General features: G+C 51.7%; 1 protein-coding gene and 1 long non-coding RNA gene across 2 annotated transcripts; one reads left to right on the top strand and one right to left on the bottom strand.

Annotated features, from left to right (window-relative positions):
* Positions 1-11,335: 11,335 nt before the first annotated feature.
* On the bottom strand, positions 11,336-65,840 carry LOC147094906 (uncharacterized). Its single transcript, XR_015074760.1, has 2 exons — positions 65,765-65,840; positions 11,336-11,575 (listed from the first exon to the last, which is right to left on the bottom strand). It is a non-coding gene; the product is annotated as an uncharacterized LOC147094906 (long non-coding RNA).
* LOC147094907 (vitamin K epoxide reductase complex subunit 1-like protein 1) lies at positions 13,396-21,527 on the top strand. Its single transcript, XM_085974530.1, has 3 exons — positions 13,396-13,616; positions 19,407-19,516; positions 21,102-21,527. The coding sequence occupies exons 1-3, from the start codon at positions 13,441-13,443 to the stop codon at positions 21,323-21,325; spliced, it is 510 nt and encodes a 169-aa protein (XP_085830656.1). The 5' UTR covers positions 13,396-13,440; the 3' UTR covers positions 21,326-21,527.
* Positions 65,841-71,343: the final 5,503 nt, after the last annotated feature.

Genomic DNA, 71,343 nt, shown 5'->3' with positions numbered 1-71,343 from the left:
CGAGAAAGGCCATGTGCGACGAGGAAATTCCACTACAGCATAAGATGGACAATTTCTTATTAGCCTACCGAAACGCGACACATGCAGTTACCAACCAGACCCCGGCCATGATGTTCTTTAACAGAAGGTTGAGATCTCGTCTGGATTTGCTCAGACCAAATGTGCGAAGAAATGTTGAAGACAAACAATTCCAGCACATCAATGAGAAGCCGACAAGGAGCTTCAATGTAGGGCAACCAGTCTTGGCCCGTGACTATCGAACAGAGAAGTGGCAACCCGGAAAGATATGTACAAGGCAGGGGCCATTAATGTACACAGTGGATGTCGGGGAGAACATTGTGAGACGCCACGTCGATCAGATCTTCGCGTCACAGGAAGGCGTCAACCCCATGTCTCGAGTACCTGGGGATGAACCCGACATACCGGTAGCATCTACTTCAGACCCAGTAGCAGTGGAACCCAATGAACTACCCGATGAAAAGGGGTCAGAATCGCCTCTGCACCAAGAACAAGAACCTCCGGAAAGGCGCTATCCTGAAAGGGTCAGGAAGCCGCCCCAAAGACTGAATCTATAAATGGACTTTTTGTTATTGAATGTACATGTAAAAATGTAATTGTTATTTGAATATTAAGGGGGTATTATTAATCTAAAAAGGGAGGAATTGTAGTGTATGTGCTTTAAGTCAGAACTACTTTTTACAGCTCCTGTATACTGTAGTACCGGCAGTAACCACACCGGTATATAAGCTGTGCGCATGCCTCTGTACTCCAGTCTGGAGATGACCCTCCTCCAGTAAAGACCTGTTGTTTGTTTATGTACAGCATCCATGTAATTCTTTATCCACTGAACCACGGATCTAACAGTTGGCACCTCATTTTTAGGTATGCCTGGTGCTGCTCCTGGCATGCTCTTCTACATTCCTTATTGAACCAGGATTCGTCCCCTGGCTTGATGGTAATGGTAGAGTGAGGGATATGCCGGGCCATGAGGTTACAGATTGTGGTGGAATACAATTCTGCTGCTGCTGATGGCCCACAGCACCTCATGGATGCCCAGTTTTTAGCTGCTAGATCTGTCCTGATTCTATCCCATTTAGCACGGTGGTAGTGCCACACAAAACGATGGAGGGTGTCCTCAGTGTGAAGACGGGACTTCGTCTCCACAATGACTGTGGGTTTGTCACTGCTACCAATACTGTCATGGACAGATGCATCTGCAACAGGTAGATTGGTGAGGATGAGGTCAAGTCCCTCATGTTGGTTCTCTCACCACCTGTCGCAGGCCCAGAGTGGCAGCTATGTCCTTCAGGACTTGGCCAGCTCGGTCAGTAGTGATGTAATCCAACGTAATGCTATGTAATCCTATGTAATCTTATGTAATGCTATGCAATGCTATTCAATTCTATGTAATCCTATATAATGCTATTCAGTCCTATGTAATGTTATGCAATGCCATGTAATCCTACTATTACTGCCCTATTTTTGCACGTCTCAGAAATTTGCCTACATATTTGCTCTTCTATCTGCTCTGACTGTTCGGAGGTCTACAGTACACTCCCAGCAGTGTTTTTTGTTTTGCAGTTCAACTCATATGGCCTCATTTGATGATCCCTCTGATATCCTCCCTCCTCACAGCTATAATTGATTCTTTAATCAATATTGCGAGCCCACCTCCTTTTTTATCCCGCTCTCTATCTTGTCTGAAAAACCTATAACCAGGAGTGTTGAGCTGCCATTCCTGCCCTTCTTTCAGCCATGTTTCAGTAATGATTGGGCCAGAAATTCGGGTCGGAGGCTTCCTGCGGGTGCAAGCCCCCGACCTGCACTTACCTACCGTGCCGGCCGTTGAGCTGTGGACCCGCGTGGGATTCCGATCCTGGGCCTGCTCCAACTGCCGGCGCACAGTGCTTGCGTATCCCAGGGGCGCAGTTAGTTCGAAGCGCCCCCTGGGATCACGTGGGCCATGGAGAGCCAATGGTCGCAGGGAATCTCTGTTCATAGATTTGACAGGAAGAGCTGTCAAATCTAGGAATAGAGATCGGCCCCAAAACATAACTAAAACTTCAAATAATTTTTTTTTTTTAAATCACATTTTTAAAATAACTATAAATTACATAAAATAACTATTTTAAACAATAATTTACATTTTTGAAAAAATTAATTACACTTTCTAACGGGGCTAAAAATAAACTTAACTTTCTTTAAAGTATTTAAAAATAATAAACCTGTGGAAAAAATGTTTTAATTTGACTTAATTCACCACTTACCTTGTTAAAAGCAGGCCTTGCGGCTGCTTTTTAAATGTGTAACTGCTGGAGACTTACCCTCCCGGAGAAACCTGGAAAAAAACGGAAGTTCCAGGCGTACGCGCTGCCTCTCCGGCGCACGCGTTCGACCTGTGAACCCCTTCCTTTAAGGGATTGGAAGTTCTGGTTTCCCGCGCATGCGCAGTGCATGCACGAAACCGGCACTTTCGTTGGGCCTACCCAGCGCGTACTCACCCGTGGGGACCCGAATTTGTGGCCCTAATAGCTATAATATCATACTCCCACGTGTCTATCTGTGCCGTCAGCTCATTTGCTTTATTCCCTAGACGACTTGCGTTGAAGTTTACACCATTTAGCACTGACAAACTCCCTCATTGTCTATTTTCTAGCCTTTGTTTCCTCTGCTTACCAAACTCGCTTACTAATTTTCTGCCTTCCATTTCCAGCTTAGCTTCTCACCCTTCTGAATCCACTCTCAGGTTCCCATCCCCCTGCCAGGCTAGTTTAAAACCTCCCCAACAGCACTAGCAAACTCCGCCGCAAGGATATTGATTCCAGTCCTGTTGAAGTGCAACCCGTCCGGCTTGTACAGGTCTCACCTCCCCCAGAAACGGTTCCAATGCCTCAGGAATCTGAAGCCCTCCCTCCTGCACCATCTCTCCAGCCACACATACATCTGCGCTATCCTCCTATTCCTGTACTCACTAGCACATGGCACCGGGAGTAATCCGGAGATTACTACCTTTGAGGTCCTGCTTTTTAATCTCTTTCCTAGCTCCCTAAAATCTGCCTGCAGGACCTCATCCCACTTTCTACCTATGTCGTTGGTACCAATGTGGACCACGACCTCTGGCTGTTCACCCTTCCCCCCTCAGAATGTCCTGCAGCCGCTCAGTGACATCCTTGACCCTGGCACCAGGGAGGCAACATACCACGCGACGATAGCAAAATACTGCAGATGTTGGAAATCCAAAATAACAACAGAAAATGCTGGAAAAACTCAGCAGGTCAGGCAACATCCATGGGGAGAAATTTGAGTTGACGTTTCGGGTCGAACCCTTCTTCAAAACTGGAAAGAAAATAAAATAGATCGAAGGCAGGGCTGCGATCGGACAAAAGAAGTGAAAGAGACAAAAGAAGTAAAAGAGACAATAAAAGGTATTCAAAGCCAGACGAGATGGTAATAGGCTGAGATTAGGTGTGAAGTGTACTGGCAGGGCAAGAGATAGCTGCCAGGTGGGAGAGAGAAACAAAAGGAAAGGGGTGGGGGGGGGGAAAGGAGTGGAAAAATTACAAGTAAAATGTGATGGGGGCCGAGGTTATGATCTGAAATTGTTGAACTCGATATTGAGTCCGGAAGGCTGCAAAGTGCCTAATCGGAAGATGAGGTGCTGTTCCTCGAGTTTACGTTGAGCTTCCGTGGAACAATACAAGAGGCCAAGGACGGTAAGGTCCGAGTGGGAATGGAGCGGTGAATTAAAATGACAGGCGACCGGAAGCTCGGGGTCACCCTTACGGACTGAACGGAGGTGTTCCGCAAAGCGGTCACCCAATCTGCGTTTGGTCTGCTGGAGTCACGTCTGCGACCGCAGAAACGCCTGTCTCTTCCCCTAACTATCAAATCCCCTACCACTATTGCTCTTCCACTCTTCTTCCTCCACCCCTGTGCAGCTGAGCCACTCGTGGTGCCATGGCCTTGGCTCTGGCTGCAGTCCCCAGAGGAAGCATTGCCCTCGCCAGTATCCAGAACAGAATACTGGTTAGCGAGCGGGATGCACTCAGGGGACTCCTGCATTACCTGCCTGGTCCTCCTCTTCTGTCTGGCGGTCACCCATTCCCTCTCTGCCTGCACACTCCTAAATTGTGGGGTGACCACCTCCAGGAACATGCTATCCACGTAGCTCTCAGCCTCGCGGATGCACCGCAGTGACTCCAGCCGCCGCTCAAGCTCCGAAACCCGGAGCTCAAGCTGCTGTAGCTGGCGACACTTCCTGCACACGTGGTTGACCAGGCCACGAGAAGCGTCCAGGATTTCCCACATTGCACAGGATGTGCAATTCACGGGACTGAGCTGCAGTGCCATGCTTCCATATAATATACTTGCTGAAGTGCCTGGCGGTACCGAGGGTTTTTTGAGGGCATGTTGTTGTTGGAAGAGAGAGAGAGAACGACTGGGGGGAAGAGAGAGAGCGACTGGGGGGAAGAGAGAGAGCGACTGGGGGGAAGAGAGAGAGCGACTGGGGGGAAGAGAGAGAGCGACGGGGGGAAGAGAGAGAGCGACTGGGGGTAAGAGAGAAAGCGACTGGGGGAAGAGAGCGACTGGGGGGAAGAGAGAGTGACTCGGGGAAGAGAGAGAGCGACTGGGGGAAGAGAAAGAGTGACTGGGGGGAAGAGAGAGAGTGACTGGGGGGAAGAGAGAGAGCGACTGGGGGGAAGAGAGAGAGCGACTGGGGGGAAGAGAGAGAGCGACTGGGGGGAAGAGAGAGCGACTGGGGGAAGAGAGAGAGCGACTGGGGGGAAGAGAGAGAGCGACTGGGGAGAAGAGAGAGCGAGAGACTGGGGGGGAGAGAGAGAGAGAGAGAGACTGGGGGGGGGAGAGAGAGAGAGAGAGACGGGGGAGAGAGAGAGAGAGAGAGACCGGGGGAGAGAGAGAGAGAGACTGGGGGGGAGAGAGAGCGAGAGACTGGAGGAGAGAGAGAGAGAGAGACTGGGAGAGAGAGCGAGAGACTGGGGGGGGAGAGAGAGCGAGAGACTGGGGGAGAGAGAGCGAGAGACTGGGGGAGAGAGAGCGAGAGACTGGGGGAAAGAGAGCGAGAGACTGGGGAGAGAGAGCGAGAGACTAGGGGAGAGAGAGCGAGAGACTGGGGGAGAGAGAGCGAGAGACTGGGGGAGAGAGAGCGAGAGACTGGGGAAGAGAGAGCGAGAGACTGGGGGAGAGAGAGAGAGAGACTGGGGGAGAGAGAGAGAGAGAGACTGGGGGAGAGAGAGAGAGACTGGGGGAGAGAGAGAGAGAGAGAGACTGGGGGAGAGAGAGAGAGAGAGAGACTGGGGGAGAGAGAGAGAGAGAGACTGGGGGAGAGAGAGAGAGAGAGAGACTGGGGGGAGAGAGAGAGAGACTGGGGGGAGAGAGAGACTGGGAGAGAGAGAGAGAGAGAGACGGGGGGAGAGAGAGAGAGAGACTGGGGGAATGAGAGAGAGAGAGAGACTGGGGAGAGAGAGAGAGAGAGACTGGGGGGAGAGAGAGAGAGAGAGACTGGGGGAGAGAGAGAGAGAGACTGGGGGAGAAGAGAGAGAGACTGGGGGAGAAGAGAGAGAGAGAGAGACTGGGGGGAGACTCACCGCCGCCGCCAACTACTCGCAGCATGTTTGCAGCCGGCCGTCTGATGGCGCGGTGCTCCGAGGTCAGGTAAGGAGGAGGGCGGCGGGTAGAGCGGAGCCCTGGGCCTGACCTCCCGCTCGGAGCCCGGGAGCCCCGGGGCGGCGACACTGCCTGCAGCGGGCGGACAGCAGCCCCGAGTCCCCCCTGCGTGAGGAGGAGGAGGGGCTGCGGCGGAAAAGGCTGCCCTGCTCACAGCCATCAAAGCAGGAGCGCATTTCTTCCTCCGGCCGGCCAATCACGGCCTAGCGCTTCAGGCCCGACCGGGCTCTTGGGACGCGACTGAACACGGGGGCGGGGTCAGCGGCCCTGGGTGGACGTGCGCGTGCGCCGTGCGCGTGCCTCCGGGGCTTGTTGTTGTTGGCGGTTGCACTGAGGCTGCAGCGCGAGCGCGAATGAAGTTCGAGCAACTTCCAAGCAGATTGCGTTGTCCTGCCGCTGCCTCAGTTCCGCCCCACCAGCCTTTACAAAGATGGCAGCGGTGGCGCCGCTCGGCTCAGGCCCCCCCGGACAGCCTTTAGAAAGATGGCGGCGATCGCGGGCCGCTTGTTGAGCAGGACGGGAGGTGCCTAGCTCGGGCGTGGCTGGGCAACAGAGGCCGAGGCTTCGAGGCCTGGAAAAACGGTGAAAGGTAGGAAAATTAATGAGGTTAGAGAAAAGATTTACAAATTAATTAACTTTTTTTAAAAACAATTTGTGTTTTAAAAGCAACTTTTTTTTTGCTGGAAATCTAGATTTGAAAATAAACACGCAGAAAGTGGGAAAAAGAAATGAAGAGTTAGGAATCAAGATGGTGGCCATTCACCTCAGCTCAGAAGGATTAGGCCCGCCCACACATGCACCGATTGGTCAACCGTCAGGTCACTGAACTGTAGGATTGTTCAATCGTCACGTCACTCAACTCTAGGATGGCCCGCCCGCACACGCAATGAACCCGCCCCCGTGATGCAGCGATTGGTCAACCGTCAGGTTGCTCGACTGTACGATTGGTCAACCTTCACGTCACTCAATGCTAATGAGCGGATAATGAGCGGAATTTTGAACGTTTTTTGGATACCGTCTGAACTATTTTTGTCTGACCAAAAAGTAAATACCCTTATGACCATTCCAGAATCATAAGCTTTCTTTTGATATAACACATGTGTAGGTACGCTCTATAACTTTTGAGTGTATAGAGTACATACAGACAGACAGACGGAAGGACAGACAGACAGAAGAGCTCTTTTATAGATATAGATACTATGAACTACCTTGACAGAAATAAACTTAAAAGCTTAACAAAAAGCACTCACCAGCTACTCACCAATCAGCTCCCTTGTGGCGATGTCACTTCTGAATTCTGACGTCCTGTGTTGAGTTCCTCTCACCGACTCTGTGCCTCTTGCAGGTCCGCCGCTCAGCTCCGGTCCCAGGCCTCCTCTCCGCGCTCCTTTTATCCTCCTCTCCCTGACTCTGTGCCTCTCACATGGTGGGGACCTCAGGAGGAGGCCGATGTGGATCATCCAGTCGGCACTTCTGGCTGCAAATGGTTGCAAACGCTTCAGCCTTGTCTTTTGCGCTCACCATCATTGAGGATGGGGATATTCACGGAACCTCCTCCTCCCGTTAGTTGTTTAATGGTCCACCACCATTCACGACTGGATGTGGCAGGACTGCAGAGCTTTGATCTGATCCGTTGATTGTGGGATCGCTTAGCCCTGTCTATAGCATGCTGCTTCCATTTTTTAGCATGCATGTAGTCCTGTGTTCCAGCTTCCCCAGGTTGGCACCTCATTTTTAGGTACGCCTGGTGCTGCTCCTGGCATGCTCTTCTACACTCCTTATTGAACCAGGATTGGTCCCCTGGCTTGATGGTAATGGTAGAGTGAGGGATATGCCGGGCCATGAGGTTACAGATTGTGGTGGAATACAATTCTGTTGCTGCTGATGGCCCACAGTGCCTCATGGATGCCCAGTTTTGAGCTGCTAGATCTGTTCTGAATCTATCCCATTTAGCACGGTGGTAGTGCCACACAACATGATGGAGGGTGTCCTCAGTGTGAAGACAGGACTTCGTCTCCGCAATGACTGTGCAGTGGTCACTGCTACTAATACTGTCATGGACAGATGCATCTGCGACAGGTAGATTGGTGAGGACGAGGTCAAGCCCCTCATGTTGGTTCTCTCACCACCTGTCGCAGGCCCAGACTGGTAGCTATGTCCTTCAAGACTTGGCCAGTAGTGGTGCTACCGAGCCACTCTTGGTGATGGACTTTGAAGTCCCCCACCCAGAGTACATCCTGTGCCCTTGCTACTCTTAGTGCTTCTTCAACATGGAGGAGTACTGATTCATCAGCTGAGGGAGGGCGGTAGGTGATAATGAGCAGGAGGTTTCCTTGCCCATGCTTGACCTGAAGCCAGAGACTTCATGGGGTCCAGAGTCAATGTTGAGGACTCCCAGGGCCACTCCTTCCCGACTGTATACCACTGTGCCACCACCCCTGGTGGGTCTGTCCTGCCGGTGGGACAGGACATACCCAGGGATGGTGATGGAGGAGTTTGGGACATTGGCTGAAAGGTATGATTCTGTGAGTATGACTATGTCAGGCTGTTGCTTGACTAGTCTGTGGGACAGCTCTCCCAATTTTGGCACAAGTCCCCGGATGTTGGTGAGGAGGACTTTGCAGGGTTGACTGGGCTAGGTGTGCCGTTGTCGTGTACATAGCTGGTCCCGAGGTTGATGCCGGGTGGCCCGTCCGGTTTTATTCTTATTATTGTTTTTCATAGTGGTTTGCTACAACTAGGCCATTTCAGAGGGCAGTTAAGAGTCAACCACATTGCTGTCACGTATAGGCCAGACCACGTAAGGACGGCAGATTTCCTTTCCTAAAGTTCATTAGTGAACCAGATGGGTTTTTATGACAATCCGATAGTTTCATGGTTACCATTACTGATACTAGCTTTTTATTCTAGATTTATTTAATTAACTGAATTTAAATTTCTCAGCTGCCGTGGTGAGATTAGAACTAATTTCCCCAGATTATTAGTCCAGTAACATAACCAATATGCTACCATTTCCAGACAATGTTGAAGGGATAATTACTAGTCTTAGCACTTTTCGGGCTACACCGGATCAGGCGTATTCCCCAGACGTTCACCTTCAACTAAAGTTAGAGATAGCCGAATTCTATAAGACGCTTAATTGGGTCTAAAGGTCCAGGCTATCTCTCTCGAAAGGAAAGGAACGACTTGAAGATGTTACCATCCTCCCGATAGCACTATTAATAAGTTTAACTAGGCTGTAACCTTCTGGATATTATGAGGGTCCGGAATACTCCCCCAGAATTCTGTAACTCCTCACCAAAGAGTGTACAGAGATTGAGTTCGCAAGTTTGATACAGAAATACTCTGTGAGACAATTCTAAAACTATATAGATTCATTAAAGAACTGACATGTAGTTAACAGCTGGTGATTCAATCGCAACATTAACAGTTCAAAATACAAATAGCTTACAATCATTTTTCTCAAGAGATCCTTATTCTCAAATCTTAACTTTGTTACATTTTTACATTTCTACTTCTTTCTTAATCCAGGATATCCACCAAAATCAAATAAGAGTACCTTTTGATCCCTGAGACTCAAAGAGTTAAAAACTTACAGAGCCTGCCTCTGAAGTTGAGAATCGCTTGCCCCTTCCAGTGACTTCTGACTTTCTATCTGAAAATTCCATATTTTATACCCTTTTTGTGGTGGTATATCCTTTGAAGTTTTCTGCTGATGTAAGCTAATTATCTCATCATTCTTTCTGTTAACTTCTTTCTAATCTTACTGTCAGTTCAGCTGTTAACTTGCAGAATCCTGTCTCTACCTTTCGGTATTCAAATTTTATTATAAAAATGGTTATGACTGATATATCTATTTGATGCCATTCTTATCAAAGTCTCCTGTTTGTATCTTTTTACACTTAGAACACTTTAACTGGTTGTATTACAGACTCCTGTCTCCGTGGTGTTCCAAGTTCAACACATAAACAATGTGATTGCTTGGTGCATCTATTAAGGTAATATTTACAAAGTCTTCTGTTTGTACCTTTTACAATATGTAAATCAAAAACACTTCAACCGAGTACTTGATTTTTTCCCTATTTACTTCAATTGGTTGTAAGCAGACTTCTGTCTCCTTGTTCTAAGTTTAACATAAAACTATTTTACGGCAGGTATTTCTTTTACTTGATGTTTTTTCAAAGGCACATGTTTTTTTTAATGTTCTGTGTTTCTGTTCTAAGTGTTAGTTTTTAACACTTAACTTGGGCATTGCTATTGTGTTTCTTCCAATGTTCAGACATAGAGGAACCTCCAACCTGCTGCTTCAATAGAGCCATTGTCTCAGGTTAAACAACCAATTCCCATTTCAAAAGCTTGTATGGTGTTTACAGCTTGTGTTAACACTTCATCTTATCTCAGAAGCCTGTATTCTGTTTACAGCTTGTGTCGTTGAGGCTTTTAGATTTTTAAACCCAGTTTTCATGTTTTAATAAAATCAGAATTCTGTTCATAGGATGATGTATCTTTCTGAAATATGGCTATTCCTTTACATCTCTGATTCTCTGTAATGCTCTGTGATCCTCTGTAATGCTCTGTGATCCTCTGTAATGCTCTGTGATCCTCTGTAATCCTATGCAATGCTATGTAATCCTATGTAATGCTTCGTAATCCTATGTAATCCTCTGTATTGCTGTTTAATCCTTTGTAATGCCGTATAATCCCATGTAATCTTGTGTAATCCCATGTAATCCTATGCAATGCTGTATAATCCTATGCAATGCTATGTAATGCCGTATAATCCTATGCAATGCCATGTAATGCCGTATAATTCTATGCAATGCCACGTAATGCCAATGTAATGATAGCAAAATACTGCAGATGCTGGAAATCCGAAATAACAACAGAAAATGCCGGAAAAACTCAGCAGGCCAGGCAACATCTGTGGAGAGAAATTAGAGTCGACGTTTCGGGTCTAACCCTTTTTCAAAACGGGAAAGGAAATGAAATAGATCGAAAGGCAGGGCTGGGAGAGAACAAAAGAAGTGGAGAGACATTAAGAGGTATTCAAAACCAGACGAGATGGTGATGGGACTAGTGGAGACAAAAGACGGCTCTAGATTAGGTGTGAAATGGTCTGGCAGAATGAGAGACAGCTGCCATGTGGGAGAGAGAAAAAAAGGAAAGGGGGGGGGGGGAGGGAAAAACCAAAACAAAAGGGTGGATAAAAAATATAAGTAAAAATGTAATAGGGGCCGAGGTTATGATCTGAAATTGTTGAACTCGATATTGAGTCCGGAAGGCTGTAAAGTGCCTAATCGGAAGATGAGGTGCTGTTCCTCGAGTTTACGTTGAGCTTCCGTGGAACAATGCAAGAGGCCAAGGACGGTGAGGTCCGAGTGGGAATGGAGCGGTGAATTAAAATGACAGGCGACCGGAAACTCGGGTCATCCTTACGGACTGAATGGAGGTGTTCCACAATCCTATGTAATGCTATGTAATGCCATATAATCCTATGCAATGCCACGTAATGCCATAATCCTATACAATGCTATATAATCCTATGCAATGTTATATACCATATAATCCTATGCAATGCTATATAATCCTGGTGTGGAGATGCCGGTGTTGGACTGGGGTGGACAAATGTAAGAAGTCACACAACACCAGGTTATAGTCCAACAGCTTTATTTGAAATCACAAGCTTTCGGAGCGCTGCTACTTCGTCAGGTGAAGTGGAGAAATGCATAAAGACACAGCTTATATAGTCAAAGAATAACCTTGGTAGAGAGATAATCACAGCAATCAAAGGTGTGAATGGTGTCCAAACAGGTCAGTCAGGAAAACATTACATCAAAGAACAATGAGGTGGGGTCACAAGGGGTCAAATGTTGCAGATGCTGGGGTCTGTCTGAAAAACAAAAAAACAGACAAAAAACATTTTTTTTTGCTGGAAATCACAGCAGGTCCAGCCGCATCTGTGTAGAGAGAACACAAGCCAGCGACGACTCGAGTCTGGATGACCCTACGTCAGGTGGGGTTACATGTAGCGTGACATGAACCCAAGATCCCGGTTGAGGCCATCCTCATGGGTGCGGAACTTGGCTATCAGTTTCTGCTCTACGATTTTGCGTTGTCGTGTGTCTCGAAGGCTGCCTTGGAGAATGCTTACCCGAAGATCGGAGGCTGAATGTCCTTGACTGCTGAACGTATGAGGTAGACAACATTGGCCAAGTCACATGAGTATGTACCATGTACCTGGTGGGTGGTGTCCTCACGTGTGATGATGGTACCTGTGTTGATGATCTGGCATGTCTTGCAGAGGTTGCCGTGGCAGGGTTGTGTGGTGTCGTGGTCGCTGTTCTCCTGAAAGCTGGGTAATTTGCTGCGAACGATGGTCTGTTTGAGGTTAGGCGGCTGTTTGAAGGCGAGTAGTGGAGGCGTGGGGATGGCCTTAGCGAGGTATTCGTCATCATCGATGACATGTTGAAGGCTGCGAAGAACATGGCGTAGTTTCTCCGCTCCGGGGAAGTACTGGATGACGAAGGGTACTCTGCTGGTTGTGTCCCGTGTTTGTCTTCTGAGGAGGTCTATGTGATTTTTCACTGTGGCCCGTCGGAACTGTCGATCGACGAGTCGAGCATCATATCCCGTTCTTACGAGGGCGTCTTTCAGCGTCTGTAGGTGTCCATTGCGTTCCTCCTCGTCTGAGCAGATCCTGTGTATTCGCAGATGTGCGGGTTAGGTTGATTGGCTATGATAAATTGACCCTTAGTGTTAGGGGGATTAAATACGTGGGGTTACGGGGATAGAGTGGGATATGTGTTGGTGTAGGGGTTACGGGGATCGGGTGGGATATGTGTCGGTGCAGGCTCGATGGGCCGAAATGGCCTCTATCTGCACTGTGGGGTTTCTGTGATTTCTGTGATAGGGGATAGCTTCTTTAACGTGGTTAGGGTGGAAGCTGGAGAAGTGGAGCATCGTGAGGTTGTCCGTGGGCTTGCGGTAGAGTGAAGTGCTGAGGTGTCCGTCTTTGATGGAGATTCGTGTGTCCAAGAATGAAACCGATGCTGAGGAGTAGTCCATGGTGAGTTTGATGGTGGGATGGAACTTGTTGATGTTATCGTGTAGTCTTTTCAGTGATTCTTCGCTGTGGGTCCATAGGAAGAAAATGTCGTCGATGTATCTGGTGTATAGCGTTGGTTGGAGATCCTGTGCAGCGAAGAAGTCTTGCTCGAACTAATCCTATGCAATGTTATGTAATGCCATATAATCCTATGCAAAGCCATGTAATGCCATATCATCCTCTGCAATGCTATGTAATCCTGTGTAATGTTATGTAATGCCATATAATCCTATGCAATGCTATATAATCCTATGCAATGTTATGTAATGCCATATAATCCTATGCAAAGCCATGTAATGCCATATCATCCTCTGCAATGCTATGTAATCCTGTGTAATGTTATGTAATGCCATATAATCCTATGCAATGCTATATAATCCTATGCAATGCTATGTAATGCCATACGATCCTATGCAATGTTATGCCATACAATCCTGTGCAATGTTATGTAATGCCATACAATCCTCTGCAATGCCATATAATCCTCTGCAATGCTCTGTAATCCTGTGTAATGCTATGTCAGGGGGGTTAAAACTACAGGGGCCATTGCCCCGACGTGCCACGCCCCTGGGCCAATAGGAATGCACGTCGGTGTTGACGCATGGAGTCCAAGGCGATGGCTTCATCCATTCAACTCCTCGCTGGGCAAGATGGCGGAAGCGGCACCGAGGTGGGAAACGTCCGCCCGCTGGCTGGCCTGCGGCCTGGGCATCACGCTGTCGCTCTACGCCTACCACGTCGAGACGTCGAAGGAGCGGGACGCGGCCTACCGGGCCATGTGCGACTTCAGCGACTCCATCAGCTGCTCCAAAGTCTTCACCTCCCGGTAAGCGGCGGTGGGAGACCGCCACCATTAAAACTCGGCTTGGAGGGGAGACGGCGCTGCTGATTGGTCAGCGCGCTTGCCCATCAACCGCCTCTCCCGTATCTGCGGGCGCTGATTGGTCGTCGCGCCTGCCCGTCAACCGCCTCCCCCGCCCCACCAGCATCCGCGGACGCTGATTGGACGGCGCCGATCTCCTGACCAGCGACGCCCGCCTTCGCGCTCTGATTGGTCCGCGTTCCTGCCCATCAACCGCCTCTCCCCGAACGCTGGGCGTTGATTGGACGGCGCGCCTGCCCATCAACTAGGCCCGTCTTCTGATTGGACGGAACCGTGCCACACGCCCCATCCTATTCCAGGGAGCTTAAGCCACGTTGCCTTTCTCCAGGTGCCGCCCCCTTGGCCACCTGGGTTGGGAGTTCAACAGGTGAATTAGCCAGAAGTGACTCATTTGCTTGATTTAAATCAGACTGTTAATTCAGTAACATCCTGGAGTTTAGTTATACCTATAAAAAGTAAAAATGCTCTTTTTTTTTAACCATAACGAGCACCGCTCCAAGTGACAATAGCGCCACACAAGTGCCAGGCAATGACCATCTCCAACAAGCGAGAGTCTAACATAAGAACATAAGAAATAGGAGCAGGAGTAGGCCAATCGGCCCCTCGAGCCTGCTCCGCCATTCAATAAGATCATGGCTGATCTGATCCTAACCGCCAATCCACTATCACGGAACCATCTCCTGAATCTAACAGAATTAGACACACGAAATAGGAGCAGGATCAGGCTACACGGCCCCTGGGCCCGCTCCGCTACCCACAGGGCCATGACCGATCCGAACCTAGACTCATGTCCAAATTCCTGCCCGCTCCCCGTAACCTTTAATTCCCTTTACCCCACCGTCAACATCCTGGGGGTCACCATTGACCAGAAACTTAACTGGACCAGCCACATAAATACTGTGGCAGCAAGAGCAGGTCAGAGGCTGGGTATTCTGCGGCAAGTGTCTCACCTCCTGACTCCCCAAAGACTTTCCACCATCTACAGGGCACAAGTCAGGAGTGTGATGGAATACTCTCCACTTGCCTGGATGAGTGCAGCTCCAACAACACTCAAGAAGCTCGACACCGCCCAGGGTAAAGCAGAGCCCGCTTGATCGGCACCCCATCCACCACCTTAAACATTCACTCCCTCCGCCACTGGTGTACCGTGTCCGCAGTGTGTACCATCTACAAGATGCACTGCAGCAACTCGCCAAGGCTTCTTCGGCAGCACCTCTCAAACCTGCGACCTCTTCCACCTAGAAGGACAAGGGCAGCAGGCGCATGGGAACACCACCACCTCCAAATTCCCCTCCAAGTCGCACACCATCCTGACTTGGAAATATATCGGCCGTTCCTTCATCGTCGCTGGGTCAAAATCCTGGAACTCCCTCCCTAACAGCACTGTGGGAGGACCTTCACCACACGGACTGCAGCGGTTCAAGAAGGTGGCTCACCACCACCTTCTCAAGGCGATGGGCAATAACTGCTGGCGTTGCCAGCGACGCACACATCCCTTGAATGAATTTAAAAAAAGATAAATCCCAGAGTGTTTTTTTTAATACATAACCTTTTGCAAATCTATATATCATACAAGAATGAACTTGCATTTATATAAAGCGTCTTTTGCAACCTCGGGATGTCCGCAAAGAACTTTACAGCCAATTAAGTACTTTTTGAAATATAGTCACTGTTGTAATGTAGGAAATGCGGAAGCCAATTTGCACACAGCAAGCTCCCACACACAGCAATGTGATAATGACCAGATAATCTGTTTTTGAGATTTTGGTTGAGGGATAGGTATTGGCCGCAGGACACCGGGGAGAACTCCCCCTGCTCTTCTTCTAAATAGTGCCATGGGATCTTTTATGTCCACCTGAGAGAGCAGACAGAGCCTCGGTTTAACATCGCATCTGAAAGACAGTGCAGCGCTCCCTCAGTACTGCCCCTCCGACAGTGCAGCGCTCCCTCAGTATTGCCCCTCCGACAGTGCAGCGCTCCCTCAGTACTGCCCCTCCGACAGTGCAGCGCTCAGTACTGCCCCTCCGACAGTGCAGCGCTCCCTCATTACTGCCCCTCCGACAGTGCGGCGCTCCCTCAGTACTGCCCCTCCGACAGTGCAGCGCTCCCTCAGTACTGACCCTCCGACAGTGCCGCACTCCCTCAGTACTGCCCCTCCGACAGTGCAGCGCTCCCTCAGTACTGCCCCTCCGACAGTGCAGCGCTCCCTCAGTACTGACCCTCCGACAGTGCAGCTTTCCCTCAGTACTGCCCCTCCGACAGTGCAGCGCTCCCTCGGTACTGACCCTCCGACAGTGCAGCGCTCCCTCAGTACTGCCCCTCCGACAGTGCAGCGCTCCCTCAGTACTGCCCCTCCGACAGTGCAGCTTTCCCTCAGTACTGCCCCTCCGACAGTGCAGCGCTCCCTCGGTACTGCCCCTCCGACAGTGCGGCGCTCCCTCAGTACTGCCCCTCCGACAGTGCGGCGCTCCCTCAGTACTGACCCTCCGACAGTGCAGCGCTCCCTCGGTACTGACCCTCCGACAGTGCAGCGCTCCCTCGGTACTGACCCTCCGACAGTGCAGCGCTCCCCTCACTAAAGGTAAATGGAAGTGTCGGCCTGAATAATGGTGCATGAGTCTCTGGAATGGTGATCGAACCCATAACCTCAGAGGTGACCGTGCTAGCAACTGAGCCACGATTGGCACCGCCATATAGGGCGGTGAGTAGCAATGTTCCCCGCAAATTTGTCCGCGCCTGCGCATTTTTTCCAGTTTAAATGCCGGCTCTCTGGCTGCGCGAGACCCCTGGAGCGCTGCGCAACTTACCGGGAACATTTGCGAGCAGTAGCATTGGCGATGTCGATTGTGATTTCTACTGTTCTAACTGTCAAGCTGAAACTTCTTGACCCAGAGAGCGGTGAGAACGTGGAACCACAGGGAGCGGTTGAGGCGAATAGCAGCGATGCAATTCACGGGGAAGCTGGATAAACACGAGGGAGAAAGGAATAGAGCGATATGTGGATGGGGTGAGATGGAGAGGGGCTGCGAGGAGGCTCGTGTGGAGCAGAAACTCCGGCGTGCACCTGTTGGGCCGAATGGCCCGTTTCTGTCCTGTGAAATTCTACGTAATCGCTAACTAACCGCTAACTCTAACCACTAACCCTCAACCCTAACCAGTGCCCCTAAATTGTGCGCTCTGTGTAACTTATCAAAAACCTTCTGTCTACATTTCTACAGATCCTGGCTTCCTTGCTTCTGTCACACTATAGCCTCCTGCCTCCTCATTTCTAACGGAAACTGCCTGTGGCAGTGTCACGCTGTAATTCCACACTCCCACCAGTGGAGGGGCTACTTCACGTCTCCCCGCTCACGAGCCTGGACTGCATAGATTTCCCCCCCCCACCTGCCTCAGCCACCTCTACTTCCTAAACTTGCTGTAAGTTTTACTACGTAACTGTGAATCATAACATAAAATCAAAGTGGGCTTAATAAGGATAGAATTTGCATTTATATAACGACTTTCAATGACCTTGGGACGTCCCGAAGCGCTTTACAGCCAATGAAGTACTTTCGAAGTGCAGTCACTATTGTAATTTTGGGAACTGGGCAGCCAATCGGCGCACAGCAAGCTCCCACAAAGAGCAATGCAATGATCTGGTTTTTTTAATGATGTTGGTTGAAGGATGAATATTGGCCCCAGTACACCGGGGAGAACTCCCCCTGCTCCTCTTCCCATAGGGGCTGTGGGATCCTTTGCACCCCACCTTAGTGGGCAGATGCGGCCCTCGGTTTATCGTCTCATCCGAAAGACGACAGTACTGCCCCTCCGAAATGCGGCGCTCCCTCAGTACTGCACCTCCGACAGTGCAGCACTCCCTCAGTACTGCCCCTCCGACAGTGCAGCGTTCCCTCAGTACTGCACCTCCGACAGTGCAGCACCCCCTCAGTACTGCCCCTCCCACAGTGCAGCGCTCCCTCAGTACTGCCCCTCCGATGGTGCAGTGCTCCCTCAGTACTGGCCCTCCGACAGTGCAGCACTCCCTCAGTACTGCCCCTCTGACAGTGCGGCGCTCCCTCAGTACTGCCCCTCCCACAGTGCGGCGCTCCCTCAGTACTGCACCTCCGACAGTGCGGCGCTCCCTCAGTACTGCCCCTCCCACAGTGCAGCGCTCCCTCAGTACTGCCCCTCCGATGGTGCAGCGCTCCCTCAGTACTGCCCCTCCGACAGTGCAGCGCTCCCTCAGTACTGCCCCTCCGACAGTGCAGCACTCCCTCAGTACTGCCCCTCTGACAGTGCAGCGCTCTCTCAGCACTGGCACAAGGGGTGTTGGCCTGGTTTATGAGTGTATGTGGGGCTCGAACCCATGACCTGAGTCGGAGAGGAGAGAGCGAGACCCACTGAGCCACGGCTGACAGTTGAAATAATTGGGAGTACAGCAGGGCACAAAGTCCGGATTGTGAAGGGCACCAGGAAGGATTTTTTTCCGCAGTACTTGTGATGTAGTAAAAATGTCCCAGAGGGGGTTGGACACCGAGCCAGAAACCACACTCGCCCCCTCTCTTCCTCCCTCTCCCCACCCCTCTCCCCCCCCCTCCCCCTCCGTCTCCCCCTCCTCTCCCTCCGTCTCCCCCTCCTCTCCCTCCGTCTCACCCCCTCCGTCTCACCCATCTCCTGTCCCTCTCCCTCCCCCTCTCTCCCTCCCCCTCTCTCCCTCCCCCTCTCTCCCTCCATCCCCCCCTCCCTACCCCCTCTCTCCCTCCCCCCTCTCTCTCTCCCTCCCTCCCCTCTCTCCCTCCCTCCCCTCTCTCCCTCCCTCCCCTCTCTCCCTCCCCCCCTCCCTCCCTCCCCCCCTCCCTCCCCCTCTCCCTCCCCCTCCCCTCTCCCTCCCCCCCTCCCTCCCTCCCCACCCTCCCTCTCCCCCCTCCCTCTCCGTCCCTCTCTCCCCCTCTCTCTCCCTCCCCCTCCTCTCTCCCTCACCCTCCTCTCTCCCTCCCCCCCTCCCTCCCTCTCCCTCCCCCTCCCTCTCCGTCCCTCTCTCCCCTCCGTCTCCCCCTCCCCTCTGTCTCCCCGTCTCTCTCGCGCTGTCTCTTGCTCCCTGTCCCCCTTGATCAGAGGTCAGTGGTGCTGTTTGCTCAGGTAATCTGTTGAGTCTAAAGTCCCGGGCTGCTTTGAATACATCAGTTGCACCACAAAATAAATTCTTCTCAATTTTTAGATTTTGCCCGTCGCAGTACGGACAAAATATTGGCTGGGGGAGGGGGCAGCGGTGAGGGGGTGGTGTGAGGGGTGTCATGCTTTGTTTAAAATTAAAATCCTGCCTACGTGTTGTCTGGAGAGGGAAGAGCTGTCTCGTGGGGTGAGGGGTTGGCGTCATGTGCGAGATTCAGGCTGCAGATGTTCTGGCCGCCAGATGTTTCACCGGGGGAGGGGAGGGAGATCAAGCGGACCGACACAGAACGGGTCCTGGTTAATGAGCCGCCCCGACTGGTTAGCTGGTCTAGTGAAGGCTGATCAGATCCAGGTGCGTGCGCACGAGAGAGAGAGAGAGAAACGTTAATAATTTTTGACATATATACGTGTTCTCGGGATGAGGGCATCGCTGGCGCGGATGGCATTTCCGAACCGTCTCCCGGTTAACCCTGGAGAAGCTGGTGGTGGGACTCCCATTTCTCCAGCACTTGTCAGGACGTCCCAAAGCGCCGTACTGCCCGATAGATCCTCCTCCTCAGCTGACGGTTCTCTCTGTTGCAGGTGGGGCCGTGGTTTTGGGATCCTGGGCGGCCTGCTGGGGCATGACAGCATCTTGAACCAAACCAACAGCGTGTACGGACTCCTGTTCTACCTCTTGCAGCTGCTGCTAAGTAAGGAACGTCTTCTCTACGTTACGCATGGAGGCGGGAGAGAGGCGGCCTCACACAGAGAGAGAGGGACTGAGAGACACCAGTCAGTGTATAGATATCTCCCTGAGAGAGAGGGACTGAGAGACACCAGTCAAGGTACAGATATCTCCCCGAGAGAGAGGGACTGAGAGACACCAGTCAGTGTACAGATATCTCCCTGAGAGAGAGGGACTGATAGACACCAGTCAGTGTACAGATATCTCCCTGAGAGAGAGGGGGGACTGAGCGACACCAGCCAGTGTAGATATCTTCCTGAGAGAGAGGGGCTGAGAGACACCAGTCAGTGTACAGATATCTCCCTGAGGGAGAGGGGCTGAGAGACACCAGTCAGTGTACAGATATCTCCCTGAGAGAGAGGGACTGAGAGACACCAGTCAGTGTACAGATATCTCCCTGAGAGAGAGGGACTGAGAGACACCAGTCAGTGTACAGATATCTCCCTGAGAGAGGGGACTGAGAGACACCAGTCAGTGTACAGATATCTCCCTGAGAGAGAGGGACTGAGAGACACCAGTCAGTGTACAGATATCTCCCTGAGGGAGAGGGGACTGAGACACCAGTCAGTGTACAGATATCTCACTGAGAGGGAGGGGACTGGGAGACACCAGTCAGTGTACAGATATCTCTCTGAGGGAGAGTGGACTGAGAGACACCAGTCAGTGTACAGACATCTCCCTGGGTGAGAAGGGACTGAGAGACACCAGTCAGTGTACAGATATCTCCCTGAGGGAGAGGGACTGAGAGACACCAGTCAGTGTACAGATATCTCCCTGAGAGAGAGGGACTGAGAGACACCAGTCAGTGTACAGATATCTCCCTGAGAGAGAGGGGGGACTGAGCGACACCAGTCAGTGTACAGATATCTCCCTCAGGGAGACGGACTGAGAGACACCAGTCAGTGTACAGATATCTCCCTGAGAGAGAGGGACTGAGAGACACCAGTCAGTGTACAGATATCTCCCTGAGGGAGAGGGACTGAGAGACACCTGTCAGTGTACAGATATCTCCCTGAGAGAGAGGGGACTGAGAGACACCAGTCAGTGTACTGATATCACCCTGTGAGAGAGGGACTGAGAGACAGCAGTCAAGGTACAGATATCACCCTGAGAGAGAGAGGACTGAGAGACTCCAGTCAGTGTACAGATATCTCCCTGAGAGAGAGGGAGTGAGAGACACCAGTCAGTGTACAGATATCTCCCTGAGGGAGAGGGGACTGAGATACACCAGCCAGTGTACAGATATCTCCCTGAGGGAGAGGGACTGGGAGACACCAGTCAGTGTACAGATATCTCCCTGAGAGAGTGGGACTGAGAGACATCAGTCAGTGTACAGATATCTCCCTGAGAGAGTGGGACTGAGAGACACCAGTCAGTGTACAGATATCTCCCTGAGATAGAGAGGGGACTGGGAGATACCAGTTAGTATACAGATATCTCCCTGAGAGAGAAGGACTGAGAGACACCAGTCAGTGTGCGACTCTGTACACTGTGCATGCGTTTGCCTCCTGCTGTATTCACGTTACTGACTCCTCCTTTTCCCCACCCAGGTTTGACCGGGAGTGCCATGGCAGCCATCGCCCTCGTGAGTTCCTCCGTAGTGTCGCTGGCCGGCTCGCTGTACCTGGCCTACATCCTGGTGTTCGTCCTGCATGACTTCTGCCTTGTCTGTGTGACCACCTACGCCCTCAACCTGCTGCTCTTCATCCTCAACTACCGGAGGCTCGTCCACCTCAACAGCGCCTGGCAAAGCGGGAGGAGCAAACGGGAGTGACCGAGGGGGGAGGGGCCAGCGGGGGTGACCGAGGGGGAGGGGAGGGGCCAGCGGGGAACCCCTCCTCCACATCCTACAATAATGGCTGTCTTTTTTAAATGTCTGTCTGTGCCGAATGATCAGAAACTGAATGCTTGTTCTGTAATTATAACTTCACTACACAAGTATACTCAGTATTAATATATATATACATTTATACAAAGGCCTTTTCAGCATGCTCATTGTTACCCTATCCCCACCCCCATGCAGGAGAAGGGGGAGAAACTCACTCCACAGTGCTACCAGCTGGCCGGAGGCTGCCACTGCGCCGTGACGGTTGACATTGCAAAATCCAAGGAGGAAATGTTGATGTAGAAATTTAACTGTTGCTCAACACAGACCAAGAAACACGAGCAAAACACACAATCCTGACAACGGGAAGTAAGCTTTACGGACAGGAAGTCCGTGCGCGCGCAACCCGAGTTTTATTGTCCTGCCCACTCCAAAGACTCGCACTCCATAATCCAGGCCAACACTGCCCGGTTGCCAGCACCGAGGGAGTGCTGCACTATTGGAGGGGCAGTACTGAGGGAGCGCTACTCTGTTGGAGGTTCAGTACTGAGGGAGCGCCGTACTGAGGGAACGCTGCACTGTCGGAGGGGCCGTACTGAGGGAACGCTGCACTGTCGGAGGGGCGGCACTGAGGGAGCGCCGCACTGTCGGAGGGACAGTACTGAGGGAGCGCTGCACTGTTGGAGGGGCAGTACTGAGGGAGTGCCACGCTGTTGGAGGGGTAGTACTGAGGGAGCGCTGCACTATTGGAGGGGCAGGACTGAGGGAGTGCTACGCTGTCGGAGGTTCAGTACTGAGGGAGTACCGTACTGAGGGAATGCTGCACTGTCGGAGGGGCAGGACTGAGGGAGCGCCGCACTGTCGGGTGGTACTGAGGGAGCGCCGCACTGTCGGAGGGGCAGTACTGAGGGAGCGCTGTGCTGTCGGAGGTTCAGTACTGAGGGAGTGCCGTACTGAGGGAACGCTGCACTGTTGGAGGGGCAGTACTGAGGGAGCGCTGCACTGTCGGAGGGGCAGTATTGAGGGAGTGCCGCACTGTCGGTGGGGCAGTACTGAGGGAGCGCCGCACTGTCGGAGGGGCAGTACTGAGGGAGCGCCGCACTGTCGGAGGGGCAGTACTGAGGGAGCACCGCACTGTCGGAGGGGCAGTATTGGAGCGCCGCACTGTCGGAGGGGTAGTACTGAGGGAGTGCTGCACTGTCGGAGGGGCAGTACTGAGGGAGCGCTGTGCTGTTGGAGGATCAGTACTGAGGGAGCGCTGCGCTGTCGGAGGGGCAGTACTGAGGGAGTGCTGCACTGTCGGAGGGGCAGACGGTGGTTGAAGGGGCGGATGGGTGGGGTGCTTGGGTTGACTTGCGCTGCTTGCGCTTGGCTTCCGCTTGCTCCCAGCGAAGAGACTTGAGGTGTTCGGCACCTTCCCGGATGCTTCTCCTCCACTTTGTGCGGTCTTGGGCCAGGGATTCCCAGGTGTCGGTGGGGATGTTGCACTTTTTCAAGGAGGCTTTGAGGGTGTCCTTGAAACGTTTCCTCTGCCCACCTGGGGCTCTCTTGCCGTGCCGGAGCTCCGAGTAGAGTGCTTGTTTTGGGAGTCTCGTATCGGGCATGCGGACAATGTGACCCGTTCATCGGAGCTGATCGAGCGTGGTCATAGCTTTGATGCTGGGGATGTTGGCCTGAGCAAGAACACTGACGTTGGTGCGCCTATCCAGCCAATGGATTTGCAGGATCTTGCGGAGGCAGCGTTGGTGGTACCTCTCCAGTGCTTTGAGGTGCCTGCTGTACATGGTCCATGCACAGCTGGAAGGAGCACTTCGAAGATCTCTTTAACCGCGACTCTGTCTTCGACGCGAGTGCCCTCAACTCCATCCCACAGCATGCTACCCGTCACCATCTCAGCACAACCCCAGCCCGGCATGAGGTTGAAAAGGCCATCCGACAACTGAAGAAGAACAAGGCCTCAGGAGCAGATGGAATCCCCGCCGAGACACTAAAGCATAGCGAAGAAGCACTACTGGCGTGAATTCATGAACTCATTTCTCTTATCTGGAAGGAGGAGAGCATGCCAGGGGATCTCAGAGACGCCGTAATTGTGACCATCTTCAAGAAAGATGACAAGTCTTGATTGCGGTAATTACAGACGAGTTTCCCTGCTGTCTGCCACAGGGAAAGTCAGTCAAATTAATACGGTTCACAGCGTTGCAGGTAGAAATTCACAGATTTATTAAGCATATGGTAATTAATATTGACAAGAATTAAACATGCACTTAACAGCAGTAATGCGGCCAAGGCAAGACAGTTTACCATTGGATTCATGCACGCCAACAAGTGAAGTTGAAAGCTGACAACACCCCGTTGAATTCTGTGCCCTTCCAGCAACCACCCCTTTTATATATTTTTTTATTTATGCTTCAGCATTGCCTAATCTTCCTGCCCTGTGGGGAAATGCAAAATTGTCCACTTTGTTAGGAAGAATAGAAAAGCAGAACATTTTTTTAAGAGGTGAGGGACAAGCAAATGTTGGTATGCAGAGGGATTTGGGTGTCCTTGTAGACGAATCACAGAAAGCTAACATGCAGGGACAGCAAGCAATTAGGAAGGCAAATAGGATGTTGGCCTTTATAGAATCTTGGAATGGTTACAGCACGGAAGGAGGCCATTCGGCCCGTTGAGCCCGTGCCAGCTCTCTGCAAGAGCACTTCAGATAGTCCCACTCCCCCGCCCATTCCCTGCAGCCCTGCAAATTTTTTTCCTTCAGGTACTTATCCAATTCCCTTTTGAAAGCCATGATTGAATCTGCCTCCACCACCCTCTCAGGCAGTGAATTCCGGACCTTAACCACTCGCTGCGTAAAAAAAGTTTTTCCTCATGTCGCCTTTGCCAATTTCTGCCAATCACCTTAAATCTGTGTCCTCTGGTTCTCGACCCTTCCGCCAATGGGAACTCGTGTGCAGGAAGTGTGTCCAGCTGCAGCTACTGGCAGACCGCATTGCGGCGCTGGAGCTGCGATTGGAGACATACTGGACCAATTGCAATGCTGAGGACGTCGTGGATATCATGTTTAAGCAGTTGGTCACACCGCAGGCAAAGGTTGCACAGGCAGAAAGGGAAGGGGTGACCAACAGACAGAGTAGTAGGCGCAGGCAGGTAGTGCAGGAGTCCCCTGTGGACATCACCCTCTGAAACAGATATACCACTTTGGATACTGATGAGGGGGATGGCTTACCAGGGGAAGGCAGCAGCAGCCAACTTCCTGGCACCAGGGGTGGTTCTGCTGCACAGGACGGGAGGAAAAAGAGGGGTAGATCTATAGTAATAGGGGATTCTATTGTAAGAGGAATAGATAGGCGTTTCTGCGGCCGCAAACGAGACTCCAGGATGGTGTGTTGCCTCCCTGGTGCAAGGGTCAAGGATGTCTCAGAGCGGCTGCAGAATATTTTGGAAGGGGAGGGTGAACAGCCAGTTGTCGTGGTGCATATAGGTACCAACGATATAGATAAAAAACGGGACGAGGTCCTAAAAGCTGAATATAGGGAGTTAGGTGGTAAATTTAAAAATAGGATCTCAAAGGTAGTAATCTCAGGATTGCTACCAGTGCCACGTACTAGTCAGAGTAGAAATAGAAGGATATTTCAGATGAATACGTGGCTAGAGGAATGGTGCAAGGGGGAGGGATTCAAATTCCGGGGGCATTGGAACCGGTTCTGGGGGAGGTGGGACCAGTACAAACTGGACGGTCTGCACCTGGGCAGGACCGGGACCAACGTCCTAGGGGGAGTGTTTGCTAGTGCTCTGGGGGAGGGTTTGAACTAAAATGGCAGGGGGTTGGGAACCTGAGCAGGGAGACAGAGGAAAGGGAAACAAGGATAAAAGCAAAAGATAGGAAGGAGAAAAACAAAAGTGGCAGTCAGAGAAATCAATGGTTTAAATCAAACATGCCCACAGTAAATAATAATTCTAATAGGTCTAAGAGCGTTAAAAAAACAAGCCTGAAGGCTTTTTGTCTTAATGCGAGGAGCATTCGTAATAAGGTGGATGAATTAGCTGCGCAAATAGAGGTAAACGATTATGATTTGATTGGGATTACGGAAACATGGCTCCAGGGTGGCCAAGGTTGGGAACTCAACATCCAGGGGTATTCAATATTCAGGAAAGATAGGCAAAAAGGAAAGGGGGGTGGGGTAGCATTGCTGGTTAAAGAGGGGATTAACAATTGTAAGGAAGGATATTAGCTCTGATGATGTGGAATCTATGGGTAGAACTGAGAAATACCAAGGGGCAGAAAACATTAGTGGGAGTGGTATATAGACCTCCAAACAGTAATGCGGAGGTTGGGGATGGCATTAAAAGGGAAACTAGAGAAGTGTGCAATAAGGGCACAGCAGTCATCATGGGTGACTTTAATCTACATATAGATTGGGCTAACCAAATTAGTAACAATACTGTGGAGGAGGAATTCCTGGAGTGTTTACGGGACGGTTTCCTGGACCAATATGTCGAGGAGCCAACCAGAGATCAGGCCATCTTAGACTGGGTATTATGTAATGAGAAAGGATTAATTAGCAATCTTGTTGTACGAGGCCCCTTGGGTCAGAGCGATCATAATATGATAGAATTCTTCATTAAGATGGAGAGTGAAGTAGTTGACTCAGAGACTAGGGTCCTGAATTTAAATAAAGGAAACTACGATGGTATGAGGCGCGAGTTGGGTAGGATTGATTGGGGAATGTCACTCAAAGGGTTGACGGTGGATAGGCAATGGCAAACATTCAAAGACCGCATGGATGAACTACAGGATTTGTTCATCCCAGTTTGGCATAAAAATTTTTAAAAAAAGGTGACTCAACCGTGGCTAACAAGGGAAATTAGGGATAGCATAAGATCCAAGGAGAGGACATATAAATTGGCCAGAAAAAGCAGTAAACCTGAGGATTGGGAGCAGTTTAGGATTCAACAAAGGAGGACAAAGGGATTAATTAAGAAGGGGAAAATAGAATATGAGAGTAAGCTTGCAGGGAACATAAAAACTGACTGTAAAAGCTTTTATAGATATGTGAAGAGAAAAAGATTGGTGAAGTCAAGCGTAGGTCCCTTGCAGTCAGAATCAGGGGAATTTATAAGGGGGAACAAAGAAATGGCAGACCAATTAAATACATATTTTGGTTCTGTCTTCACAAAGGAGGACACAAATAACCTCCCAGAGATGTCGGGGAACATAGGGTCTGATGAAAGGGAGGAACTGAAAGAAATCAGTATTTGTAGGGAAGTGGTGTTAGGGAAATTTATGGGATTGAAGGCCGATAAATCCCCAGGGCCTGATAATCTACATCCTAGGGTACTTAAGGAAGTGGCCCTAGAAATAGTAGATGCTTTGCTGGTCATCTTCCAACATTCGATGGAATCTGGAACAGCACCCATGGATTGGCGGGTAGCTAATGTTACCCCACTATTCAAAAAGGGTGGTAGAGAGAAAACGGGGAATTACAGACCGGTAAGCCTGACATCGGTAGTGGGGAAAATGCTAGAGTCCATTATAAAAGATGTAATAGCAGAGCACTTGGAAAACAGTGACAGGATCGGACAAAGTCAACATGGATTTACAAAAGGTAAACCGTGCTTGACTAATCTGGAATTTTTTGAGGATGTAACTGGTAAAATAGATAATGGAGAACCAGTGGATGTGGTGTATTTGGACTTTCAAAAGGTCCCGCATAAGAGATTAGCGTGTAAAGTTAGGGCACATGGGATTGGGGGCAAGGTATTGACTTGGATAGAGAACTGGTTGGCAGACAGAAAGCAAAGAGTTGGAATAAACGGGTCTTTTTCCGAGTGGCAGGCAGTGACTAGTGGGGTACCGCAGGGATCGGTCCTTGGACCCCAGCTATTCACAATATATATAAATGATCTGGACAAGGGAACTAGATGTAATATCTCCAAGTTTGCAGACAACACAAAGCTGGGTCGGCATGTGTGTTGTGAGGAGGATGCCAAGAAACTCCAGGATGATTTGGACAGGTTTGGTGATTGGGCAGAAGCATGGCAGATGCAATAGAACGTGGATACATGCGAGGTTATCCACTTTAGTGTCAAAAACAGGAAGGCAGATTATTATCTGAATGGCAATAGATTGGGAGAAGGGGAAGTGCAACGAGACCTGGGTGTCCTTGTGCACCAGTCGCTGAAGGTAAGCATGCAGGTGCAGCAGGCGGTTAAGAAGGCAAATGGTATGTTGGCCTTTGTAGTGAGAGGGTTTGAGTACAGGAACAAGGATGTCTTGCTGCAGTTGTACAGGGCCTTGGTGAGACCACACCTTGAGTATTGTGTGCAGTTTTGGTCACCTTATCTGAGGAAGAATGTTCTTGCCATGGAAGGAATTCAGCGAAGATTCACCAGGCTGATACCTGGGATGGCAGGAATGATGTATGAGGAGAGATTGGGTCAATTGGGCTTATACTCGCTGGAGCTTAGAAGAATGAGAGGGGATCTCATTGAAACTTATAAAATTCTGTCAGGACTAGACAGACTAGATGCAGGAAGGATGTTCCCGATGGTCGGGGAGTCCAGAACCAGGGGTCACTGTCTAAGGATAAGGGGTAAGTCATTTAGGACAGAAGTGAGGAGGAATTTCTTCACCCAGAGAGTGGTGAACCTGTGGAATTCTCTACCACAGAAGGCAGTAGAGGCCAATTCATTAAATATATTTAAGAAGGAGTTGGATATATTTCTTAAGGCTAAAGGGGTCAAGGGATATGGGGAGAAAGCAGGGACAGGGTACTGAGTTTGGATGATCAGCCATGATCTCATTGAATGGCGGAGCAGGCTCGAGGGGCCTAACGGCCTACTCCTGCTCCTATCTTCTATGTTTCTATGTACTCTGTCCAGACCCCTCATGGTTTTGAACACCTCTATCAAATCCCCTCTGAATGTTCTCTGCTCTGAGGAGAACAACCCCAGCTTTTCCAGTCTATCCCCGTAACTGAAGTTCCTCATCCCTGGAACCATTCTGGTTAATCTCCTCTGCACCCTCTCTAAGTCCTGCACATCCTTCCTAAAGTACGGTGCCCAGAATTGGACGCAATACCCCAGTTGAGGCCGAACCAGTGTTTTATAAAGGTTCATCATAACTTCCTTGCTTTTGTACTCTTTGCCTCTATTTATGAAGCCCAGTATCCCGTATGCTTTTTTAACCGCTTTCTCAACCTGCCCTGCCACCTTTGACGATTTGTGCACATATACCCCCAGGTCTCTCTGGTCATGCACCCACTTTAGAATTGTACCCTTTAGTTTATATCGCCTCTCCTCGTTCTTCCTACCAAAATGTATCACTTCGCAATTTTCTGCGTTAAATTTCATTTGCCACGTGTCCGCTCATTCCACTAGGCTGTCTGTGTCTTCTTGAAGTCTATCACTATCCTCACTGTTCACTATACTGCCAAGTTTTGTGTCATCTGCAAATTTTGAAATTGTGCCCTGTACACCCAAGTCTAAGTCATTAATATACATCAAGAAAAGCAGTGGTCCTAGTACCGACCCCTGGGGAACACCACTGTGTACCCTCCTTCCAGTCCGAAAAACAGCCGTTCACCACTACTCTCTGTTTCCTGTCCCTTAGCCAATTCCGTATCCATGCTGCCACTGTCCCTTTTATTCCACGGGCTTCAACTTTGCTGGCAAGCCTATTATGTGGCACTTTATAAAACGCCTTTTAGAAGTCCATGCACACCACGTCAACCGCATTACCCTCATCAACCCTCTCTGTTACCTCATCAAAAAACTCAATCAAGTTAGTTAAACACGATTTGCCTTTAACAAATCCATGCTGGCTTTCCTTAATTAATCCATACTTGTCCAAGCGACTGTTAATTTTGTCCAGGATTATCGTTTCTGAAAGCTTCCCGACTACCGAGGTTAAACTGACCGGCCTGTAGTTGCTGGTTTTATCCTTGCACCCTTTTTTGAACAAGTGTGTAACATTTTCAATTCGACCAGCCCCGTATCCAAGGAGGATTGGAAGGTTATGGCCAGTACCTCTGCAATTTCCACCATTACTTCCCTCACTATCCTAGGATGCATTTCCATCCGGTCCTGGTGACTTATCTACTTTAAGTACAACCAGCCTTTCTAGGGTGGCTGGAGGGTTGGAGTATAATAGTGAGGTAGTCTTGCTGCAATTATATAGGGCTTTGGTGAGATCACACCTGGAGTGCTGTGCACAGTTCTGGCCTCCTTATCTAAGGAAGGATATACTTGCCTTGGAGGCGGTGCAACGAAGGTTCACTATAACAACAGAAAACGCTGGAAAAACTCAGCAGGCTAGGGCAGCATCCGTGGAGAGAGAAACAGAGTTAACGTTTCAGGTCGATGACCCATCATAAGAACTGGGAAAAAAGCAGGAAATGGAACAGATTGTGAAGCAGTTTAGGGGTTGGGAAAAGGGGGCGGGGATGAAAGAACAAAAGGGAAGGTCAGTGATAGGATAGAAGGCAGGAGAGATGGAGAGATTAACAGACATTGAGAGACATGAAGAGATATTCAAGGCGAGAGGAGGTGGTAATGGGGCAGGTTAAGGAACAAAGGATGGCTCTAGATGGGGTGTGAATTGCGCTGGCAGAATGAAGGACAGCTGAAGAGAGGGAAGAAAAAAGGCCAAACAAAAGTGTGGATAAAAAAATTAAAAATGTATATATATGTGATAGGGGCCGAGGTTATGATCTGAAATTGTTGAACTCTATGTTGAGTCCAGAGGGCTGTAAAGTGCCTGATCGAAAGGTGAGGTGCTGTTCCTCGAGTTTACGCTGAGCTTCCGTGGAACAATGCAAGAGCCCGAGGACGGTGAGGTCCGAGTGGGAATGGAGCGGTGAAATAAAGTGACAGGTGACCGGAAGCTCGGGGTCACCCTTACGGACTGAACGGAGGTGTTCCGCAAAGCGGTCACCCAATCTGCGTTTGGTCTCCCCAATGTAGAGGAGACCACATCGTGAGCAGCGAATACAGTATACTAGATTGCGCGAAGTACAAGTAAATCGCTGTTTCACCTGGAAGGGGTGTTTGGGGCCCTGGACAGTGGGAAGGGGGGAGGTATAAGGGCAGGTGTTGCATCTCCTGCGCTTGCACGGGAAGGTGCCGGGCGAAGGAGTGGCCTAGGGTGTCGCGGAGGGAGCGGTCTTCTACGGAATGCTGAAAGGGGAGGGGAGGGGAAGATGCGTTTGGTGGTGGGATCACGCTGGAGGTGGCGAAAATGGTGGAGGATGATTCGTTGAATGTGGAGGCTGGTGGGGTGAAAGGTGAGGACAAGGGGAACCCTATCGTGGTTCCGGGAGGGAGGAAGGGGCAGGGGTGAGGGCAGAAGTGCGGGAGATATAATGGACACGGTTCACTAGATTGATTCCTGGGATGAGCGGATTTGCCCTATGAGGAGAGAGTGAGTAGAATGGGCCTATATTCTTAAGTTTAGAAGAATGAGAGATGATCTCATTGAAATGCACAATATTCTTAGAGGGCTTGACAGAACGTAGGAACAGGAGTAGGGTATTTAGCCCCTTGAGCCTGTTGTGTCATTCAGTGAGATCATGGCTGACCTGTGACCTAACTCCATATACCCGCCTTTGCCCCATATCCCTTAATACCTTTGGTTAACAGAAATCTTATCAATCTCAAATTTAAAATTAACAATTGACCCGAAGCATCAGTTGCCGTTTGTGGAAGAGAGTTCCAAACTTCTCCCACCCTTTGTGTGTAGAAGTGTTTCCTAACTTCAGTCCTGAAAGGTCTGGCTCTAATTTTTAGACTCTGCCCCCGAGTCCTGGACTCCCCGACCAGCGGAAATAGTTTCTCTGTCTCTACCCTATCTGTTCCCTTTAATATCTTGAAAACTTCGATCAGATCACCCCTTAACCTTCTAAATTCCAGGGAATACAACCCTAGTTTGTGTAATCTCTCCTCGTAACTTAACCCTTGGAGTCTGGGTCGCATTCTGGTAAACCTACGCTGCACTCCCTCCAAGGCCAATCTATCCTTCCTAAGGTGTGGTGCCCAGAACTGCTCACTGTACTCCAGGTGTGGTCTAACCAGGGCTTCGTATCGCTGTAGCATGACTTCTACCCCCTTGTATTCTAGTCCTCGTAGATATAAAGCCCAGGGTAGATGCTGAGAGGCTAGAACTAGAGGTCATAGTCTTAGGATAAGGGGTGGGCCATTTGGGATTGAGATGAGAATTTTTTTCACTCAGAGAGTTGTGAATGTGGGAAAGCGTGAGGTTATCCACTTTGGTAGGAAGAATAGAAAAGCAAAATATTGTTTAAATGCTGCGGTACAGAGGGATCTGGATGTCCTCGGACATGAAGCACCAAAAGTTAGCATGCAGGTACAGCAAGTAATTAGGAAGGCAAATGGAATATTGGCCTTTATTGCAAAGGGAATGGAGTATAAAAGTAGGGAAGTCTTGCTACAACTGTACAGGGTGTTGGTGAGACCACACCTGGAGTACTGTGTACAGTTTTGGTCTCCTTATTTAAGGGGGGATATACTTGCATTGGAGGCAGTTCAGAGAAGGTTCAGGAGGTTGATTCCGGAGATGAAGGGGTTGTCTTATGAGGAAAGGTTGAGCAGGTTGAGCCTATAATCATTGGAGTTTAGAAGAATGAGAGATGATCTTATTGAAACATATAAGATTCTGAAGGGACTTGACAGGGTAGATGCAGAGAGGATGTTTCCCCTCGTGGGGGAATCTAGAACTCGGGGGCACAGTCTCAGAATAAAGGGTCGCCCTTTTAGAACTGAGATGAGGAGGAATTTCTTCTCTCAGAGGGTCGTAAATCTGTGGAATTCTTTACCCCAGAGAATTGTGGAGGCGGAGTCAGTGAATATATTCAAGGTGGAGAGAGACAGATACTTGAGCTACAGGGGAGTCAAGGGTAATGGGGAGTGGGCGGGAAAGTGGAGTGGAGGCCTAGATCAGATCAGCCATGATCTTATTGAATGGCGGAGCAGGCTCGAGGGGCCGAATGGCCGACTCCTGCTCCTATTTCTTATGTTCTTATGAAATGAATACAAAGAGAAATGAATAGCAGTCCCATCTGATCAACCCTTCGTGCAGCTCCATCGCGCAGTTCCGTTGGTTAGGAGTTATCCGGGTTCTTGGGCAGGTTCTCCAGGATGTCCTGTGCCTCCTCCAATCCATGCGTAGCAGCCCTGGACAGCAACTTCTCCAACTCCCTGAATCCGGGAAAGAGATTGAGGAGAGACAACACCACGGTTTGAACCAGAAGAACCTCTAGCCTGCCAGCGGTTTCCTCTCGCTGAATGTCAATGGGCTGTTCGACCAGCAGAGGCATCGCAACCACGCCACCATCTTGCCACCCCCCCCACACACAAACTCCATGCACGCACGCATGCATGTACCCCCAGAGGCCACTGCATGGCCAAGAGCAGAAGTCCTAGCTGATTTACTGTCCCCTTTTCCCTCACCCAGGGGCACTGAGGAGAACCGTGGCCCTTACCGTCACCCTGCATGAGATCAGATAACTCGGCATCCGACATGTCTTCCTTTTTCCTCAACCGAGGATTCCCCTCCACCATGGTTGGCACGGCCCTCGACCGCGTCCGTTCGATTTTCCCATACTTCTGCCCTCGCCCCTTCTCCCTCCCAGAACCACGATAGGGTGCCCCTTATCCTCATCTTTCACCCCGCCAGCCTCCACATTCAACGGATCATCCTCCGCCATTATCCGCCACCTCCATCGTGATCCCGCCACCAAACGCATCTTCCCCTCCCCTCCCCTTTCAGCATTCCGAAGGGACCGCTCCCTCCGAGACACCCTGGTCCACTCCTCAATCACCCCCAACAGCCCCTTCCCACGGCACCTTCCCGTGCAAGCGCAGGAGATGCAACACCTGCCCTTTTACCTCCTCCTTTCCCACTGTCCAGGGCCCCAAACACCCCTTCCAGGTGAAACAGCGATTTACTTGTACTTCTTGCAGTCTAGTACACTGTATTCGCTGCTCACGATGCGGTCTCCTCTACATTGGGGAGACCAAACGCAGATTGGGCGACCGCTTTGTGGAACACCTCCGTTCAGTCCGTAAGGGTGACCCTGAGCTTCCGGTCACCTGTCACTTTAATTCTCCGCTCCACTCCCACTCGGACCTCACCGTCCTCGGCCTCTTACACTGTTCCAATGAAGCTCAATGTAAGCTCGAGGAACAGCACCTCATCTTTCGATTAGGCACTTTACAGCCGTCTGGACTCAACATCGAGTTCAACAATTTCAGATCATAACCCCTGCCCCCATTTTTTCGCATGGCAGCTGTTGATGATTCTGCCATCCCCATTTGCAACATTTCACCACTCCTGCCTCCCAACCTATCACAGACCCTCCCTTTTGTTCTCTTCTCCCCTCCCCCCTTTCCCTGCCTCTGCTTCCTGCTTGAAACCTGTTACATCTCTAACTTTTTCCAGTTCTGATGAAGGGTCCCAGACCGGAAACGTTAACTCTGTTTCTCTCTCCACGGACGCTGCCTGGCCTGCCGAGTGTTTCCAGCATTCTCTGTTGTTAACTCAACAGGTTGTCGTGATCTGGAATGCGCTGCCTGAAAGGGCGGTGGAAGCAGATTCAAGAGCAACTTTCAAAAGGGAATTGGGTAAATACTTGAAGGGGGAAAATATAGCAGGTCCGTGGGGAAAGGGCAGGCGGGTGCAACTAATTGGAGAGAGCATTCACAGGCACGATGGGCCGAATGGCCTCCCTTCTGTGCTGTACCGTTCTACCATTCTGTGGCCATCGCCGGGGATGGAACCTGAGCCCTTTGTGCACCATGTGGCTGCGGTCTCTTAGCACCTGAAACCCCTGGAAGACAATCTGTGCAGTGAGTGCGAGAGACACCAGCAGAGGGAGACTGATAAAGGTGTGACTGAGCGTGCAGTGATACAGAGAGAAACCAGCAGAGAGAGAGATAGAGGTGACTGATACAGTGATACAGAGAGAAACTGGCAGAGAGAGAGATAGAGGTGACTGATACAGTGATACAGAGAGAAACCGGCAGAGAGAGAGATAGAGGTGACTGATACAGTGATACAGAGAGACACCAGCAGAGAGAGAGATAGAGGTGACTGATACAGTGATACAGAGAGAAACCGGCAGAGAGATAGAGGTGACTGATACAGTGATACAGAGAGAAACCGGCAGAGAGAGAGATAGAGGTGACTGATACAGTGATACAGAGAAACACCAGCAGAGAGAGAGATAGAGGTGACTGATACAGTGATACAGAGAGACACCAGCAGAGAGAGAGATAGAGGTGACTGATACAGTGATACAGAGAGAAACCAGCAGAGAGAGAGATAGAGGTGACTGATACAGTGATACAGAGAGACACCAGCAGAGAGAGAGATAGAGGTGACTGATACAGTGATACAGAGAGACACCAGCAGAGAGAGAGATAGAGGTGACTGATACAGTGATAAAGAGAGAAATTTTCAGCCCAAGCCTGAACGTCTTCCAGGTCTTGTTGCATGCGGGCATGGACTGCTTCATTATCTGAGGAGTTGTGAATGACGCTGAACACTGTGCAGTCATAAGCGAACATCCCCATTTCTGACCTTATGTTGGAGGGAAGGTCATTGATGAAGCAGCTGAAGATGGTTGGGTCTAGGACACTGCCCAGAGGAGCTCCTGCAGCGATGTTCTGGGGCTGTGATGATTGACCTTCAATCACCACAACTATCTTTCTTTGAGTTAGGTATGACTCCAGCCAATGGAGAGTTTCCCCCCCCCGATTCCCATTGACTTCAGTTTTACTCGGGCTCCTTGATGCCACACTCGGTCAAATGTTGCCTTGATGTCAATGGCAGTCACTCTCACCTCACCTCTGGAATTCAGCTCCTTTGTCCATGTTTGGACCAAGGCTGTAATGAGGTCGGGAGCCGAAGGTCTTGGCGGAACCCAAACTGGGCATCAGTGAGCAGGTTATTGGTGAGCAAGTGCTGCTTGATAGCACTGTCGATGACACCTTCCACCACTTTGCTGATGATTGAGAGTAGACTGATGGGGCGGTAATTGGCCGGGTTGGATTTGTCCTGCTTTTTGTGGAAAGGACATACCTGGGCAGTTTTCCACATTAGAGTCATAGGCCTAGAAATTCACTATGGCCTCGCCAGCTGGCTAGCGCCCAGAAGTTAGCGCTGGGCGGGAAGCCTATAGCGATCGTCAGATATTCATTGTTAGCGCCCCAATTCGGAACCGGGCGCTATACCAGGGTGTGCCCGCCTCCGCTTGGGGCGCTGACACTGAATATCAGCGCTCTTGGCGCCGCTGCGCCAGCCGCTGCGGAGCGGCAGGCTGCGGTACTGCAGGCCTGCTCCTTCTCTTAAGGGGGAGGTGCCTGCAACGGCCGGAGCCCCGATCGCGAGTGCCGGCAAAAGAGCCCGGCACAACGGAGAAGTGCCGGGCTCCCGCAAACCAGCCGGCAATGCCGCGGGCGGGGGGTTGAGGAGGCCGGGGAAGGAGGTGCGGGCAGGCGGCCGGCCGCACCTTCCCCTTTAAAGCGCCCCACTAAGGATTCAGCACGGCCCCGTTTTCTGGTCGCTGTTTGCGGCCGCTTCGGAGGAGGCGGCCGCAAATAAATATGGGGATTGGGCCGGTTTCGGGGTGGTACCAGGGCACTGCGCACACCGATGACGTCATCGGTGCCGGCGCAGCGCTAACGGCTACCGCCGCCAATACTGCTGCGCTGAATATCTGCGCAAACTCACTTTTGGCGCAAAATCACTCTTTAGGTGTTAACTTGGCGCAAAGCTGGCAGCGCCTTAATGAATTTCTCCCCCATAGAGTTGTACAGCACAGAAAGAGGCCCTTCGGCCCATTGTGTCCGCGCCGGCCATCAAGCCCTATCCATTCTAATCCCATTTTCCAGCACTTGTTCCGTAGCCTTGTATACTATGGCATTTCAAGTGCTCATCTAAATGCCTCTTGAATGTTGTGAGGGTTCCTGCCTCTACCACCCTTTCAGGCAGTGAGTTCCAGATTCCAACCACCTTCTGGGTGAAAAAGTTTTTCCTCAAATCCCTTCTAAATCTCCTCCTGCCCCTTACCTTGAAACTCTGCCCCCTGGTTATTGACCCCTCTACTAAGGGGAAAAGTTCCTTTCCATCTACCCTATACATGCCCCACACAATTTTGTACACCTCAATCAGGTCCCCCCTCCGCCTTCTCTGCTCGAAGGAAAACAACCCCAGCCTGTCCAGTCTCTCTTCATAGCTGAAGCGCTCCAGCCCAGGTAACATCCTGGTGAATCTCCTCTGCACCCTCTCCAATGCAATCACATCCTTCCTATAGTGGATAGATGCCAGTGTTGTAGCTGTACTGGAACAGCTTGGCTAGAGGCACGGCTAGTTCTGGAGCACAAGCCTTCAGCACGATAGCCGGGATGTTGTCGGGGCCCACAGCCTTTGCTGTATCCAGTGCGCTCAGCCTTTTCTTGATACCACGTGGAGTGAATCGAATTGGTTGAAGACTGGCCTCTATGATGGTGGGGACCTCAGGAGGAGGCTGATATGGATCAACCACTTGGCACTTCTGGCTGAAGATAGTTGCAAATTCTTCAGCCTTGATACAGAGAGAAAACGGCAGAGGGAGATAGAGAGAGGTGTGACTGACACAGCGACACAGAGAGAAACCGGCAGAGAGAGATAGAGGTGACTGATAGAGTGATACAGAGAGAAAACGGCAGAGAGAGAGATAGAGGTGACTGATACAGTGATACAGAGACACACCAGCAGAGAGAGAGATAGAGGTGACAGATAGAGTGATACAGAGAGAAAACGGCAGAGAGAGAGATAGAGGTGACTGATAGAGTGATACAGAGAGACACCAGCAGAGAGAGAGATAGAGGTGACTGATACAGTGATACAGAGAGACACCAGCAGAGAGAGAGATAGAGGTGACTGATACAGTGATACAGAGAGACACCAGCAGAGAGAGAGATAGAGGTGACTGATACAGTGATACAGAGAGAAACCAGCAGAGAGAGAGATAGAGGTGACTGATACAGTGATACAGAGAGACACCAGCAGAGAGAGAGATAGAGGTGACTGATACAGTGATACAGAGAGAAACCGGCAGAGGGAGATAGAGAGAGGTGTGACTGACACAGTGATACAGAGAGACACCAGCAGAGAGAGAGATAGAGGTGACTGATACAGTGATACAGAGACACCAGCAGAGAGATAGAGGTGACTGATACAGTGATACAGAGAGAAAACGGCAGAGGGAGATAGAGAGAGGTGTGACTGACACAGTGATACAGAGAGACACCAGTAGAGAGAGAGATAGAGGTGACTGATACAGTGATACAGAGACACCAGCAGAGAGAGAGATAGAGGTGACTGATACAGTGATACAGAGAGAAACCAGCAGAGAGATAGAGGTGACTGATACAGTGATACAGAGAGAAACCAGCAGAGAGAGAGATAGAGGTGACTGATACAGTGATACAGAGAGACACCAGCAGAGAGAGAGATAGAGGTGACTGATACAGTGATACAGAGGCACCAGCAGAGAGAGAGATAGAGGTGACTGATACAGTGATACAGAGAGGCACCAGCAGAGAGAGAGGTAGAGGTGACTGATACAGTGATACAGAGAGAAACCAGCAGAGAGAGAGATAGAGGTGACAGATACAGTGATACAGAGAGAAAACGGCAGAGGGAGGTAGAGAGAGGTGTGACTGATACAGTGATACAGAGAGAAACCGGCAGAGAGAGAGATAGAGGTGACTGATACAGTGATACAGAGAAACACCAGCAGAGAGAGAGATAGAGGTGACTGATAGTGATACAGAGAGACACCAGCAGAGAGAGAGATAGAGGTTACTGATACAGTGATACAGAGAGACACCAGCAGAGAGAGAGATAGAGGTTACTGATACAGTGATACAGAGAGACACCAGCAGAGAGAGAGATAGAGGTGACTGATACAGTGATACAGAGAAACACCAGCAGAGAGAGAGATAGAGGTGACTGATACAGTGATACAAAGAGACACCAGCAGAGAGAGAGATAGAGGTGACTGACACAGTGATACAGAGAGAAACCAGCAAAAAGAGATAGAGGTGACTGATACAGTGATACAGAGAGATACCAGCAGAGAGAGAGAGAGGTGACTGATACAGTGATACAGAGACACCAGCAGAGAGAGAGATAGAGGTGACTGATACAGTGATACAGAGACACCAGCAGAGAGAGAGATAGAGGGGACTGATACAGTGATACAGAGAGTCACCAGCAGAGAGAGAGATAGAGGTGACTGATACAGTGATACAGAGAGTCACCAGCAGAGAGAGAGATAGAGGTGACTGATACAGTGATACAGAGAGAAACCGGCAGAGAGAGAGATAGAGGTGACTGATACAGTGATACAGAGACTCCAGCAGAGAGAGAGATTGAGGTGACTGATACAGTGATACAGAGAGTCACCAGCAGAGAGAGAGATAGAGGTGACTGATACAGTGATACAGAGAGACACCAGCAGAGAGAGAGATAGAGGTGACTGATACAGTGATACAGAGAGAAACCAGCAGAGAGAGAGATAGAGGTGACTGATACAGTGATAAAGAGAGAAATTTTCAGCCCAAGCCTGAACGTCTTCCAGGTCTTGTTGCATGCGGGCATGGACTGCTTCATTATCTGAGGAGTTGTGAATGACGCTGAACACTGTGCAGTCATAAGCGAACATCCCCATTTCTGACCTTATGTTGGAGGGAAGGTCATTGATGAAGCAGCTGAAGATGGTTGGGTCTAGGACACTGCCTTGAGGAACTCCTGCAGCGATGTTCAGGGGCTGTGATGATTGACCTTCAATCACCACAACTATCTTTCTTTGAGTTAGGTATGACTCCAGCCAGTGGAGAGTTTCCCCCCCCCGATTCCCATTGACTTCAGTTTTACTCGGGCTCCTTGATGCCACACTCGGTCAAATGTTGCCTTGATGTCAAGGGCAGTCACTCTCACCTCACCTCTGGAATTCAGCTCCTTTGTCCATGTTTGGACCAAGGCTGTAATGAGGTCGGGAGCCGAAGGTCTTGGCGGAACCCAAACTGGGCATCAGTGAGCAGGTTATTGGTGAGCAAGTGCTGCTTGATAGCACTGTCGATGACACCTTCCACCACTTTGCTGATGATTGAGAGTAGACTGATGGGGCGGTAATTGGCCGGGTTGGATTTGTCCTGCTTTTTGTGGAAAGGACATACCTGGGCAGTTTTCCACATTAGAGTCATAGGCCTAGAAATTCACTATGGCCTCGCCAGCTGGCTAGCGCCCAGAAGTTAGCGCTGGGCGGGAAGCCTATAGCGATCGTCAGATATTCATTGTTAGCGCCCCAATTCGGAACCGGGCGCTATACCAGGGTGTGCCCGCCTCCGCTTGGGGCGCTGACACTGAATATCAGCGCTCTTGGCGCCGCTGCGCCAGCCGCTGCGGAGCGGCAGGCTGCGGTACTGCAGGCCTGCTCCTTCTCTTAAGGGGGAGGTGCCTGCAACGGCCGGAGCCCCGATCGCGAGTGCCGGCAAAAGAGCCCGGCACAACGGAGAAGTGCCGGGCTCCCGCAAACCAGCCGGCAATGCCGCGGGCGGGGGGTTGAGGAGGCCGGGGAAGGAGGTGCGGGCAGGCGGCCGGCCGCACCTTCCCCTTTAAAGCGCCCCACTAAGGATTCAGCACGGCCCCGTTTTCTGGTCGCTGTTTGCGGCCGCTTCGGAGGAGGCGGCCGCAAATAAATATGGGGATTGGGCCGGTTTCGGGGTGGTACCGGGGCACTGCGCACACCGATGACGTCATCGGTGCCGGCGCAGCGCTAACGGCTACCGCCGCCAATACTGCTGCGCTGAATATCTGCGCAAACTCACTTTTGGCGCAAAATCACTCTTTAGGTGTTAACTTGGCGCAAAGCTGGCAGCGCCTTAATGAATTTCTCCCCCATAGAGTTGTACAGCACAGAAAGAGGCCCTTCGGCCCATTGTGTCCGCGCCGGCCATCAAGCCCTATCCATTCTAATCCCATTTTCCAGCACTTGTTCCGTAGCCTTGTATACTATGGCATTTCAAGTGCTCATCTAAATGCCTCTTGAATGTTGTGAGGGTTCCTGCCTCTACCACCCTTTCAGGCAGTGAGTTCCAGATTCCAACCACCTTCTGGGTGAAAAAGTTTTTCCTCAAATCCCTTCTAAATCTCCTCCTGCCCCTTACCTTGAAACTCTGCCCCCTGGTTATTGACCCCTCTACTAAGGGGAAAAGTTCCTTTCCATCTACCCTATACATGCCCCACACAATTTTGTACACCTCAATCAGGTCCCCCCTCCGCCTTCTCTGCTCGAAGGAAAACAACCCCAGCCTGTCCAGTCTCTCTTCATAGCTGAAGCGCTCCAGCCCAGGTAACATCCTGGTGAATCTCCTCTGCACCCTCTCCAATGCAATCACATCCTTCCTATAGTGGATAGATGCCAGTGTTGTAGCTGTACTGGAACAGCTTGGCTAGAGGCACGGCTAGTTCTGGAGCACAAGCCTTCAGCACGATAGCCGGGATGTTGTCGGGGCCCACAGCCTTTGCTGTATCCAGTGCGCTCAGCCTTTTCTTGATACCACGTGGAGTGAATCGAATTGGTTGAAGACTGGCCTCTATGATGGTGGGGACCTCAGGAGGAGGCTGATATGGATCAACCACTTGGCACTTCTGGCTGAAGATAGTTGCAAATTCTTCAGCCTTGATACAGAGAGAAAACGGCAGAGGGAGATAGAGAGAGGTGTGACTGACACAGCGACACAGAGAGAAACCGGCAGAGAGAGATAGAGGTGACTGATAGAGTGATACAGAGAGAAAACGGCAGAGAGAGAGATAGAGGTGACTGATACAGTGATACAGAGACACACCAGCAGAGAGAGAGATAGAGGTGACAGATAGAGTGATACAGAGAGAAAACGGCAGAGAGAGAGATAGAGGTGACTGATAGAGTGATACAGAGAGACACCAGCAGAGAGAGAGATAGAGGTGACTGATACAGTGATACAGAGAGACACCAGCAGAGAGAGAGATAGAGGTGACTGATACAGTGATACAGAGAGACACCAGCAGAGAGAGAGATAGAGGTGACTGATACAGTGATACAGAGAGAAACCAGCAGAGAGAGAGATAGAGGTGACTGATACAGTGATACAGAGAGACACCAGCAGAGAGAGAGATAGAGGTGACTGATACAGTGATACAGAGAGAAACCGGCAGAGGGAGATAGAGAGAGGTGTGACTGACACAGTGATACAGAGAGACACCAGCAGAGAGAGAGATAGAGGTGACTGATACAGTGATACAGAGACACCAGCAGAGAGATAGAGGTGACTGATACAGTGATACAGAGAGAAAACGGCAGAGGGAGATAGAGAGAGGTGTGACTGACACAGTGATACAGAGAGACACCAGTAGAGAGAGAGATAGAGGTGACTGATACAGTGATACAGAGACACCAGCAGAGAGAGAGATAGAGGTGACTGATACAGTGATACAGAGAGAAACCAGCAGAGAGATAGAGGTGACTGATACAGTGATACAGAGAGAAACCAGCAGAGAGAGAGATAGAGGTGACTGATACAGTGATACAGAGAGACACCAGCAGAGAGAGAGATAGAGGTGACTGATACAGTGATACAGAGGCACCAGCAGAGAGAGAGATAGAGGTGACTGATACAGTGATACAGAGAGGCACCAGCAGAGAGAGAGGTAGAGGTGACTGATACAGTGATACAGAGAGAAACCAGCAGAGAGAGAGATAGAGGTGACAGATACAGTGATACAGAGAGAAAACGGCAGAGGGAGGTAGAGAGAGGTGTGACTGATACAGTGATACAGAGAGAAACCGGCAGAGAGAGAGATAGAGGTGACTGATACAGTGATACAGAGAAACACCAGCAGAGAGAGAGATAGAGGTGACTGATAGTGATACAGAGAGACACCAGCAGAGAGAGAGATAGAGGTTACTGATACAGTGATACAGAGAGACACCAGCAGAGAGAGAGATAGAGGTTACTGATACAGTGATACAGAGAGACACCAGCAGAGAGAGAGATAGAGGTGACTGATACAGTGATACAGAGAAACACCAGCAGAGAGAGAGATAGAGGTGACTGATACAGTGATACAAAGAGACACCAGCAGAGAGAGAGATAGAGGTGACTGACACAGTGATACAGAGAGAAACCAGCAAAAAGAGATAGAGGTGACTGATACAGTGATACAGAGAGATACCAGCAGAGAGAGAGAGAGGTGACTGATACAGTGATACAGAGACACCAGCAGAGAGAGAGATAGAGGTGACTGATACAGTGATACAGAGACACCAGCAGAGAGAGAGATAGAGGGGACTGATACAGTGATACAGAGAGTCACCAGCAGAGAGAGAGATAGAGGTGACTGATACAGTGATACAGAGAGTCACCAGCAGAGAGAGAGATAGAGGTGACTGATACAGTGATACAGAGAGAAACCGGCAGAGAGAGAGATAGAGGTGACTGATACAGTGATACAGAGACTCCAGCAGAGAGAGAGATTGAGGTGACTGATACAGTGATACAGAGAGTCACCAGCAGAGAGAGAGATAGAGGTGACTGATACAGTGATACAGAGAGACACCAGCAGAGAGAGAGATAGAGGTGACTGATACAGTGATACAGAGAGAAACCAGCAGAGAGAGAGATAGAGGTGACTGATACAGTGATAAAGAGAGAAATTTTCAGCCCAAGCCTGAACGTCTTCCAGGTCTTGTTGCATGCGGGCATGGACTGCTTCATTATCTGAGGAGTTGTGAATGACGCTGAACACTGTGCAGTCATAAGCGAACATCCCCATTTCTGACCTTATGTTGGAGGGAAGGTCATTGATGAAGCAGCTGAAGATGGTTGGGTCTAGGACACTGCCTTGAGGAACTCCTGCAGCGATGTTCAGGGGCTGTGATGATTGACCTTCAATCACCACAACTATCTTTCTTTGAGTTAGGTATGACTCCAGCCAGTGGAGAGTTTCCCCCCCCCGATTCCCATTGACTTCAGTTTTACTCGGGCTCCTTGATGCCACACTCGGTCAAATGTTGCCTTGATGTCAAGGGCAGTCACTCTCACCTCACCTCTGGAATTCAGCTCCTTTGTCCATGTTTGGACCAAGGCTGTAATGAGGTCGGGAGCCGAAGGTCTTGGCGGAACCCAAACTGGGCATCAGTGAGCAGGTTATTGGTGAGCAAGTGCTGCTTGATAGCACTGTCGATGACACCTTCCACCACTTTGCTGATGATTGAGAGTAGACTGATGGGGCGGTAATTGGCCGGGTTGGATTTGTCCTGCTTTTTGTGGAAAGGACATACCTGGGCAGTTTTCCACATTAGAGTCATAGGCCTAGAAATTCACTATGGCCTCGCCAGCTGGCTAGCGCCCAGAAGTTAGCGCTGGGCGGGAAGCCTATAGCGATCGTCAGATATTCATTGTTAGCGCCCCAATTCGGAACCGGGCGCTATACCAGGGTGTGCCCGCCTCCGCTTGGGGCGCTGACACTGAATATCAGCGCTCTTGGCGCCGCTGCGCCAGCCGCTGCGGAGCGGCAGGCTGCGGTACTGCAGGCCTGCTCCTTCTCTTAAGGGGGAGGTGCCTGCAACGGCCGGAGCCCCGATCGCGAGTGCCGGCAAAAGAGCCCGGCACAACGGAGAAGTGCCGGGCTCCCGCAAACCAGCCGGCAATGCCGCGGGCGGGGGGTTGAGGAGGCCGGGGAAGGAGGTGCGGGCAGGCGGCCGGCCGCACCTTCCCCTTTAAAGCGCCCCACTAAGGATTCAGCACGGCCCCGTTTTCTGGTCGCTGTTTGCGGCCGCTTCGGAGGAGGCGGCCGCAAATAAATATGGGGATTGGGCCGGTTTCGGGGTGGTACCGGGGCACTGCGCACACCGATGACGTCATCGGTGCCGGCGCAGCGCTAACGGCTACCGCCGCCAATACTGCTGCGCTGAATATCTGCGCAAACTCACTTTTGGCGCAAAATCACTCTTTAGGTGTTAACTTGGCGCAAAGCTGGCAGCGCCTTAATGAATTTCTCCCCCATAGAGTTGTACAGCACAGAAAGAGGCCCTTCGGCCCATTGTGTCCGCGCCGGCCATCAAGCCCTATCCATTCTAATCCCATTTTCCAGCACTTGTTCCGTAGCCTTGTATACTATGGCATTTCAAGTGCTCATCTAAATGCCTCTTGAATGTTGTGAGGGTTCCTGCCTCTACCACCCTTTCAGGCAGTGAGTTCCAGATTCCAACCACCTTCTGGGTGAAAAAGTTTTTCCTCAAATCCCTTCTAAATCTCCTCCTGCCCCTTACCTTGAAACTCTGCCCCCTGGTTATTGACCCCTCTACTAAGGGGAAAAGTTCCTTTCCATCTACCCTATACATGCCCCACACAATTTTGTACACCTCAATCAGGTCCCCCCTCCGCCTTCTCTGCTCGAAGGAAAACAACCCCAGCCTGTCCAGTCTCTCTTCATAGCTGAAGCGCTCCAGCCCAGGTAACATCCTGGTGAATCTCCTCTGCACCCTCTCCAATGCAATCACATCCTTCCTATAGTGGATAGATGCCAGTGTTGTAGCTGTACTGGAACAGCTTGGCTGGAGGCACGGCTAGTTCTGGAGCACAAGCCTTCAGCACGATAGCCGGGATGTTGTCGGGGCCCACAGCCTTTGCTGTATCCAGTGCGCTCAGCCTTTTCTTGATACCACGTGGAGTGAATCGAATTGGTTGAAGACTGGCCTCTATGATGGTGGGGACCTCAGGAGGAGGCTGATATGGATCAACCACTTGGCACTTCTGGCTGAAGATAGTTGCAAATTCTTCAGCCTTGATACAGAGAGAAAACGGCAGAGGGAGATAGAGAGAGGTGTGACTGACACAGCGACACAGAGAGAAACCGGCAGAGAGAGATAGAGGTGACTGATAGAGTGATACAGAGAGAAAACGGCAGAGAGAGAGATAGAGGTGACTGATACAGTGATACAGAGACACACCAGCAGAGAGAGAGATAGAGGTGACAGATAGAGTGATACAGAGAGAAAACGGCAGAGAGAGAGATAGAGGTGACTGATAGAGTGATACAGAGAGACACCAGCAGAGAGAGAGATAGAGGTGACTGATACAGTGATACAGAGAGACACCAGCAGAGAGAGAGATAGAGGTGACTGATACAGTGATACAGAGAGACACCAGCAGAGAGAGAGATAGAGGTGACTGATACAGTGATACAGAGAGAAACCAGCAGAGAGAGAGATAGAGGTGACTGATACAGTGATACAGAGAGACACCAGCAGAGAGAGAGATAGAGGTGACTGATACAGTGATACAGAGAGAAACCGGCAGAGGGAGATAGAGAGAGGTGTGACTGACACAGTGATACAGAGAGACACCAGCAGAGAGAGAGATAGAGGTGACTGATACAGTGATACAGAGACACCAGCAGAGAGATAGAGGTGACTGATACAGTGATACAGAGAGAAAACGGCAGAGGGAGATAGAGAGAGGTGTGACTGACACAGTGATACAGAGAGACACCAGCAGAGAGAGAGATAGAGGTGACTGATACAGTGATACAGAGACACCAGCAGAGAGAGAGATAGAGGTGACTGATACAGTGATACAGAGAGAAACCAGCAGAGAGATAGAGGTGACTGATACAGTGATACAGAGAGAAACCAGCAGAGAGAGAGATAGAGGTGACTGATACAGTGATACAGAGAGACACCAGCAGAGAGAGAGATAGAGGAGACTGATACAGTGATACAGAGGCACCAGCAGAGAGAGAGATAGAGGTGACTGATACAGTGATACAGAGAGGCACCAGCAGAGAGAGAGGTAGAGGTGACTGATACAGTGATACAGAGAGAAACCAGCAGAGAGAGAGATAGAGGTGACAGATACAGTGATACAGAGAGAAAACGGCAGAGGGAGGTAGAGAGAGGTGTGACTGATACAGTGATAGAGAGAGAAACCGGCAGAGAGAGAGATAGAGGTGACTGATACAGTGATACAGAGAAACACCAGCAGAGAGAGAGATAGAGGTGACTGATAGTGATACAGAGAGACACCAGCAGAGAGAGAGATAGAGGTTACTGATACAGTGATACAGAGAGACACCAGCAGAGAGAGAGATAGAGGTTACTGATACAGTGATACAGAGAGACACCAGCAGAGAGAGAGATAGAGGTGACTGATACAGTGATACAGAGAAACACCAGCAGAGAGAGAGATAGAGGTGTCCGATACAGTGATACAAAGAGACACCAGCAGAGAGAGAGATAGAGGTGACTGACACAGTGATACAGAGAGAAACCAGCAAAAAGAGATAGAGGTGACTGATACAGTGATACAGAGAGATACCAGCAGAGAGAGAGAGAGGTGACTGATACAGTGATACAGAGACACCAGCAGAGAGAGAGATAGAGGTGACTGATACAGTGATACAGAGACACCAGCAGAGAGAGAGATAGAGGGGACTGATACAGTGATACAGAGAGTCACCAGCAGAGAGAGAGATAGAGGTGACTGATACAGTGATACAGAGAGTCACCAGCAGAGAGAGAGATAGAGGTGACTGATACAGTGATACAGAGAGAAACCGGCAGAGAGAGAGATAGAGGTGACTGATACAGTGATACAGAGACTCCAGCAGAGAGAGAGATTGAGGTGACTGATACAGTGATACAGAGAGAAACCAGCAGAGAGAGCGATAGAGGTGACTGATACAGTGATACAGAGAGGCACCAGCAGAGAGAGAGATAGAGGTGACTGATACAGTGATACAGAGAGATACCGGCAGAGAGAGAGATAGAGGTGACTGATACAGTGATACAGAGAGACACCAGCAGAGAGAGAGATAGAGGTGACTGATACAGTGATACAGAGAGACACCAGCAGAGAGAGAGATAGAGGTGACTGATACAGTGATACAGAGAGAAACCAGCAGAGAGAGAGATAGAGGTGACTGATACAGTGATACAGAGAGAAACCAGCAGAGAGAGAGATAGAGGTGACTGATACAGTGATACAGAGAGAAACCAGCAGAGAGAGAGATAGAGGTGACTGATACAGTGATACCGAGAGTCACCAGCAGAGAGAGAGATAGAGGTGACTGACACTGTGACAGAGAGAAACTTATCAGCCAAAGACTGAACGTCGTCCAGGTCTTGTTGCATGCGGGCATGGACTGCTTCATTATCTGAGGAGTTGTGAATGGCGCTGAACACTGTGCAGTCATAAGCGAACATCCCCATTTCTGACCTTATGTTGGAGGGAAGGTCATTGATGAAGCAGCTGAAGATGGTTGGGCCTAGGACACTGCCCTGAGGGACTCCTACAGCAATGTCCTGGGGCGGTGATGATTGACCTTCAATCACCACAACCATCTTCCTTTGTGCTAGGTATGACTCCAGCCAGTGAAGAGTTTTCCCCCTGATTCCCATTGACCTCAGTTTTACTGGGGCTCCTTGATGCCACACTCAGTCAAATGCTGCCTTGATGTCAAGGGCAGTCACACTCACCTCACCTCTGGAATTCAGCTCCTTTGTCCATGTTTGCACCAAGGCTGTAATGAGGTCGGGAGCCGAGTGGTCTTGGCGGAACCCAAACTGGGCATCCGTGAGCAGGTTATTGGTGAGTAAGTGCCGCTTGATAGCACTGTCGATGACACCTTCCACCACTTTGCTGATGATTGAGAGTGGACTGATGGGGCGGTAATTGGCCGGGTTGGATTTGTCCTGCTTTTTGTGGAAAGGACATACCTGGGCAGTTTTCCACATTAGTCATAGGCCTAGAAATTGGGTATAGCCCCGCTTGAGGCGTTAGAACTGGCGCTGTGAAAAGTTTATAGCCAGACGAAACTTATCGCTGCCTGGCGCGATATTGGGTTGCATCGCCCCCAAAGGTGATTGAGGCGCGAATTCAGACTTTGCACGGGGCTCCTAAGGCGCAAAACTTCCGGCGCTACCCAATATCGTCGCGGACGGGCGCAGCGCAGGTGATCTCAATTACCGATAACCACCAGACTTCCAGGCGCCGGCCGGCTTTTAAAGGGGTGGGTCAGTCAGCCTCAGCTTCCACACTCATCGCCCTGTAGGCCTCAGAATCGGCGCACGCCCTTCTCTGGCGCAAAAAACTTGGTCAAGATGGAGAAGGTGAGACAGAGAGCAGAGCGCTTCAGCACTGAGGCCCTGGACCACTTGGTGGCCGCAGTGGAGCGCCGTCGAGATGTTCTGTATCCTGAGAATGGCAGGAGGCCGAATCAAAAGGACTGCCGCCGAGCTTGGAGGGATGTTTGTCAGAGGGTCAACTCCAGCAGCATGGCGACCAGGAGCCCTGTTCAGTGCAGGAAGAAATTCAACGACCTCACTCGGGTCGTGAGGGTGAGTGGTGTTTATGCAAACTTCTGATTCCCTCCATCTGCACCTGACTTCATGGCTACAGGGTGCACGATGCCCCAATGGCCATCTGTCAGCAAGCACCCATGGCCCTTTCTGGGCACACACATGCACATTTGACTCAGGGCATCATGTAAGGGCTCTTGCACCATGGGGGGCATGAGATGATCACTCAGGGCGTCATGTTAGGGCTCTTGCACCATGGGGGGCATGAGATGATCACTCAGGGCGTCATGTAATGGCTCTTGCACCATGGGGGGCATGAGATGATCACTCAGGGCATCATGTACGGGCTCTTGCACCATGGGGGGCATGAGATGATCACTCAGGGCGTCATGTAAGGGCTCTTGCACCATGGGGGGCATGAGATGATCACTCAGGGCGTCATGTAAGGGCTCTTGCACCATGGGGGGCATGAGATGATCACTCAGGGCGTCATGTAACAGAAGTTCCCCTTCTTTCCCCTGCAGTCCAAGCTGGCGACGATCCGCAAGGACCAGCTTCGAACCGGTGGTGGACCTCCACAAGTGGTCACTCTGACGGATCTCGAGGAGAGAGTGCACCAGATTCTTGGAGGACGTCTGAGTGGTCCTGTTACCACTGCAGCTGCCGACCCCATTGTCGACAGCGATGGTAAGGATCTCACCTTTTTCAGCTGTCTCCTTCCACTTGGTCCCCCCGCCAGCATGCTTCCTCAGTGTGCAGCCATGTCAGAGCCTTGCCGCAATCTGGCATCCCTTGCTGCCAACCTGTCCTTTTGCTAAAGCCACTCTTCCACCTCCCTGCTTTCAGATGCTGCATCACCAGCTCGGGATCCGGGCCCTGAAGCTACCAGTGCCAGTGGCTCCGGAGGCGAGGATCAGGAGGAAGCCAGACCATCCGTTCCAGCCTCAGGGGAGCCTTCACATCTGCAGACTGGGGATAGTAGCTCCCTGGAGGGGAGGTGGGGGTGGGGCTCTGATTAGGAGCCAGTTGCCGGAACAAGCGGCCTGCATCAACGCGAGGGGGGTAGGCAAGTTCGGGCACCGGCTCCCCGGAGGGCGAGGCAGGGAGCGATGACTGCTGCACAGAGTGCAGAGGAGGTGCGTAGCCTGGCTGAAATGAGCACCCAGGCCCAGCTCAGGCACACTGAGCTTATGGCTGCAGTGGGGAGGATGCCTCAGTTGATAGAAACACTGGCAAAGAGTGTGCTGGACTTTGGGGCAGCAATGGAGAGGACTGTCCAGGGCTTCAGGGCAGCAATGGAGAGGACTGTCCAGGGCTTCGAGGCCGCTATGGAAAGGACTGTTCAGAGCTTCGGACAATCCCTGGAAAGGTCTGTCCAGGGCTTGTCCGAGGCAGTGGAACGGACTGCTCCGGCCTTGTCCGAAGCAATGGAGAGAACTGTCCAGGGCTTCTCCGAAGCACTGGCACCTGCCACACAGGTCCTCACTGCTGCCACGCAGTCACTTGCTGGCCTCGTCCAGACCCAGATTGAGGCAACACGAACTCTCACTGCTGCCAGCCTATCTGCATCAGCTAGGATCACCCCGGGCCCTTCCAGTCCCATACAAGGCCAGGAATCAGTGGAGCATGCGATTGTGGCGGATGAGCCGAGCCGGTCCCCTCAGAGAGCCAGTGTGTCGTCCGACCATGGTGCAGGTGTCCTCTCTCGGCAGGTGACCATTGCTCATGCCACCGCTGGAACGTCTGCAGTGCAGCTGCCACCACCTGCAGGGCACACTGCTTCCAGCCATGCTCAGATCAAGCAGCCTGCGTCCGCACCCTCCAAGCCCAGAGGTCGGCCAGGCCGTCCCTCAGGGGCCTCTGCGCTTGCAGACAGTCACCAGGCGTCCCCTATCCTTGACGCCGCCACTGGGGTTCAACTACGGAGGAGCAGCAGGGAGGGAAGGGGCCGACCGTGAAAGAGAAGTCAGTCTCCATCAAGGGGCCAGCAGTAGAGGGAGGTGCTGAGACATTTCTTTCCCCAAATTCAAGGACGCCCTCACCTGTTCTGATTGTTGGTGATGGTTTGTTTAGTTTTGCAGCTTTGCCAGAGAGTTAACTGTTATTTTGTTAGTTATGGTTTCTGTTGACATGACGTTGTTATGCTGGAAGGAAGCACTTTATTGAAAATAAATCATTTTTTTTATTTACAATGGTACTCGTAACTATTTACAGTCATGCTGGCCTTCATAGGCTTTGTACGATCAGAAGTGCGCAGGACAAATGAGACCCATCATTCCGTCAGAGGGGCCTCGAACCGAGTCCTTATGAGCCTCTGACGGATGGCCCTTCCAGTTTCAGGAGCCCTCCCATCTTCCTCCTCCTCCTCCTCCTCGTCCGCATGCTCCTCCTCCTCTTCCTCCTTGTCCGCCTGCTCATCATCCTCCTCCTCCTCCTCCTCCTCCTCCTCCTCGTCCGCCTGCTCTGCTGGACCTTGAGGGGCAGCTGGCATTGGCTGGGTTCGTCGAATGGCCAAGTTGTGGAGCATGCAGCAGACGACGACGATGCGACCCACTTGCTCCGGCGAGTACTGCAGGGCTCCCCCCGAATGGTCTAGACAGCGGAAACGCTGTTTGAGCACACCAATAGTGTGCTCCACAATGTTCCTGGTCGCCTGATGGCTGCTATTGTAAAGCTCTTCTGCCGGGGTGGCGGGCAAACGGAGTGGGGTCATGAGCCATGGGCAGAGAGGATAGCCCTTGTCGCCAAGAAGCCAGCATCGTGGGTGAGCCGGCCCCTCAAAAAGGTCAGAAACTGAGGTCTGCCGCAGGATGAACGCATCGTGGTTGCTCCCAGGGAATTGCGCGTTGACTGCCATGATCATCTGGCGGTGGTCACAGACCAGCTGGACATTGAGGGAGTGGAACCCCTTGCGGTTGTGGAACTCCTCCGGATTCTGCAATGGCGCCCGCAAAGCCACGTGTGTGCAATCAATCGCCCCCTGCACCATGGGGAAGTCCGCAATAGCAGCGAAGCCCTGCGCGCGCTCCACCTGCTACTCCAGGGTCAGAGGGAAGGTGATTAATTGACGCCTTCGCCTATAAAGGGCAGCTGTAACTTGCCGGATGCAACAATGCACCGCAAATTGAGAGATATTCGCTATGTCCCCAGTGGCTGACTGAAAGGATCCGGTGGCGTAAAAGTTGAGGGCAACAGTCACTTTGATGGCCACCGACAGAGAGGTCCTGCACCGTAAACGCGGCTGCAGATCCTCAGCAAGCAGGTGGCACAGCTCAGTCACAACCTCCTTACCGAATCTGAGCCTTCGCAGACACTGCTCCTCGGACATGGTAAGGTATGACACCTGCTGCCTGAAAACCTTCGCAGCGTATCGTCGGATTGGCCGACCTCCATTGCCCCTCCTCCTTCTGGCCAATCCCGGCCCTCTCTCCCGCCGTCTCTGTGGCCCTTCAAAGTGTCCGGCCATGAGGACATTCCCCTCCAAAGCAGCTCCCATTGCTATGCCAGATGGGCAACACGCAATAATGTCTAGCGCTCCAACTGCTCCGGACAGGGCTGCAGGTCCCAAGTCTCCGAAGGCTAAATTCGATAAATCCTGTGCAACAGTAGTTCACCAACTCTCTCCAGCAATGCTCAGAATGAACAGGCCAAGTGGCTGCAGATTTTATACTAGAGCTGTCCCCTTAAAATAGCACCCCCGACTCCGAGAAGGGCCTGGGAACGTTCCATCCGACTGTCACTAATAGCGCCAGGCGGAAAGGTTCCGGGCACCACCGAATATCCGGTCAGGGGCGCCAAAAGGGCGTTGCACACTGAAATGATGTCATGATCTGCCTGCGCACGCGGGTGCGTGCTAACAGTTAGCGAATGGATACTCAATATGGGAGTTGTCGCTATCCTCATTGCGCCCGCCTGAACATTGGGTAGCGCCCCAAATCTCAGGCTCATTAGGCGCTAATCGCTGGCGCAACCAACCGAATTTCTAGGCCAAAGAGTCATAGAGTTATACAGCACAGAAAGAGGCCCTTCGGCCCATTGTGTCTGTGCCGGCCATCAAGCCCTGTCTATTCTAATCCCATTTTCCAGCATTTGGTCAATAGCCTTGTATGCTATGACGTTTCAAGTGCTCATCTAAATGCTTCTTGAATGTTGTGAGGGTTCCTGCCTCTACCACCCTTTCAGGCAGTGAGTTCCAGATTCCAACCACCCTCTGGGTGAAAAAGTTTTTCCTCAAATCCCCTCTAAACCTCCTGCCCCTTACCTTGAAACTATGCCCCCTGGTTATTGACCCCTCTACTAAGGGGAAAAGTTCCTTTCTATCTACCCTCTCTATGCCCCGTATAATTTTGTACACCTCAATCAGGTCCCCCCTCCGCCTTCTCTGCTCTAAGGAAAACAACCCCAGCCTGTCCAGTCTCTCTTCATAGCTGAAGCGCTCCAGCCCAGGTAAAATCCTGGTAAATCTCCTCTACACCCTCTCCAATGCAATCACATCCTTCCTATAGTGGATAGATGCCAGTGTTGTAGCTGTACTGGAACAGCTTGGCTAGAGGCACGGCTACTTCTGGAGCACAAGCCTTCAGCACGATAGCCAGGATGTTGTCGGGGCCCACAGCCTTTGCTGTATCCAGTGCGCTCAGCCGTTTCTTGATATCACGTGGAGTGAATCGAATTGGTTGAAGACTGGCTTCTATGATGGTGGGGACCTCAGGAGGAGGCCGATATGAATCATCCACTCGGCACTTCTGGCTGAAGATGGTTGCAAATTCTTCAGCCTTGATACAGTGATACAGAGAGAAAACGGCAGAGGGAGATAGAGAGAGGTGTGACTGACAGTGATACAGAGAGACACCAGCAGAGAGAGAGAGAGAGGTGACTGATACAGTGATACAGAGACACCAGCAGAGAGAGAGAGGTGACTGATACAGTGATACAGAGACACCAGCAGAGAGAGAGAGAGAGGTGACTGATACAGTGATACAGAGACACCAGCAGAGAGAGAGAGAGAGGTGACTGATACAGTGATACAGAGACACCAGCAGAGAGAGAGAGAGAGAGGTGACTGATACAGTGATACAGATACACCAGCAGAGAGAGAGATAGAGGTGACTGATACAGTGATACAGAGAGACACCAGCAGAGAGAGAGAGAGAGGTGACTGATACAGTGATACAGAGACACCAGCAGAGAGAGAGATAGAGGTGACTGATACAGTGATACAGAGACACCAGCAGAGAGAGAGAGAGAGGTGACTGATACAGTGATACAGAGACACCAGCAGAGAGAGAGATAGAGGTGACTGGTACAGTGATACAGAGAGAAAACGGCAGAGGGAGGTAGAATTATAGACATTTTCGGCTTATTGTGTCCGTGCCGGCCGACAAAGAGCTATCCAGCCTAACCCCACTTCCCAGCTCTTGGTCCGTAGCCTTGTAGGTTACGACACTTCAAGTGCATATCCAAGTACTTTTTAAATGCTATGAGGGTTTCTGCCTCTACCTCCCTTTCAGGCAGCGAGTTCCAAACCCCCACCACCCTCTGGGTGGAAAAAGATCTCCTCAACTCCCCTCTAATCCTTCCACCAATTACTTTAAATCTGTGCCCCCTGGTTATTGACCCCTCTGCTAAGGGAAATAGGTCCTTCCTATCCACTCTATCTAGACCCCTCAATTTTATCCACCTCAATAAGGTCTCCCCTCAGCCTCCTCTGTTCCAAGGAAAACAGACCCAGCCTATCCAGTCTTTCCTCATAGCTCAGATTCTCTACTCCCGGCACCATCCTTGTAAATCTCCTCTGTACCCTCTCTAGTGCAATCACATCCTTCCTGTAATGTGGTGACCAGAACTGCACGCAGTGTTCTAGCTGAGGCCTAACTAGTGTTTTATATAGTTGAAGCATAACCCCCCTGCTCTTGTATTCTATGCCACGGCTAATAAAGGCCAGCATTCCGTATGTCTTCTTAACCACCTTATCTACCTGGCCTGCTACCTTCAGGGATCTGTGGACCTGCACTCCAAGGTCCCTTTGTTCCTCTACACTACTCAGTGTCCTACCATTTATAGTGTATTCCCTTTCCTTGTTAGCCCTCCCCAAATGCATTCCCTCACACTTCTCTGGATTGAATTCCAGTTGCCACTGTTCTGCCCACCTGACCAGTCCATTGATATCTTCCTGCAGTCTACACCTTCCTTCTTCAGTATCAACCACACAGCCGATTTTAGTATCATCTGCAAACTTCTTAATCATACCCCCTATATTCAAGTCTAGATCATTGATATATACCACAAAAAGCAAGGGACCGAGTACTGAGCCCTGTGGAACCCCACTGGAAACAGCCTTCCAGTCACACAAACACCCATCGACCATCACCCTCTGCTTCCTGAAGAGATCGCAAAGTCTCTGAAGAATGGACTCAGTCAGGAATATTTTTGTGGACTTTATGGGATTTTTCTGAGGGTATTTTCCCTGTTATGGGATCGCCCTGTGCAGATGCGTGGGGGACTGGTTTGTTAAAACTCCAGAGAACGCATGGCAGTTGGCTGTGACAAAAGAACTGTCAGTCACCCAGAATGTATGGGTTCGCCCGACTGTCCTGGAATAGGGAAGGGGCCCATTGAACTTGATTAGAAAAACTACTCTAATATGCAAAAGCACTCTCACCTCCATCTCAGAAGAGAAGCAGAACAGCGATTTACTTGTACTTCTCGCAATCTAGTATACTGTATTCGCTGCTCACGATGTGGTCTCCTCTACATTGGGGAGACCAAACGCAGATTGGGTGACCGCTTGGCGGAACACCTCCGTTCAGTCCGTAAGGGTGACCCCGAGCTTCCGGTCGCCTGTCATTTTAATTCACCGCTCCATTCCCACTCAGACCTCCCTGTACTCGGGCTCTTGTACTGTTCCACGGAAGCTCAGCGTAAACTCGAGGAACAGCACCTCATCTTCCGATTAGGCACTTTGCAGCCTTCCGGACTCAATATCGAGTTCAACAATTTCAGATCATAACCTCGGCCCCTATTACATTTTTACTTATAAATTTTTTTTCCACCCCTTTGTTTTGGATCTTCTCTCCCCCACCTTTCCTTTTTTTCCCTCTCCCAAAAAGCAGCTGTCTCTCTTTCTGCCAGTACACTTCACACCTAATCTCAGCCTTCTTTTGTCTCCACTTGTCCTATTACCATCTCGTCTGTTTTTGAATACCCAGGGCTCATCCTTTCGCAGGAGCTGGCGCAGTGGGGCTGTGGTGGCTGAGTACTGGGGCAAAAACTTCAGGTAGTACCCAGTCATGCCAAGGAAGGAGGCAACCTGTGCTGCAGAGCTGGGTTCTGGGATGCTGTGAATTGCATCCACGTTTGACTGGAGTGGGGATATACCGTCAGCCGACAACCGAAACCCCACAAATTCGATCTCTGAAACAGCAAAGACACACTTTTCGCCATTCAGTGTGAGCTTGTGTTTTGCTAGAGCTGTGAAAACTCTGTGAAGGCGTTCGTCGTGAGTGGAGGTCGAGGGCCCATGCACGACGATGTCATCCAGGTAGATGGCCACCCCAGGAATGCCCGCGAGCACAGAGGCCATCACCTTTTGGAAGCAGCTGGGTGCAGAGCTAAGTCCAAATGGCATCCTGGTGTACCGAAAGACGCCAGCATGTGTCACAAAAGCAGTGAGGTTCCTGCTGCTGGGGTGGACGGGAACCTGTAGATAGCCCTGTCGAAGGTCCAGTTTCGAGAACAGGGTGGAACCATAGAACTGCGCTGTGAGTTCCTCTGACGTGGGCAGTGGATACTTGTCAGGGATTACGGCCTTATTCACTGCTCGAAGATCGACACAGACGCGTAGACCACCTGACTTTTTCGTTGCGACCACCAGGTTGGAGACCCATGGGGAGGCATCAACTGGTTCGATGATGCCAGCTTCCAGTAGCTGCTTTAGTTCAGCTGTGACCCCGTCACGGACAGCAAGCGGGATGCGGCGCAGTGGCTGAATGACAGGGGTAACGGTGGAGTCAACCATGGGCTGGTGGGTGAAGGCAGTCAGGCAGCCCAGACCCTCGAAGAGTGCTGGCCATGTTTGGCGCCACGGTGAGGCGACGTGCAGAATCGCAGACCCGCCGGTGTCCAAGAGAGAAAAACCCAGGTCAGTGAAAAGATCCAGTCCCATCAGGTTAGCTCCTTGGCGTGCCACATGAAAACAAAAATCTGGCAAAACTTTTGTTCCATAGCGTACTGTGAGGTTGACTGAGCCCACTAGTCCAATTTTCGAATGACCATACCCGCAAAGGGTAGTGGAGGGCACAGAGAGTGGCAGGGAGCTGAAAAAGCGTTTGAATGTGTCCACATTCAGCAGTGAGACGCTGGCACCGGTATCCAACAACAGCGGGATGCACACATCATTCAGGTTAATTGTGCATGATTTGAAAGCCACGACTGGCCCAGAGCTCACGTTGTGAATTATAGTGCTTGAGGACTGAGAGTGTTCATTTGTAGCAACCGGGGCAGAGCGGCGGACATTGGCAAAGTGATTTTGTTTTCCACAATTGCGACAGGCTTGGCCGCGCGCGGGGCAATTCTGCGCTCTGGTAGCATGTGAATGAGATCCGCAGTTTCCACACTGTTGCCGCGGCAGCGCGCGTTGCTGCCGTCGTGCGAGCATTACCATGTCAGAGCTGTCGGGGCCGAGGGCGCTGTCACTGGGTGTGTGTGCTAGTTTTGCTGCACATTCGGCTGCAGACTCCACTTGAAAGGCAATGTTGACTGCCTGTGACAACGACAGATCGTCGGACTCGAGTAACAGTCTTTCACGCATTCTCACATTGTTTGTGTGCTCTATTAGTTGATCACGCACCATCTCATCTTGTAATGCACCGAACTTGCACGAGCTAGCTAACCCCCTCAAATTAGCCACGTATTGATGCACTGACTCGCCGAGGAGTTGGTGACGCTGTCTAAAAATGAATCGCCGCAGGAGGGCACTTTGTGGGGCAGAGAAGTGTGTGCTTAACAGAGCCACAGCCTCATCATATGTTTGGATTGAGTCTGCTGTGCATAATGTCCCAAGAACACGCTTGTTAAATCCATGAATCTTGATGTATGGTGTCCTTCAAGAAATAGACAGAGGCTGCAGAGGAACAATCAACAGGTGTTTGCTGGATGAGGGTTACTCTAAAACTAACAGTACAGATCCCTACTCAGGGTTTATATACAGGTGTGGTAACTGCCGGTACTACAGTATACAGGAGCTGTAAAAAGTAGTTCTCCCCTTAAAGGTACATACGCTACAATTCCTCCCCTTTTAGATTAACAGTACCATAACGTTCATTTAACAATTAACACTTTTAACATGCAACATTAACTGAAAATAGTCCATTTATAAATTCAGTCTTTGGGGCGGCTTCCTGATCCTTTCTGGATAGCGCCTTTCCTGAGTGTCTTGCTCTTGGTGTGGAGGCGATTCTGGCCCCCTGTCGTCGGTTGGTTCATCAGCTTCCGATGCTACTGTTTCTGGGGTAGATGCTACCTGTATATCGGGTTCATCACCAGGTACGTGAGACATGGGGTTGACTCGTTCCTGTGACTCTAGGATCTGGTCGACATGGCATCTCACAATGTTCTCCCCAACATCCACTGTGTACATTAGTGGCCCCTGCCGTGTGCATATCATTCCTGGTTGCCATTTCTCTGTTCGGTAGTCGCGGGTCAAGACTGGTTGCCCTACATTGAAGCTCCTTGTCGGCTTCTCATTGATGTGCTGGAATTGCTTATTCTCAACATCTCTTCGTACATTTGGTCTGAGCAAATCCAGACGAGATCTCAACCTTCGGTTAAAGAACATCATGGCCGGGGTCTGGTTGGTGACTGCATGTGTCGCATTTCTGTAGGCTAACAGGAAATTGTCCACCTTATGCTGCAGTGGAATGTCGTCATCGCACATGGCCCTTACTGCCTTTTTAAAGGTTTATATGAACCTCTCAGCCAATCCATTTGTGGCTGGATGATACGGGGCGGATATGTAATGCCTTACCCCATTCGTTTTCATAAATTTCTGAAACTCTTCGGACACAAACTGTGGTCTGTTATCAGAGCAAATCTGCTCTGGCAAGCCGTTCCTGGCAAATATGGTCCGTAGGACTGCAATCGTTTTCTCCGTGGTGGTGGAGGACATTTTGATCACCTCAGGCCATTTCGACTGCGCATCCACGGCTATTAAAAACATTGAGTCCATGAATGGACCAGCAAAATCAACATGCACCCGTTGCCATGGAGAGGAGGGCCACTCCCATGGGTGTAGAGGGGCATGTGGTGGTGCATTTTGGACCTTCTGGCATCCTGAGCAGCTCTTTGTCAGGTCCTCGATTTGCTGATCGATCCCCGGCCACCACACATAAGCCCTAGCAAGGCTTTTCATTTTCATCCCTTCCAGATGGCCTTCGTGAAGCTCATTGAGCACTCTCTCCCTTAACTTGGGTGGAATTACCACTCGGGGTCCACACATCTCTAAGGTCCCCTGGCATACTGACAGCTGTTCTCTTCTGGATGAGAATGCTGGCAACAGTGAGTCGCCATGTGTTGGCCATCCCTTCACCGTCAAGTCATATACCCGAGACAGTGTCGGGTCATTTCGGGTCTCCTTCTCTATATCCGCGTTAGTTACTGGCAAGCGTTCAATTATAGTCGAATAAAATATTTCGACAGGGTCCACTGCTGGTGCTTCCTCCGCCGTAGGTAGTGGCAGGCGTGATAGCCCATCAGCGTTTCCATGCTGTTTCGTGCCCTTATACTCTATTTCATATTGGTTCGATCCCTAGAAAAAGGGACCATCTTTGTAGCCGCTGTGCAGTCATCACCGGAACGCCCTTCTTTGGATTAAAGATGGAGACAAGTGGTTGGTGGTCAGTCAGCAAGCTGAACTTCTGCCCGTGCAGATAGTGGTTGAACTTTTTCACTCCCCACACTAGGCTGAGGGCCTCCCTGTCAATCTGGGCGTAGTTACGCTCGGCTGAGGTTAGTGACCGAGGCGCAAAGGCTACTGGCCTCTCCGAGCCGTCCGGGAATTTGTGCGACAGCACCGCTCCAATACCATAGGGTGATGCATCACACGCCAACCGAATTGGTAGTGCTGGGTTGAAATGAGCCAACACCTCTTTTGATGTGATCAATTCTTTGCACTTCTGGAAAGGTCATTTACATTCGTCATTCCACTTCCATGGTACCCCCGTTTGCAGTAGGGTGTTCAGTGGGTGTAATACTGTAGACAAATTCGGCAAGAACTTATGGTAGTAGTTCACCAGCCCGAGGAACGACCTAAGTTGTGACACATTTTCCGGTGCTGGAGCCTTGACTACTGCCTCAATCTTTTCAGGGGACTTATGTAACCCCTCTTCATCAATAACGTGGCCACAATACAAGATCTGCTTCTGGAAAAACTCGCATTTGTGGCGATTAGCTCGGAGCCCATATTCCTTCAATCTAGTGAGCACCTGCTCCAGGTTGGCGAGGTGATCACTGTCATTTTCGCCTGTGACCAGGATGTCGTCCAAATAACACTGGGTCCCTGGAATCCCTTGCAGGACTTGATCCATTGCCCTTTGCCAAATAGCCGGAGCTGATGCTACCCCGAACATCAGCCAGTTGTATTGGTAGAGACCTTTGTGAGTGTTGATCGTGAGGTACTGTTTTGAGGCTTCTTCTACCTCCATTTGCAGGTACGCCTGGGCCAGATCAATCTTAGTGAAGCGTTTTCCTCCAGATAGCGAGGCGAAAATATCTTCAATCCGCGGAAGCGGATATTGTACCGTGTGAAGGACTGGGTTCACTGTCACCTTAAAGTCCCCACAGATGCAAATCTTCTTTGGTTCCCCAGGCGTATTACTCAACGACCTCTTCATTACAGGAACAATGGGTGTAGCCCACTCGCTCCAGTCCACTTTGGACAGTACTCCAGAATGTTCCAAACCTTCCAGCTCTGCTTCGACGGCTGGGCGGATCGCATGACAGCACGGTGGCATAGTGGTTAGCACTGTTGCCTCACAGCGCCAGGGACCCGGGTTCAAATCCGGCCTCAGGTGACTGTCTGCGTGGAGTTTGCACATTCTCCCCGTGTTTGCGTGGGTTTCCTCCGGGTGCTCCGGTTTCCTCCCACAGTCCAAAGATGTGCGGGTTAGGTTGATTGGCCATGATAAAAAAAAACAAAATTGGCCCTTAGTGTTAGGGGGGATTAAATACGTGGGGTTACGGGGTTTCTGGGATAGGGCTTGGGTGGGATGGCTGTCGGTGTAGGGACCGGGTGCTAGGGTTTGGATGATCAGCCATGATCTCGTTGAATGGCGGAGCAGGCTCGAAGGGCCGAATGGCCTACTCCTGCTCCTATCTTCTATGTTTCTATGTTTCTATAAGGCACCGGTCTGGCCTTAAAAAACTTTGGGCTTGCATTTTCCTCTATTTTGATCGTCGCTGTTATGCCTTTTAGTGTTCCGAGTCCCTCCTGGAACACTTCTTGTGCGTCAGTTAACATTTTTGACAGTCGTCCAGGTGTGACGTCGTCATCCTTTTTGGCCTCTACCGTCAGTGCTTGTATGGAATGCCAATCTAGCTGTATCTTCCGGGTCCATTCACGTCCTAGTAGTGGTGGTCCTCCATCTGGCAATACATATAAGTCCATTTTTGGTGTTTCCTTGCCGTTATATATAACGTTCACCCTTATTTTTCCTTTGGGGTAGACTTTTTGCCCCGTGTACATCTTCAAGACAATCTCTGTATCTCTCAAGGGTATATGTGAGAATAGCCGCTTGTAGTCCCTTCGGTTTATGACTGTTAGGGCTGATCCTGTGTCCAATTCCATTTTCACTTGGACTCCGTCTATCTTGAGCGTGACCCAGATAGTTTGGTGATCCTCCATTTTGATTACATTATGTAGTTTCAGACAACCCAGCTCCTTGCTTCCGGAGTCTGTATCACTTTTCTGTTCGTCTGAACTACTCTCCGTCACCTTATGTACCTTTTTGTACTTCTCCTGTGGAAATTTCTTGCTGCTGGTTTCCTTTCCCGACCTGCAGACTCTTGCTATGTGTCCTACTTTTCCACGCTGTCTGCACACTTGGTCCTTGAACCATCAATCCTTATGGTCGTGTGTTGTTCTGCCGCAGCGATAGCACTTCACTGTCCCGTATGACATTTCATTTGTGCCATATTCTTGCGGTCTCCGTTGTATCTCTGCAGCACCCCGTGTGGCTGCTTCGTGTGATACTGCCATGCTGAAAGCCTTGTCCAGCGTAAGATCCTTTTCTGATAGAAGCCGTTTCTGGGTTCCTTCACTTTGAAGCCCACACACAAACTTGTCCTTTAAAGTATCTGCTAGTCCCGTTCCAAACTGGCAGTGTTTCGATAGCTTGCGCAGTTCCGTTAAATACTCAGCATTACTTTCATCTTTATGCTGGTTCCTTTTGTGAAACTTAAATCTTTCTGCTATCAGCAGTGGTGTGGGGTTTAAGTGGTCCTGTAGGATTGCCACTATGCTTTCAAAATCCTTTTCCACTGGCTTCTCTGGGGTTACTAGGTTTCGCAGTAAGCCATACGTTTTTGCACCCATGGAATTCAACAATACCAGTGCTTTCCTGGCATCTGGCACTTCATTCGCCTTGCAGTACACTTCTATGCGCTCTACATATGTCGCCCAATCTTCGACTTCATTGTCGAATGCTGTGACATTGCCACTCTTCGGCATCCCTGGGTGTGGCTAGACTGGCTAAAAATGGCGTCTCCCGCGCTTTCCCTTCTTCGCCGCTGTGGCTCAAAATGGCGTCTCCCGCGCTCTCCCTTCTTCTCCGCTGCGGCTCAAAAATGGCATCTCCCGCGCTCTCCCTTCTTCTCCGCTGCGGCTCAAATGGCGTCTCCCGCGCTTTCCTTACTTCCCCCGCGGACGCTGCTCAGCCCTTGAACACCGGCGCGTTTTCCTGCGCACCTCTCTCGTTGATGCCGCTCGGTCCTGAACCCCGGCTGCGCCCTGTGCGCTTTACCCTCTCTCTCTGCTCCCGTCGACGCTGCTCGGCCTTTTCCTCTGCCGTCGGTCGGCTCTAGTCGCCGCTGTGCGGGAAGGGTCTGCGCAGTACCTGTTGCCAGCCCGCCTCGCTGGAGTCTCCGCTGGATGGTCGACGCCTGTGCCTCTGGAATCGGCCTTCCTCTGCAGAGTTGCAGGTAGGTTCGAATCGCCTCGTCGCCAATGTTAAATCCGTGAATCTTGATGTATGGTGTCCTTCAAGAAATAGACAGAGACTGCAGAGGAACAATCAACAGGTGTTTACTGGATGAGGGTTACTCTAAAACTAACAGTACAGATCCCTACTCAGGGTTTATATACAGGTGTGGTCACTGCCGGTACTACAGTATGCAGGAGCTGTAAAAAGTAGTTCTCCCCTTAAAGGTACATACACTACAACGCTGGCCCTCCGCTCCCAAGCAATGGGATAACAGTGCCTTTTTCCGAGCCGTACTCACAGTTTCTAGTCCAAGAGCAATGAGGTAGGTTTCAAAGGACTGTAACCAGCGAACCCATGGGATCGGGGGCTCACCGGGTAGTGCAAGGAAGGGAGGAGGTGGTGGAAGAGATTTCAGCCATCCTTGTCGCCAAATGTTGCGTTTGCAAAGATAATCCAGAGACCGTCAGTGAGTTCAGTTCATGCTGCTTTTAATATGGCTGCCACACACACACACACTTGCAGGCACAAGCAATCGAATACCTATACACAATAAAATGATCACAGCACTATCAAACTCCATGTGCTCAGGCCAAGGCAATCGAGTCCCTATCACCAAATGTCAGACATAACAGTTCTATCGCAGCCGTGCCTTCGATCTATTTTATTTCCTTTCCAGTTTGAAAAAGGGTTAGACCCGAAACGTCGACTCTAATTTCTCTCCACGGATGTTGCCTGGCCTGCTGAGTTTTTCCAGCATTTTCTGTTGTTATTTCGGATTTCCAACATCTGCAGTATTTTGCTAATGAACCCACTGGCCTCACCCAGCCAAAAGGCAGCCAGTTTTTTTTTCCCAACACAAAGACCGAAAGATATGTCCCAGACTTAGGGCCATTAATCCAATACACATGGGTCTGAGGATGACTCATCACAGATTAAGCACCGGAGTGCTCAGAAGCAAATGGATTTTAAAGATTGGTGGGAACAGGGGCAGGCAGACTACTTTAAAGATAGAAAATAACAACAGAGAATGATGGAAAAACTCAGCAGGTCAGGCAACATCCGTGGAGAGAAATTTGAGTTGACGTTTCGGGTTGAAACCCTTCTTCAAAACTATAAAGATAGACTCTTTTCCACCACTCTCTCTCTCTCCCTCCCTGCTCCTACAAGATCGAACTAACAAGTACCAGAGAAGCTGACGAGCACAGCGATCGAAACCGACCGCGTGTGGGGTAAGCATAGTCTCTCAGAAGTGAAGTTTTTGGGCTAACCCGAGGGGGGGGGCGGAGCTTTGTTTGGTTTAGCCAGGCGAAAGGGGTTTATGCGACTGGGTAATTCGTTGGTAGGGGTGGAATTAGAGTCCACCATAGCAACAAGGGAATTACTGCATGTTATAGTCCCCAGTTGTGTACTGTATGTATGTTGATTGTAACCTGGATCTTATTCTCCACAGGGACAGTGATTTCGTTTAGTAGTGCATGTTTTAGCCAGTGTATGTTAGACCAAATAAATACAAGTTTGATTTTTCACCGAAGCGTTCCTGTCCGTGATTTATTCCATTTACACTCTGAATAATAATTCCTGGGTATAGAACTTCCGTAAGGCGGGGGCGATTCGAACCGTCCGTCTAGCAATTGGGCTAGGATCAAAAACCGCTTCCATTCCTGTCTCTGAGTGCAGTGATGCAGAGAGACAGCAGCGGAGGGACATAGAAAACATAGAAACATAGAAGATAGGAGCAGGAGTAGGCCATTCGGCCCCTCGAGCCTGCTCCGCCATTCAATGCGATCATGGCTGATTATCCAAATTCAGTACCCTGTTCCTGCCTTCTCCCCATACCCCTTGATCCCTTTAGCCTTAAGAAATATATCCAACTGCTTCTTGAATATATTTAATGAATTGGCCTCCACTGCCTTCTGTGGTAGAGAATTCCACAGGTTCACCACTCTCTGGGTGAAGAAATTCCTCCTCATCTCTGTCCTAAATGGCTTACCCCTTATCCTTAGACTGTGACCTCTGGTTCTGGACTCCCCGACCATCGGGAACATCCTTCCTGCATCTAGTCTGTCTAGTCCTGTTAGAATTTTATAACTTTCAATGAGGTCCCCTCTCATTCTTCTAAACTCCAGCAAGTATAAGCCCAATCGACCCAATCTCTCCTCATACGTCATTCCTGCCATCCCAGGTATCAGCCTGGTGAATCTTCGCTGCACTCCCTCCATGGCAAGAACATCCTTCCTCAGGTAAGGCGACCAAAACTGCACACAATATTCAAGATGTGGTCTCACCAAGGCCCTGTACAACTGCAGCAAGACATCCTTGATCCTGTACTTAAACCCTCTCGCTACGAAGGCCAACATACCATTTGCCTTCTTAACCGCCTGCTGCACCTGCATGCTTACCTTCAGCGACTGGTGCACAAGGACACCCAGGTCTCGTTGCACTTCCCCTTTTCCCAATCTATTGCCATTCAGATAATAATCTGCCTTCTTGTTTTTGACACCAAAGTGGATAACCTCGCATTTATCCACATTATACTGCATCTGCCATGCTTCTGCCCAATCACCCAACCTGTCCAAATCATACTGGAGTTTCATGGCATCCTCCTCACAGCACACACGCCCACCCAGCTTTGTGTCATCTGCAAACTTGGAGATATATGTGATGTGACTGATGTGACTGAATCGTCTCGCCCCCGCCCCCGCCCAGTGCCCCTCGCTCTGGGTCTCTCCCAGTGTCGGTGAGTCTTCAAAAATAATTACCGAGAATTAAAAAAAAGAAATGCCTCTCACCAATCCTCCACGTCGCTTGTCATGCCCTTCAGCTTCCCCACAGCAAGGTTGTAGGAGGAGTGGGGGTGTCCCTGGTCGGCAGCTCTTCTGTAGAGTGCGCGGGAGAATTACCGTCAGACCATGCAATTAACAGCAGCCACTTGTGTTGATGCAGCGTGTTTCAAGTACGGGCAATCAGCCCCAGTCGTTTGACAGTAAGTGTGACCCGGTTCAAAAACGACACCCAGCCAAAGACGGAGAGATTCGGGAGGGGTGACTGAAGGCGCGGTTGATGAAGTGGGTATTGAGGGTGAAGATGATTTGATAATCCAGGTCCGACGCTCCCCGGTTGCCAGTACTGAGGGAGCGCCGCACTGTCAGAGGGGCAGTACTGAGGGAGCGCCGCACTGTCGGAGGGGCAGTACTGAGGGAGCGCCGCAGTGTCGGAGGGGCAGTACTAAGGGAGCGCTGCACTGTCGGAGGGGCAGTACTGAGGGAGCGCCGCACTGTCGGAGGGGCAGTACTGAGGGAGTGCTGCACTATCAGAGGGTCAGTACTGCGGGAGCGCTGCACTGTCGGAGGGGCAGTACTGAGGGAGCGCTGCACTGTCGGAGGGGCAGTACTGAGGGAGCGCTGCACTGTCGGAGGGGCAGTACTGAGGGAGCGCTGCACTGTTGGAGGGGCAGCACTGAGGGAGCGGTGCACTGTCGGAGGGGCAGTACTGAGGGAGCGGTGCATGTTCGGAGGGGCAGTACTGAGGGAGTGGTGCACTGTCGGAGGGGCAGCACTGAGGGAGCGCCGCACTGTCGGAGGGACAGTACTGAGAGAGCGCTGCACTGTCTGAGGGGCAGTACTGAGGGAGTGCGGCACTGTGGGAGGGTCAGTACTGAGGGAGTGCTGCACTGTCGGAGGGGCAATGCTGAGGGGGCGCTGCACTGCCAGAGGGTCAATACTGAGGGAGCGCCGCACTGTCGGAGGGGCAGTACTGAGGGAGCGATGCACTGTCGGAGGGGCAGTACTGAGGGAGTGCTGCACTGTCCGAGGGGCAGTATTGAGGGAGTGCTGCACTGTCGGAGGGGCAGTACAGAGGGAGGGCTGCACTGTCGGAGGGGCAGTACTGAGGGAGCGCTGCACTGTCGGAGGGGCAGTACTGAGGGAGCGGTGCACTGTCGGAGGGGCAGTACTGAGGGAGCGGTGCACTGTCGGAGGGGCAGTACTGAGGGAGTGCCGCACTGTCGGAGGGTCAATACTGAGGGAGCGCCGCACTGTCGGAGGGGCAGTACTGAGGGAGCGCTGCACTGTCCGAGGGGCAGTACTGAGGGAGTGCTGCACTGTGGGAGGGTCAATACAGAGGGAGTGCTGCACTGTCAGAGGGGCAATACTCAGGGGGAGCTGCACTGTCAGAGGGTCAATACTGAGGAAGCGCCGCACTGTCGGAGGGGCAGTACTGAGGGAGCGATGCACTGTCGGAGGGGCAGTACTGAGGGAGTGCTGCACTATCCGAGGGGCAGTATTGAGGGAGTGCTGCACTGTCGGAGGGGCAGTACAGAGGGAGGGCTGCACTGTCGGAGGGGCAGAACTGAGGGTGCGCTGCACTGTCGGAGGGGCAGGACTGAGGGAGCGCTGCACTGTCGGAGGGGCAGAACTGAAGGAGCGGTGCACTGTCGGAGGGGCAGTACTGGGGGAGCGATGCACTGTTGGAGGGGCAGTACTGAGGGAGTGCTGCACTGTCCGAGGGGCAGTATTGAGGGAGTACTGCACTGTCAGAGGGGCAGTACTGAGGGAGCGCTGCACTGTCGGAGGGGCAGTGCTGAGGGAGCGGTGCACTGTCGGAGGGGCAGTACTGAGGGAGCAGTGCATGTTCGGAGGGGCAGTACTGAGGGAGTGATGCACTGTCAGAGGGGCAGCACTGAGGGAGTCCCGCACTGTCGGAGGGTCAATACTGAGGGAGCACCGCACTGTCGGATGGGCAGTACTGAGGGACTGGTGCACTGTCGGAGGGGCAGCACTGAGGGAGTGACGCACTGTCCGACGGTCAATATTGAGGGAGCACCGCACTATCGGAGGGGCAGTACTGAGGGAGTGCTGCACTGTCCGAGGGGCAGTACTGAGGGAGTGCTGCACTGTGGAAGGGTCAGTACTGAGGGATTGCTGCACTGTCGGAGGGGCAATATTGCGGGGGCCCTGCACTGTCAGAGGGTCAATACTGAGGGAGCGCCGCACTGTCGGAGGGGCAGTACTGCGGGAGCGATGCACTGTCGGAGGGGCAGTACTGAGGGAGTGCTGCACTATCGGAGGGGCAGTACAGAGGGAGGGCTGCTCTGTCGGAGGGGCAGTACTGAGGGAGTGCTGCACTGTCGGAGTGGCAGTACGGAGGGAGCGGTGCACTGTCGGAGGGGCAGTACTGAGGGAGCGGTGCACTGTCAGAGGGGCAGTACTGAGGGAGCGCTGCACTGTCCGAGGGGCAGTACTGAGGGAGTGGTGCACTGTCGGAGGGGCAGCACTGAGGGAGTGCCGCACTGTCGGAGGGTCAATATTGAGGGAGCGCCGCACTATCGGAGGGGCAGTACTGAGGGAGCGCTGCACTGTCGGAGGGGCAGTACGGAGGGAGCGCTGCACTGTCCGAGGGGCAGTACTGAGGGAGTGGTGCACTGTCAGAGGGGCAGTACTGAGGGAGTGGCGCACTGTCCGAGGGGCAGCACTGAGGGAGTGGCGCACTGTCGGAGGGTCAATATTGAGGGCGCGCCGCACTATCGGAGAGGCAGTACTGAGGGAGCGCTGCACTGTCCGAGGGGCAGTACTGAGGGAGTGCTGCACTGTGGGAGGGTCAGTACTGAGGGAGCGCCGCACTGTCGGAGGGGCAGTACTGGGGGAGCGATGCACTGTCGGAGGGGCAGTACTGAGGGAGCGCTGCACTGTCGGAGGGGCAGTACTGAGGGAGTGATGCACTGTCGGAGGGGCAGCACTGAGGGAGTGATGCACTGTCGGAGGGGCAGTACTGAGGGAGTGATGCACTGTCGGAGGGGCAGCACTGAGGGAGTCCCGCACTGTCGGAGGGTCAATACTGAGGGAGCACCGCACTGTCGGATGGGCAGTCCTGAGGGAGTGGTGCACTGTCGGAGGGTCAATATTGAGGGAGCGCCGCACTATCGGAGGGGCAGTACTGAGGGAGCGCTGCACTGTCCGAGGGGCAGTACTGAGGGAGTGCTGCACTGTCGGAGGGGGCAATACTGAGGGAGCGCCGCACTGTCGGAGGGGCAGTACTGAGGGAGCGATGCACTATCGGAGGGGCAGCACTGAGGGAGTGCTGCACTGTCCGAGGGGCAGTATTGAGGGAGTGCTGCACAATCGGAGGGGCAGTACAGAGGGAGGGCTGCACTGTCGGAGGGGCAGTACTGAGGGAGCGCTGCACTGTCGGAGGGGCAGTACGGAGGGAGTGCTGCACTGTCGGAGGGGCAGTACTGAGGGAGGGCTGCACTGTTGGAGGTGCAGTACTGAGGGAGCGGTGCACTGTTGGAGGGGCAGTACTGAGGGAGCGGTGCACTGTCGGAAGGGCAGTACTGAGGGAGCGGTGCATGTTCGGAGGGGCAGTACTGAGGGAGTGCCGCACTTTGGGAGGGTCAATACTGAGGGAGCGCCGCACTGTCGGAGGGGCAGTACTGAGGGAGCGCTGCACTGTCCGAGGGGCCGTACTGAGGGAGTGCTGCACTGTGGGAGGGTCAGTACTGAGGGAGTGCTGCACTGTCGGAGAGGCAATACTGAGGGGGCGCTGCACTGTCAGAGGGTCAATATTGAGGGAGCGCCGCACTGTTGGAGGGGCCGTACTGAGGGAGCGCTGCACTGTTGGAGGGGCAGTATTGAGGGAGTGCTGCACTGTCAGAGGGGCAGTACAGAGGGAGGGCTGCACTGTCGGAGGGGCAGTACTGAGGGAGCGCTGCACTGTCGGAGGGGCAGTACTGAGGGAGCAGTGCACTTTTGGAGGGGCAGTACTGACGGAGCGGTGCACTGTCGGAGGGGCAGCACTGAGGGAGCGCTGCACTGTCCGAGGGGCAGTACTGAGGGAGCGCTGCACTGTCCGAGGGGCAGTACTGAGGGAGTGCTGCACTGTGGGAGGGGCAGGACTGAGGGAGCGCTGCACTGTCGGAGGGGCAGTACTGAGGGAGCGCTGCACTGTTGGAGGGGCAGTACTGAGGGAGCGGTGCACTGTCGGAGGGGCAGCACTGAGGGAGCGCCGCACTGTCGGATGGTCAATACTGAGGGAGCGCCGCACTGTCGGAGGGACAGTACTGAGGGAGCGCTGCACTGTTGGCGGGGCAGTACTGAGGGAGTGCTGGACTGTCCGAGGGGCAGTATTGAGGGAGTGCTGCACTGTCGGAGGGGCAGTACTGAGGGAGCGGTGCACTGTTGGAGGGGCAGTACTGAGGGAGCGGTGCACTGTCGGAGGGGCAGTACTGAGGGAGCGGTGCATGTTCGGAGGGGCAGTACTGAGGGAGTGGTGCACTGTTGGAGGGGGAGCACTGAGGGAGTGCCGCACTGTCCGAGGGGCAGTACTGAGGGAGTGCCGCAATGTGGGAGTGTCAATACTGAGGGAGCGCCGCACTGTCGGAGGGGCAGCACTGAGGGAGCGCTGCACTGTCCGAGGGGCAGTGCTGAGGGTGTGCTGCACTGTCGGAGGGGCAATACTGAGGAGGCGCTGCACTGTCAGAGGGTCAATATTGAGGGAGTGCCGCACTGTCGGAGGGGCAGTACTGAGGGAGCGCTGCACTGTTGGAGGGGCAGTACTGAGGGAGTGCTGCACTGTCCGAGGGGCAGTATTGAGGGAGCGCTGCACTGTTGGAGGGGCAGTACAGAGGGAGGGCTGCATTGTCGGAGGGGCAGTACTGAGGGTGCGCTGCACTGTCGGAGGGGCAGGACTGAGGGAGCGCTGCACTGTCGGAGGGGCAGTACTGAGGGAGCGCTGCACTGTTGGAGGGGCAGTACTGAGGGAGCGGTGCACTGTCGGAGGGGCAGCACTGAGGGAGCGCCGCACTGTCGGATGGTCAATACTGAGGGAGCGCCGCACTGTCGGAGGGACAGTACTGAGGGAGCGCTGCACTGTTGGCGGGGCAGTACTGAGGGAGTGCTGGACTGTCCGAGGGGCAGTATTGAGGGAGTGCTGCACTGTCGGAGGGGCAGTACTGAGGGAGCGGTGCACTGTTGGAGGGGCAGTACTGAGGGAGCGGTGCACTGTCGGAGGGGCAGTACTGAGGGAGCGGTGCATGTTCGGAGGGGCAGTACTGAGGGAGTGGTGCACTGTTGGAGGGGGAGCACTGAGGGAGTGCCGCACTGTCCGAGGGGCAGTACTGAGGGAGTGCCGCAATGTGGGAGTGTCAATACTGAGGGAGCGCCGCACTGTCGGAGGGGCAGCACTGAGGGAGCGCTGCACTGTCCGAGGGGCAGTGCTGAGGGTGTGCTGCACTGTCGGAGGGGCAATACTGAGGGGGCGCTGCACTGTCAGAGGGTCAATATTGAGGGAGTGCCGCACTGTCGGAGGGGCAGTACTGAGGGAGCGCTGCACTGTTGGAGGGGCAGTACTGAGGGAGTGCTGCACTGTCCGAGGG

Source organism: Somniosus microcephalus, unplaced genomic scaffold (assembly GCF_052327205.1).
Source record: "Somniosus microcephalus isolate GS21.2 unplaced genomic scaffold, FLI_Smic_1.0 unresolved_chr1, whole genome shotgun sequence".
In the NCBI taxonomy this organism is placed as follows: Eukaryota; Metazoa; Chordata; class Chondrichthyes; order Squaliformes; family Somniosidae; genus Somniosus; species Somniosus microcephalus.
This window is presented reverse-complemented; position numbering and strand designations above follow the sequence as displayed.

Bases quoted from the DNA above. Each gene is read 5' to 3' on its own strand.
- LOC147094907 (XM_085974530.1), top strand. From the start codon at position 13,441: ATGGCGGAAGCGGCACCGAGGTGGGAAACGTCCGCCCGCTGGCTGGCC. The intron at 13,617-19,406 runs GTAAGCGGCGGT...TCTCTGTTGCAG, and splicing joins TCCAAAGTCTTCACCTCCCG to GTGGGGCCGTGGTTTTGGGA. The intron at 19,517-21,101 runs GTAAGGAACGTC...TTCCCCACCCAG, and splicing joins CCTCTTGCAGCTGCTGCTAA to GTTTGACCGGGAGTGCCATG.